This window comes from Rhododendron vialii, chromosome 9a (assembly GCF_030253575.1).
Source record: "Rhododendron vialii isolate Sample 1 chromosome 9a, ASM3025357v1".
NCBI lineage: Eukaryota > Viridiplantae > Streptophyta > Magnoliopsida > Ericales > Ericaceae > Rhododendron > Rhododendron vialii.
Window position 1 is genome coordinate 25,621,015 of NC_080565.1, and position 60,948 is coordinate 25,681,962.

The window sequence follows — 60,948 nt, forward strand, 5'->3', positions numbered from 1 at the left end:
ATTATTGCAGTATAACTCTCATAAGAGTACATTTATTACACAAAGGGAGGAAATTAGGGTTCCTATCTACTGCTCTGCTTGCTCTTCCATCCTAGCCAGCTCCTCGGCTCTAAAAGCCTCCAAGGTGTACAGCTCACCCTGATCATCTACAAAGTCTGACACATTATACTAGCATCGCCACCAATATAATATGTCAGGGTCACCAAAAGTAACACCATGAGCTACAGGAGCTCATGAATAGAATAATTCATACCCACTAACCCTTAACTTACAATCAATAGATCATAAAATTAACGATTTTCACATAGTACATGCATTTCTAACAAAATAGTTAACAATGACACATCCATATTCACTATTCAAACTAACGTTGGTGTCCATGATTTTTTGAGTTTTTTCTACGCGACTCGTCGTAGACTGTGTCTCGTTTTCATTTACCAAATCAACATTTTCAAAATCGTTTTTAACACACCCAACCTCGTTCCGCCACACCAGGTTCCCATTAGCAAACAAAACTTTGCATTGGCTCATCTCCGCAGATAACCAAGCTACACACCCAACCTCGGTTCCGCAGTTTCGGTCTCCCGAGTATCCTCACAATGGTTCCGTCATCCCAGGTTTCCATTGGCGCGCGCGCACACACACACACACACATACACCACACAATGAGCAAGTCTGGCCACATTGCGGTTTCAAAACCACACATTGTCTTTAACACACCCTAGGTGTCATGTTTCTATTTTCTCAATTTATGTGTCTCGTTTTCATGCAAAGACTCCGTGGTAAGACTTTTCACGTAAGTAATCATAATTCATTTATTGAAATCTTGAAACTAAACTAGCAAGATTATCCAAGTCTATATTACTTATCATGCTCATATTATCACGTAGTCATGCTCAAATATTTAACACATAATATAAAGCATAATGGATGGATACATTTGGAGTGATACCACTTATGCTTTACATCAAACAAATAATCCAAGTAATCACATATACATGCTCATAACCATCCTTAAGATCAAAATACGAATACTTTTATTCAAGTTTATACTTTCAAAATCAGTTCTTTCTTCCTCTCAGGGAAGTTCAAAATAACATATGTTTTTTCAGAAAATAAAGTCGATATATTCAACATAGTCATATTTCCTTTTAAACCTTTAGTAAAACACTTTTCAAGTTATCATGCATTTAAACATACCAACAATATACACAATTCTATTATACTTAGAATTAGGGAGTAAGGACAATCTACATATACTGAACTTTATACTTAGAGGAAGTGGTTCGAAGTATTCTACCGTTCTTCTTGGCGGTAGGGCAGCTACGGAAAAGTAAGTCGACTATCGGACGGAGTGACTTCTTACGGTAAGCTTCTGGTAGCTTCAAAAAAGAAAGGTTTCTCTCGAAACTAGTTCTTAACTAAACTACTAAACTTTTTGGATCGAAAGAGTGGTCGAGTGGTGATTTGGTGGTGGCCTAGGATGAGTTTCTTGAAAAACTCAAGAACAATGAAGAACAAGACAATAACAAAGTAAAAACACAAGATTTCTAGAGAGAGAAGTTGAAAGGTTTCAAGGTGTGAGTTGAATGGCAAGAATGTGGTGCTATTTATAGCAAAAGGATGGACTCTCCTCCCCCCACCCGCCCCCCCTCTCTTCTTCTCTCATTTTTTTGCTCCATGTCTTGTCCAATCAAGCTTTATAAGCATGCCATGACTTGTCAATCCAATTTAGGTTCAAAATCTAGGTTATCGTGAAGGGTTTTTGGCTTGTCTTATCCTATGAAAGCTTACTTGTAAGAAAGAATAAAATGATTGGCTAGGTTTATGCTTAAAGAAGCCTAAAAATGGGTTGTCAAATAGTGTTAGGCTTAAAGAAGTAGCTTGATGGAGTGTACAAAATCACATGCGCGCACACACACACACACACACACCACTCTCTTTCTCCTCTCTCTCTCTCGGCCTCCCTCCCCTCTCTCTCTCTCTCTCTCTCTCTCTCTCTCTCTCTCTCTCTCGGCCTCTCTCCCTCCCTCTCTCTCTCAATCAAGTACCATGTGTGTGTGTGTGTGTGTGTGTGTGTGTCTAGAGAAAAATCTGGGAAAGTAAGTCTTGGAGGGTAATTATTAGGTTTAGAGCTATTAGTCTTAGGGTTGCATGCATGGCAAAGCTAAGTTTGCTTTTTTTGGAAGCAAAATAATAGCTTCCTTTGGTCCAAGGGTTCTTAAATGACTTGTCTTGTCAAATTTATGTACTCATTGGCAAGTCTAATTTCTATTATCCAAGGGATAAAAATTACCCTACAAACTATTGCTCAATGGTTAAAGAGAAAATAATGAGAAGGAATATTCTTCGAAGAAATATCTTTTTGAAAGTGACCTTTCAATAGAGAGAAAAAGCAAAGCACTTTCTAGGAAAGTGATTTGATTAAGAAAGCACAATGATGAGTGGGAAAAATGACAAGTCAATGGAAAGTAAAATGATTAAAGAGTTGGCTTTTGAAAGTGACTTGTTAATGCAAAAAAATGAATAAGGCTTCCAAGTAACCTTTCTAGGAAATTTTTAGGGTGATATACAGACATATATGTATATATATGTCAAAGTTACTTGTAGGAGGGAGGAAGGAAGTAATGATGGATTATGTGACAATACATAATCATGGTTGCTTGGAAGAACAAACTTGGTTTTAGACAAGTCTATCATAGTACTATTTCTAGACAATAGGAAGTCTTATTACTCACAAGATAAAAATTTCCCTACAAATTATTATTCAATAGATAAAGAGGTAATGATGAGAAAAGATATACTTGGAAGAAGTAATGATGAGAAATAAGATCTTGAAATGACTAGTTATGAAAGTGCAATGATTTCCTAGTTTAGGGTTGAAGAAGTTCAATTAGGGTTTAGAAAGGTTCACAAGGTTCAAGGGTGGGTGAAAATATTCACCTAGAAATTAGGAGGATTCATAAGGGTCATAAGGTTCAACTAAATGAAACTAGCCTTGAAAGGTAACTGGATTGGCCAAACTAGTTAGTTTGGAATTAACTAGACTTGCCGAATAGGATTTCTAGCCAAGAAATAAAACTTTAAGATTTTATTATACTCACTAGAAAAATATATAAGTACTTCTATAAGCATACTTGTCTTTAGAAAAGGACTAGATTGTCCAGTGCGAAAAGATACTATCTCCGTCCCAATTTAATTATCACTTTTGGGAGTTCATACCACTTTTCAATTGATTATATCTTGTAATTTATAATGTTTTTGGTGATTTTGAAAACATTGTATTATAGAATAAATCGAGATCTATCAAACAAGATCCATATTAGATATAAAATTCATTATCAATTTAAAGATATAACTAATTTTTTTATTCAATTAGAATAGAACTGGGACAAGTAAATTAGGACGGATGGAGTATAATTTTATAAGTCTCAAATCTAATTATGAAGGATTATTAGAAATTAAAAATGAATTTTAAAAGCAAATCAAAGTAATTAAAATAAAATTCAAATATTTAACGAAATTTTTATTTACTGAAAATCAAGGTCGTTACACCAATTGTCAGAAAAATTAAGTGTTCCAATTTTCAATTCGTTTAAACAGGTGTGAAGATCTTATTTTTTGATTATTTTATTCTAAAGGGTTATAATTAATTTTTAACTCCAGGGCTCTCACAGGAGATCCTAAGAGATCCAGAGAACTAAATACAAAGCATACACTTACTTATAAGAGTCCTAATATACTAATTATGACCCTTTAGAATAAAATGATCAAAAAATAAAATTTTCTCATAGGTTCAAACGGTTGAAAATTGGTGCACTTAAAATCATATTGTCGCACTAGTTCAAATGGATTGAAAATTGGAGCGCTTAATTTTTTGAAATTGTTTATATACTAAAAAAATATGATTAATGTCAAAGAAAGAGGAAAACTAACGTTATAATAATATAGAGTAAGTAAAATAGAGAGTGTTGGTATAATATTAAAAGAGATATGGATAGAAAAATCTAATTTATGTACTGTTCATTAACAATTGTTGCTTTGTGCCTTTGTGGAAATGGATTAGGCAAAATAAACTGCCCAAAAACAGAAACGGTCCCGCTAATAGGTGCCACCGGGGCAATAAATTAGGTGCAATTAATATACCTAAATTCATGAGTTGTGTTTATGGGTACTCACGAAGCATCACTTTTCACCATTATTTTCTAAACCAGTCATAAATGTTTCTTATACTCTTTGTAATGACAATATTACCCACATTTCTTTTAAAAATTAGGTAGGTGAATGGTTTCAATACGAATAAAACTTGTAGATTATAATTTTTATTCCGTTGTTCTTGTAACTTGTTTTTCAAACTAAACCAAAAAAGGTTTTCTGTATGTACCGGAATATACAACATAAAAAGATTATCCAATAAGTATAGTTTGAAAGAGGATCATTTGAAATGGGTTACATATTCAATATAAAGGCGTAAAAAATTACTCCATCCGTCCATTTTTAAGTGTCCCGCTTCATAACTCCAACTTATTAAGAAAGCATCATCATTACACATTTTATATCAACTTTTACCTTCACTTTCCCTACTTACCCTCTTTGGAGACATCATCATTATACTTTTATTCACTAACTTTTCAAAATGGAATCTACTTTTAGGGGCAAAATGAAAAATGTACCTACTTATACTCACTAACTTTACAAAATGGACACTTATTAAGAGACAGCTCAAAATGGATACTGAACGTTAAAACGAGGACGGAGAGAGTAACAAGCATAACAATATCTTTATACTATGGAAAATTAACAAATTGGATAATACTACCACAAACTATTAAATAAAATTCACGAGTTTCAATTTTTAACGTCTAAAAGAAAGAAAGAAACAATTACAATTGGAGTATATAGTACAACTGTGCAAAACTCGATCGGGTGAGATAACAAAAATGAAAATTTAGTAAAACTTCAATTTCTAATACTTCACACAAAATATAGGATTCAATTGTATGTCACTCGAAGTGGTTTTCTTCTTCTTTTTGAACCAGTGATGATTTTTTTCTTGTCTGGACATGTTGTAAACCCAACAGGTCCAACACGTAGTAAAAATTCATACCTTAGTTAAGTTAATTTGCTTCGTGGCAAAGGTGGATTCTTTCGATAGCAGGCATGTGAAGTGCAGTGCTTAGTTGAACTTGAACCTCCATGAAGAAGTCATGTAAAAGTATCAGAGAACATAAAAGTGGCGGGTTTGTTCTCCCATTTTCCCTTCTTTTTGCTTATTTTATTTTATTTTAAAGAGATATAAGAAGATAAAGAGTTATGGTCATTTTTATCATTCAAAATACTTTTGGACTTCTTTTGATTGAATGATTTGTATTCTCAATGTGGTTTTTAATAAATCTTGGGATATGCATAACAAAAATGCAATTAATGTACTTAAACTTGTGCCCCAGGAGCACCCTTTAGAATTTGCCAAAAAGAAAACCAAACAGTCCAAAGAAAGAGAGAAAGGGTAAAAATGTCAAATAAATAGTTACAGAGCAACATTGAGCAATTTTAGTTCTAACACGGGAAAAAGCTGCTCTTCAATGCTACCATGCACCCAAAGGAAAATGGACAAGTTAAACACCCCTTTATTTGTCCGGAGCCAAACGGTGACAAACACCCCTTTATGTAATTGTACTATCACCATCTTTCTCGGAGAGGGAGAGGGAGCGGAGGGAGGAGTGTTAGTACATTGCGCTATGTTGCAAAACAATGGTCCTAATCAATAAAATATGGCGACGTGGCGCAATATTATTGATTTGGAAGAAACAAACGTTTACACCGGCAGTGTAAAGAATTTAATCTTCTTCCAAAAAGGAAAGTGAGCTCTATTTCTCTCATATTAGTACTAAATAATATGTAGTTTTACTCATTAAAAAAAATACTTATTTTATTTTGTTCATCATTTTTAATATTAATTGTCTTCTGCTTTGTGGAGAGTGAAAATCCCTTTCCCAAAACAATAGTAAAATATTTTCTTTGTAAAACATTTTCACAAAAGTTGTTTTCTCCAAATTTTAGTTTTTGGTGTTTGATTGGCATTTGAGAACTCATAAAAGGCCACAATATGGAAAATTAATACAAATCAATCTATGAGAAAGAGAGAGGTGGGTTACGTGGGTACCAAAAATTTCAGTTTGAAATGGTGGAAGTTACAAGTGAATTACCTCAGTTGGGGGCTGTGATAGTTGTGGTTCGGAGAAAACGTTCATCCGCTCGGTTGGAGTAAAATAACATACAGAAGTTTTGAGAGGAAATCATTTTCACCCGGATCATGAAAAATATTTTATGTGGAAAATATTTTCTAACTTTTTATCCAACCAAACAAAGGAAAACAAGTAAAATATTTTACCCAAAATAAAATATTTTACGTTCAAACAAACGAAGCCTTCATTGCAAAAGATTACGGCCTTACCGGTCTTCACTGCTCTCACACAAACTTCTTGCAAAACAATTTTGTACTATGCACCAAAAAAAAAAAAACAATTTTGTACTGGAAACAAGAAGCTTAATGGTCAAGCTTTTTAACGGTATATATACAAATTTCAGAAGCTCGGGATTGAAAGGTGGTAAATAAACCACGAAATCAGATCAGCCCATTACCCATTATACATAAACACAACCAGAATAAACAAAAGATTTCAGAGCCCATTACCCATTAGGTGTGTTTTTGTTTGTTTGGGGTGAGTGAAACTCAACTTCATTTGAGATCAAAGCCCGTCGTTTCGGAGCACAACAAGGTTGCCGGAGGAGATCGATGATAGCTACTTGTGGTGTTGTGTTTTTTTCGTTTCAGATGGAGGCCGAGATCTGGAACCACACGAACTTCATCGTATGAGACATTTGTTTTTTTTTTTTTGAGTAATGCAGAGTGTCTCGGGCCAGCATGCGTGTGGCGTAACTCCTCTCACAGCCGTTTCACGAACCAGAGGAGCGTGCTGCACAGCTACGTGCTGCGCGGCCGCCGACGCCGCCTTGCCGGCATCGGTCCGACGATCGAAGACGTCCACTGCGTGGAGCTTGTCGAGTACTACAAGTGTACCAAAAATCAACCCGATCAAATATCGTTATTGAAAAAAAATGAATTCTAATGGATACGAAACACTGGATCAAAACCACTGATATTGAAAAAAAAATGAATCCTAATGGATACGAAATACTGAATCAAAACCACTGAATCCATTCTTTTCAAATTATATGTGTTTCGATGAGGCACTTAACGATATTTGATCGGGTTGATTTTTGGTACATGCACTTGTAGTATTTAACGAGCTCCACGCAGTGGACGTCTTCGATCGGCAGACCGATGCCGGCGGCCGCGCAGCACGCTGCGCAGCACACTCCCCCAGTTCCTAAAATAATTGTCCATCCCCTTCTAAAATACATCCCATTGGAATGCACTAAGTGCTTATAATACTCTTTCCTAATGACAATATTACCTGCATTATAGGGTAGGTGAGATCATAATAACAAGTACCGGACACTTTCAGATTCTCGTCGTTGTTTTTTTTTTTTTTTTTGTCACTTTCCAAATGAACACATGAAAAGAAGAATGGGCAACAGATTGAAATGGCAACACTATCTCTACGACAGTATCATTTATGGCCAAATGAACAATTTTATTGAATCGGAACAAAAAACTAGAAACATAAACAATATTTTTTCGTAATATTTAAAATTAAAATCCAACAATTGGGAAGTACTACTGTAACGCTCCTGAATTTTGATCAATAAAAATTTTCTTAAATATTTGAATTTTTCTTTTAATTACTTAGATTTCTTTTAATATTTCTTTTTAAATTTTCATAACTTGTCGTAATTACACTTTAGCCTTCAAGGATCATTTCTTGACTTTAAGCCCTACTTAGCAAGTCTAGTTAGCTTCTAATCAACTTATTGGAGAAACCAAACTAGAAAGTCACCTAGTTACATTTCCCTAACCATAGGTGGACTATCTTACCCATCTTGAACCTTTTGAACCTTTTCAAACCCTAAACTAGAAATTTTTTAATTATTTTTTTATTGTTTTGGTTTTATTCTTTATCCTTTGGACGATAAAGGTTAGGAAAACTATTATCCATTGGATAATAGAAACCCAATTCTTTATATTAAAAGGATTCAATGAAAGATTTGAGCAAAGTACTTAAAAAAATAGACTTTTATAATTGCTTTAAAGTACTTTTTGATTATTTTACTACAAAAGTTTCCTAGTAACTATTGTCCATTGGACAATAAAAGTTAGAAAATTTATTACCCAATGGGTAAAAGGGTTAGTCTTTCATCTAGTACAAATGATTGAATAATCTAGTCTTTTTCTTAATTCTCATGTGTTGTAGTACATATATTTTATTATAAAAGTACTTATTAGACTTAATAGCCCTAGGATTCTCTAAATACTCTTATATTATATTATATTGGGATTTTTGATACCAATTGGATTAGTTAATGGGAAGATGATCTTCCTAGATCACATGGTACCTAGATATATATAATATGTGTACTTGGTTGAATATTTAATTGTCTTAAGTACACATGTGCCCATTTATTAGTTTATTGAGAAAATCTTGACCTTTAAAGACTACTTTGATCTTTTGTACAAAAGTACTTATTATTTATTTGTATTCTTGCACATTGTAATATATATACATATATATATATATATATATATATGCTAGTACTTGAGAAAGAGAGAGAGGAGAGAGAGAGAGAGAGAGAGAGAGGGGAGAGAGAAGCCGAGAGGGAGAGAGAGAGAGGAAGGAGGAAAGAGAGAGGAAGATTGGTTGTACCTTCCATGATCTTTCTTCATCTTTTCAAATCCTTGGGTAAATATTCTTCCTAGCCTAAATCTATCTCCCCATTGTACTTCTATTATTGTTTAAAACCAAATCTTGTACCATTGTCTCATTTCCTTCCAACAAATCTTCCATAATCCATCCAAGGTACACCATTTAGCCATGCAAGCTTATTATTTATTTGTATTCTTGCACATTGTAATATATATACATATATATATATATATATATATATATATATATATATATATATATATGCTAGTACTTGAGAAAGAGAGAGAGGAGAGAGAGAGAGAGAGAGAGAGAGAGAGAGAGAGAAGCCGAGAGGGAGAGAGAGAGAGGAAGGAGGAAAGAGAGAGGAAGATTGGTTGTACCTTCCATGATCTTTCTTCATCTTTTCAAATCCTTGGGTAAATATTCTTCCTAGCCTAAATCTATCTCCCCATTGTACTTCTATTATTGTTTAAAACCAAATCTTGTACCATTGTCTCATTTCCTTCCAACAAATCTTCCATAATCCATCCAAGGTACACCATTTAGCCATGCAAGCCTAGGGTAGGCTTTGATCTTCCATGAGTGCATGACAAGTGTCAAATTGTGAGCTATGGAGGGGGGGGGGGGGGGGGGGGGGGGGGGGGGGCTTGAAGAGAAGAGAGAGAGCCAAGGTTTTTCCTATAAATAGGACCCCATTCCAAGCATTTCAACTCACACCCTCACCTAGCAACTTCTCTCTCAAGAAAAATTTGTGTTCTTTCTTTGTTCTTGCTTAGTTCTTCTTTGTTCTTGAGTGTTCTTGTGTTCTTCAAGAAACTCATCCAAAGCCGCCACTAAACCGCCACTCGACCACCCTTCGATCCAAAAAGCTTAAGTAGTTTAGTCAAGATTAGGTTTCGTGAGAGACCCTTCTCTTTCGAAGCTACCAGGAGCATTCTGTAGGAGGTTACTCCGTCCGATAGCTGACTTGCCTTTCGTAGTTGTCACTACCGCCAAGAAGAACGGTAGATTCTCCCTATCTACTACTCCTAATTATATGTAGTGCATCCTTACTTACTTATCTCGAAGTATTTGTCTTTTTGATATTTAAAATGGTTATGAGTATGCATATATGAGTTGCTTGTATTACTTGTGGTGTGATAAAGCATAAGTGATTTCACTCTAAGGGCGTCCGTACATGTGGCGTTATGCTATAAGTGGTATTGAGATGGATGATCTTGTTAGAATGTTTCATGCTTACTTTTGTTCTACCGCGGAGTCTTTGCATGTAAACAAGACACGAGAACTGAGAAAGTAGAACCATGACACCTAGGGTGTGATCAATGAAAGGAAATATTTTCCGAGGAATGAAATATTTTGAAACTACATTATGACCGGTTTTGGTTGCATAATGTGAGTTGTGTGTGTGCGTGTGTAAAAGAAAGATTTGTGAAAAACCCAATGAGAACCCGGAGCAGCGGAATCATTGTGGAGATACTCGGGAACCTGGAGCGGCGGAACCGAGGGTTTTGAATTGTGGCTTGGTTATCCGCGGTACGGAGCCAACGCAATTGTGTGCCAATGGGAACCCGGCGCGGCGGAACCATTGTGAGGATACTCGGGAGACCGGCGCGGCGGAACCGAGGTTGGGTGTGTGGCTTGGTTATCTGCGGTACGGAGCCAATGCAATTGTGTGCCAATGGGAACCTGGAGCGGCGGAACCATTGTGAGGATACTCGGGAGACCGGCGCGGCGGAACCGAGGTTGGGTGTGTGGCTTGGTTATCCGCGATACGGAGCCAATGCAATTTTGTGCCAATGGGAACCCGGCGCGGCGGAACCATTGTGAGGATACTCGAGAACCCGGCGCGGCGGAACCGAGGTTGAGTGTGTTAAACGAATGATTTTGGAAAATGTTGAACGGTATATGAAAAGGATGACACGGTCTACGACAAGTTACGTAGGAGAAACACGTAAAGACATGGACACCAACGCTAATCCATGAATGTGGATGTGTCATTGTTATTTGTTGACGTTCATTTTATGTACTATGTTGAATCGTCTATAAGTTTAAGGTTGGTGTGTAAGGTTTATCCTATTGAGCGTTGTAGCTCACGGTATTACCTTTTTGTGACCCTGACATATTATATGGGTGGCGACGCCGGTATAATGTGTCAGACTTTGTAGATGATCACGGTAAGCAATACACCTTGGAGGCCTTTGGAGCTGAAGAGCTGGCTCAGATGGAGGAGCAGGCGGAGCAGTAGTTAGGAACCTTAGTTCCCTTCCCTTGTGTAATAAAAGTACTCTCATGAGAGTTTTGATGTAATAATGAGCCAGACTCACTTTGGTTTTGTAATAAAATGTCTTCTTTAACGTACCCAAAATTCGGGGCGTTACAACTTGGTATCAGAGCTTTAGGTTCAAAACCTCGGCCATGGGTAGAATGGGTAGAACCACGAGATAAGTTTGACCGTTGCACAAACGTGAATTGAGTTTAAGTTTACCGTCCCAAATTGGGTGGAATTCTGTCAAAACAATCTTCGGATTGAAGCAAGGCACGGAAATTGGCAGTACGGCTGAGCTGGGAATTCCCGAACAATTAGATGATGACTTAAATCAAGAATCGAAAGTGGAACATAGATTCAAATCTTCTTAAGTGATTATCCTGTCGTAGGATATTCCTAAATTGAGGTTGAAACTTTTTCTTGTAGATGAAACATCTAGTTAATATTCTAGCCGAAGCCTATCAACCCAGAAATACCATAGAAACCCTGACAGCCCAGAAACTGGAAGATCCCGACTTTGTGCCCGCTGTACTTGCAGAAAAGTGAGATTTCCAAAGAGTGCAGCAGAATACCTCTATTCCCGTCGAAAAGGACCCTTGGTTTCCTGAAATGTTCCCAATCCTGTCTGCTTTCCATGAGTATTTCGGTATTTTACCCTCGATGGAGAACTTTGAGGTTGGAGTTAAGGAGGAAGAAATCGATGGCGATAAGGACGCCAATGAGGTGACTGAGGAAGAAAACCTTGCGGATGGAGGGAGTCTCAAGCAGGACGAGACCACAAAGGATCTGTAAAGGCCAAAGATACTACTTAGGCGCACCTGGAATAAATCTAGTAACCATTGTAATTCTTCAGGATGTAGGATGTCGAAAACTAGGATCACTTCTGTCTGTTTAAGAATCTCCTAAGCTGTACTATTCCTATGTTATTGATAATAGCATTATTTCGTTACTATTTGTCCTTGTATGATACATTTAATGCTTAGTCACTATTCATGTACGTGCTTATCCTTGTGTCCCTACTTGCCATTATAGTAGAACTCTATGCCTATGATTGTATCTTTTTGCTTATCTATGAAAATTTTGCTTATATTAAGAGTACTGGTGCATACTATTCGATAAACTACTTTTGACTTTTGAAAGAAATACCATTTGCAAAAAGAAAATATGTTTTAGTAGACTAAAACCTTTCCCCTTTCGATTTCTACTCATAGATGGCGAACCGACGCAATGGACTAGGACACGATAACGGAGAACCCTCTAACGCGAACCCCGACCTAGCCCAAATTGTGCAAGCGTTTGTGACCGCCCTGGACGCTAACCGCCAAAACCAAAACCACGACGACGGACCTATGACCTGAACTCAAGCAATGAACGAGTTCTGCAAACGCCGACCTTCGACCTTTCACGGAGACACCAACCCTATCATGGCCAAGACCTGGCTGAATGAGATCGAGATGATCCTCAGAACCCTAGGAATCACCCAAGATGGAAACCGTGTAGCCTTAGCCACTTACCAGCTGAAGGGAGGAGCCCGCTATTGGTGGACCTGATGGAGGCCACCCATACCATAGCCAATTTGACCTTTGCCCAGTTTGAGGCCTTGTTTCTTGACAAGTACTTCCCCACGCCCCTTCGCCTGGCCAAGGAACAAAAGTTCCTAAATCTCAAGCAAGGAACATTAACCGTCACCCAGTACGCAGCCAAATTTGAAGAACTGTCCCGTTACGCCCTAACCTCCATACCGACCGAGGACAGGAAGGCTATAAGATTCGAGTGGGGACTGACGACTGCTCGGAAGGCAGTAGTAGCTCAAGCATTTACCACTTATGCTGGTATGGTAAAGTGTGCGCTCCGTCTAGAGAGCAAGGAGGCAGACTTTAAAACCCGCTGGAAGAAGGCAACCAGCAGCACCAGCGGACCAATCCGCACCCAAACCCTCAGCGATAATCATGGACCCTACTCCACCAAACCCTTTACCCCGTCTCAGAACAACCAACCCTGGAAGACTGCAATCTCCGAAAGTGGCAAACCAAACAGAGGCGGTCGAGACATAGCGACAGTTCAGTGTTTCAACTGCCAGGCTATGGGTCACTATAAGTGCGACTGCCCCCAACTTCAAAGAGGAAGGAATGGAAGCTTTGGAAATCAGAAACCTCAACAACCTGGACAGGTCGGTTTTGTGAAGCAAAACCCTGGAAGACCATCGCAGCAGCAGAATGGGCAGAACAAGGGAAGGCAGCCCATGGGAACTCAGCGGAGTGCTGGAGGGCGTATCTTTGCGCTGCAGACTGAGGAACAGGAGCAGGATTCTTCTGTGATCCAACGTACGCTATTATAGTACCTGCGTAAAAGCCTGAGCATCGCATTCCTTTATATTTACTGCCTACGTAACCGCACTAGCACTAGAAACAGAACCCCTAAGAGCGAGTATGGAAATCACATCATCGTTTGGGGGAGAGTAGCTGTTAGTCTAGTGTGTGGAGAGTGCGAACTCAAGGTAGCTAACTCGCGCCTAACTCGCGATCTTAGAGTGATCGACATGGCGGATATCGATGTAATCCTGGGGATGGACTGGCGATCTGCACGTCGAGCGGTCATAGACTGCCATCAGAAGTTAGTAATAGCCTATACCCTAGGAAGGACTCGTTTCCTTTTAAGAGGGATAGACAGACGGCAAGTGCGGTGACGAAAAAAATTGAAGGGTAGAACCAACTATTTGGATGGCTCGCTAGTCTCCAATTGGAAGAAGCCGATAGAATGGAAGTGGGATTACCACACATCGTTGTGAATATGCCGATGTTCTTCTTAAGGAACTTCCTGGCTTACCACCTCAAAGGAAGATAGATTTCTCCATAGAACTCCAACCAGGAACCGCCCCAATTTCTATGGCTCCATACCGCACGGCCCCTGCAGAACTAAAGGAGCTCAAGACCCAATTGTAAGAGCTGCTGGACAAAGGATTCATCGGGCCGAGCACATCACCTTGGGGAGTGCCGGCATTGTTTGCGAAGAAGAAAGAAGGCACGCTTCGACTGTGAGAGGTTAGGAAGGTTTATCTTTCCATGACTGCATAGGTTCTTTCACTGCCTTCGTTCATAATATCCGAGTTCATAGAGTACCACAAGGATTGCCTGCTAAAATCCGTTTATTCTCGGAATGAGGATGGAATACTCATGCCTTACGATTATGGACCCATTGTTTCTTATTTTTGGAAATAGGTTTAATATCGAGAAGCATGAGGGTTCAACAAGGATGTACTAGGAACGCTTGTGGGATACTAACCCGCATAATGATTTGGTAGAAGTTTTACATTTGGCGTTGGATGGAAACTTCATCAAGAGCGTACTACATGGCGAGTCGTTTGACGGCTGAACCAACTCAACCTCCGTCTTGTAAAAGAAGGTGATTCGATCAAACAAACATGCAGAGGATTATGAGGGATGCCTGAAACGCTGTACTTCTAGTATCTGCCGAAGCCTCTATGCAGTAGCTATGTAGTGCCAAACGATCCTAGGTGTTTCATTCGTTCCTTAACCTTACCCCTCACCTATTCGAAACCTAGCGCGCGCCAATTTCGGGGATGAAATTGTTTTAAGGGGGATAGATTGTAACGCCCCTGAATTTTAGTCAATAAAAATTGTGTTAAATATTTGAAATTTTCTTTTAATTACTTAGATTTCTTTTAATATTTCCTTTTAAATTTCCATAACTTATCGTAATTACACTTTAGCCCTTCAAGGATTATTTCTTGACATTAAGCCCTACTTGGCAAGTCTAGTTAGCTTCTAATCAACTTGTTGGAGAAACCAAACTAGGAAGTCACCTAGTTACATTTCCCTAACCATAGGTGGACTATCTTACCCATCTTGAACCTTTTGAACCTTTTCAAACCCTAGACTAGAATTTTTTTAATTATTTTCTTTTATTGTTTTGGTTTTATTCTTTATCCTTTGGACGATAAAGGTTAGGAGAACTATTATCCATTGGATAATAGAAACCCAATTCTTTATATTAAAAGGATTCAATGAAAGATTTGAGCAAAGTATTTAAAAAAATAGACTTTTATAATTGCTTTAAAGTACTTTTTGATTATTTTACTATAAAAGTTTCCTAGTAACTATTGTCCATTGGACAATAAAAGTTAGGAAATTTATTACCCAATGGGTAAAAGGGTTAGTCTTTCATCTAGTACAAAGGATTGAATAATCTAGTCTTTTTCTTAATTTCCATGTGTTGTAGTACATATATTTTATTATAAAAGTACTTATTAGACTTAATAGCCCTAGGATTCTCTAAGTACTCTTATATTATATTATATTGGGGTTTTTGGTACCAATTGGATTAGATAATGGGAAGATGATCTTCCTAGATCACATGGTACCTAGATATATATAATATGTGTACTTGGTTGAATATTTAATTGTCTTAAGAACACATGTGCCCATTTATTAATTTATTGAGAAAATCTTGACCTTTAAAGACTACTTTGATCTTTTGTACAAAAGTACTTATTATTTATTTGTATTCTTGCACATTGTAATATATATATACATATATATATGCTAGTACTTGAGAGAGAGAGAGAGAGAGAGAGAGAGAGAGAGAGAGAGAGAGAAAGAGAAAGGCCGTGAGAGAGAGAGGGGAGAGAGAGAGAGAGGAAAGAGGAAAGAGAGAGGAAGATTGGTTGTACCTTCCATGATCTTTCTTCATCTTTTCAAATCTTTGGGTAAATATTCTTCCTAGCCTAAATCTATCTCCCCATTGTACTTCTATTATTGTTTAAAACCAAATCTTGTACCATTGTCTCATTTCCTTCCAACAAATCTTCCATAATCCATCCAAGGTACACCATTTAGCCATGCAAGCCTAGGGTAGGCTTTGATCTTCCATGAGTGCATGACAAGTGTCAAATTGTGAGCTATGGAGAGAGGGAGGGGGGGGAGGGGGGGGGCGGGGGGGCGGGGGCTTGAAGAGAAGAGAGAGAGCCAAGGTTTTTCCTATAAATAGGACCCCATTCCAAGCATTTCAACTCACACCCTCACCTAGCAACTTCTCTCTCAAGAAAATTTGTGTTCTTTCTTTGTTCTTGCTTAGTTCTTCTTTGTTCTTGAGTGTTCTTGTGTTCTTCAAGAAACTCATCCAAAGCCGCTACTAAACCGCCACTCGACCACCCTTCGATCCAAAAAGCTTAAGTAGTTTAGTCAAGATTAGGTTTCGAAAGAGACCCTTCTCTTTCGAAGCTACCAGGAGCATTCTGTAGGAGGTTACTCCGTCCGATAGCTGACTTGCCTTTCGTAGTCGTTACTACCGCCAAGAAGAACGGTAGATTCTCTCTATCTACTACTCCTAATTATATGTAGTGCATCCTTACTTACTTATCTCGAAGTATTTGTATTTTTGATATTTAAGATGGTTATGAGTATGCATGTATGAGATGCTTGTATTAGTTGTGGTGTGATAAATCATAAGTGATTTCACTCTAAGGGCGTCTGTACATGTGGCGTTGTGCTTTTCGTAAGCATAAGTGATTTCACTCCAAGGGCGTCCGTACATGTGGCGTTATGCTATAAGTGGTATTGAGATGGATGATCTTGTTAGAATGTTTCATGCTTACTTTTGTTCTATTGCGGAGTCTTTGCATGCAAACGAGACACGAGAACTGAGAAAGTAGAACCATGACACCTAGGGTGTAATCAATGAAAGGAAATATTTTCCGAGGAAGGAAATATTTTGAAACTACATTATGACCGGTTTTGGTTGCATAATGTGAGTTGTGTGTGTGCGTGTGTAAAAGAAAGATTTGTGAAAACCCAATGAGAACCTGGAACGGCGGAATCATTGTGGAGATACTCGGGAACCTGGAGCGGCGGAACCGAGGGTTTTGAATTGTGGCTTGGTTATCCGCGGTACGGAGCCAACGCAATTGTGTGCCAATGGGAACTCGGCATGGCGGAACCATTTTGAGGATACTCGGGAGATCGGCGCGGCGGAACCGAGGTTGGGTGTGCGGCTTGGTTATCCGCGGTACGGAGTCAATGCAATTGTGTGCCAATGGGAACCTGGAGCGGCGGAACCATTTTGAGGATACTCGGGAGATCGGCGCGACGGAACCGAGGTTGGGTGTGTGGCTTGGTTATCCGCGGTACGGAGTCAATGCAATTTTGTGCCAATGGGAACCCAACGCGGCGGAACCATTGTGAGGATACTCGAGAACCCGGTGCGGCGGAACCGAGGTTGGGTGTGTTAAACGAATGATTTTGGAAAATGTTGAACGGTATATGAAAAAGGTGACACGGTCTACGACGAGTCGCGTAGGAGAAACACGTAAAGACATGGACACCAACGCTAATCAATGAATGTGGATGTGTCATTGTTATTTGTTGACGTTCATTTTATGTACTATGTTGAATCGTCTATAAGTTTAAGGTTGGTGGGTAAGGTTTATCCTATTGAGCGTTGTAGCTCACGGTGTTACCTTTTGGTGACCATGACATATTATATGGGTGGCGACGCCGGTATAATGTGTCAGACTTTGTAGATGATCACGGTAAGCAGTACACCTTGGAGGTCTTTGGAGCTGAAGAGCTGGCTCAGATGGAGGAGCAGGCGGAGCTGTAGTTAGGAACCTTAGTTCCCTTCCCTTGTGTAATAAAAATATTCTCATGAGAGTTATGATGTAATAATGAGCAAGTCTCACTTTGTTTTTGTAATAAAATGTCTTCTTTAACGTATCCAAAATTCGGGACGTTACAACTACCACAAACAATTTAATAGCAACCCATGAGTCTCAATTAGACAATTCGATCAAGTTTTATTTTTGTTCAATTGAATTGATTTTTTAAAAGACAAATTAAAAAATACTTTTCAAATTAATGAATGACTTGAATTACTATTTGTGTAGAATTTCGGAGTGGGCCCCACACACCATCTGTGCACATATTGTCTCTAGCCAGAGAGTGTTTTTTTTGTTTGGTTGATTTTTTTTTTGAAGCTTGTAATTTGCTTGATTGTCCGGGTACAATTTGAATTTGTTTAGTTTGAAAGTGGGGCATATAAATAGATTGGTTGGTAAGCTCTAATGAAGGAAATGTTTAAAAGGGGAAAGTAAATGGCGGGCAGTATATAGTAGCATTATTATCTCCCTTTTTCTTTTTCTTTTTTTATCAATTTTGTTTTTCTCATTTTAAATATATATCAAGATGAACAATCAATGGTCATTTTTGCCATTCAAAAAATTGCTGACTTCTTTTGATGAAATTGTTTGTCTTCTCAATGTCATTAATTTAGTAAATCTTGAAATTATTGTTCATTAATTTAGTAAATTTAGAAATTATTTTAATATTACCGTATAAAACAAACATAAAACATAGTTAATAGTAATGAATTTTTATAACCAAAATACATAAGCAATACAGAGCTAGTAAAAATCTGTTATAGGGGTAGATTTGACCCTATTTGATACTATGATTATTAATTAGAGTAATTGGAGAACTCTTAATTCACCAATGTACATAATTAGTTATCCTTTCAAGTTAGAATGGTGCATAACCACTTTTATCTCATTTAATACGCTTAAAGTTGTGCCACAGGAACATCAGTTAGAATCGGCTATAATCGAATTAATTTGCGGTGGAATTCATACAATTTTCATCAATTACAAAAAGAGTATTGTTCACCCTTTTTGAAGGAGGATGAACAAAATTATTGTCCATGATCAAAACCCATTCATATTTTTTTTGGCTCCAAGACCGACTTCAGGGGTATTAATAAATCGGAAGGGGATAAGTTCCGAGTGTTTAGTGTGTGTGGAGCCTACACACTTGTGTGTATGGGTGTGTATTTGGATGTGTAAAATGGGCGTGGTTGCAGAATTATTGCTCATCCACCCCCTCATCAGTCATCTCCCTCGTGCCTTTATCCCCTGCCTTTGCCCTCATCCAATCGTGGGGCAACAGACAAGATTCGATGTGCTCACCTCGTCTTTTGCGAGAGAGAAATGCTCTCTTTCTCTTCCCAAATACTCCGTATCTTCTTTTTTTTAGAAAAATCTTCCCAAAAATTTCTTAGTTAATAACTTTACCCAAAAAATATCTTCTTAGTTTCTCATCACCGACAGAAAAAACCAGAGAGTGTCACCCAATAATCATCAGTACTCTCGTTAATCTTGCGATGGAGGATGTGATTGGTCTTCTCAGGATTCGAGTCCGCAGAGGCATCAATCTCGTCGCTCGTGATACCCGTACCAGTGATTCTTACGTCGTCATCACCAGGGCTCAACAGGCCTGTCCAATACTCTCTCTCTCTCGGTCGACATTTCACAAGCTTGAATTTGGCGCTGTTTGATTTACGTTCGTTGCAATTAAGCTTGAACCTAATTACTTCTACTTTCAGCCTTCACATGTCAAGAAAACTTTTTAGCTAGGTTGTCTCATTTCTGTTGAAGAATTTAGGGTGAGTTTCCACTAATATAGTACTATTCATTTGTCTTCAGAACTTATGTTATTACAGCTAAACGGTACTCCCTCTGTCTGATGTCACTTTACGAAATGATGGGTAATTGTTGGTTAAAAAATAAAGTATGAACGGATATGGTTTTTTAAATTTTTTCATACCGAATTAAAGAATTTATCGAAATCTTTCAATTATGGCTCGACTGGAGGGTTGTTTCTCGGTTATAAAAAAAAAAAAAAAGACTTATCGAGATCTTTGTGCGAATAAGTTTGATAAATCATGTAGGGAAGTACTTTATTTTTTATCCAAAAATTGCATTTCTTTTCACACAGAGACTATTAAAATGGGACAGACGTGAGTTAGAATCTGCCAATTTTTGTGAGATTCCGTGAGAGAAGAGAGGCACAGGAGTTATTTTTTTTAAGTTTCCGATTTTACCCCTCTTAATTTAGGGTAAGCTCAGGGGAATCTCACTTAGACATTTAATTACTGGAGTCTATTGTCTAGAGGCATTTGATTTTGATTTCGTCCACGGAATCAATTATCAATTATCTATCGTTGTCTCTTTCTTTAATTGTGGTATTTTTCTTCACTTCCTTGTTTAGGTCAGACAACGATTTGTTTTGGTAACATACACTCTTGTGTAGATAAAAATTTGTTACAGAAAGCGATAGCGCCATCGTGAGATGTAATCTTAGCTGTGTAGTGTGTAGTGTGTACTGTACCGATAACGATGCAAAAGCAAGACCCCACTGCCACAAATCTGATTAATTGACGTTTGTGTGCCAAACGCCTGTCGAATTAGAAATTGTAATGCATAATATTAAAAAATTGACCTGATGAGCTCCATACCATTGCCACAAACCCAAATGCGTAGTCCGAATTATGATGTGCCTGAAGAAACAAGATTTATCGCGCAGGTTGCGTATGATGATTCATGATCATTTTGCCCCCTATATGATTATTGACAACATAAAGCACATAGGCGTAGGCAATCTGATTTTGGTTTGAGTACACGGTTACGCCTCTACTTAAAATGAATTGTTCAATACTTGACTCCACACCTGACTTAACTTAAGTTACTTATCCAACTGGGACTTGTTCTTTCAAAGCATTTGCAGAGGGTAGAAACTTTGTTTGATTGCATAATACCTTTCCCATTTTTTCTATGGTTCTTGTTCTGTTCAATGTCTCATATGTTGTTAGTTGAGTGAAGTTTCTCTATGGTTAGTTTCTTATGTTGCATGGTTACGAAATTGGCACATTTTATGTGAAGTAGGCATTATCTCCGTTGGTTTATCTGCGTTCAGTTATTGTTTCCTTTAGAGGAAATATTTATTTCCTGATGGAATTATGCTTCCTATTTCTTGTGGGTTGACGTGCTTGATCGATTGGATATTCCAAATTGCTCCAATTGAATATGGCCAGTCGTTGTAGATGTCGATCTGTTTCTCTGATCTGACCTTATTTTGTTGATGCAGAAAGTAAAGACTGACGTCGTAAAGAATACTTGCAATCCCAAGTGGAATGATGAGTTAACTCTTTCTATTACGGATGCTAATATTCCAATCCTCCTTGTACGTAACCCTTTTCCTTTAATTGACCGTATTAATTCGACTGGTTGCTAATGTGTTATGCCAAGAACTTAAAATAAAATCATCTCATATTGCATCAGAATTGTGAATGTGATTTTGGAATTCATTTGTCTTAAGCAAATACAAATACTTACCATCAGGTCAATTTAGATTATCAAATTCTATCTTTTAAGACCTATTAGTTTAGTGATTGTTGGTAGACTGTTGATAGCCATGACAGAGCATGTTATAACGTTTTGATTGGATTTACATTTGACTTGAAAATTTTCTTTTACTGAAGAGGAACTGCAAAAACTAGAGGTCTTTACAGTTGGAATCGGTGCAGGGGGGGTCCAACCTCATTGGAGGCCTAAGGCCAATTCTGTGTGCAAAGTCTTTAATAGATGATGTATTGATGTTAAACATTGCAATCTAATCTAATACGGAGTATAACTTTCTGTTTTTTATTTGAAAATTAAATTTCTTTCTTTTCGAGATGTAAAGTTACTACTCTGGAAATACTTAGTATCGAGCGTATACAATTTTGTTTTGGGAAATTTATAGAAATGGTCCTCCTAATTTCACCCGAGTCTCATTTTCGTCCTTCAAGTATCAATTGCAACGCTTTTGACCTTCAAGTTTGTTTTTCGTACTAAGTTGGTCCAATTGGTAACATCATTCCGCCAAACTGGATGGAAAAAATCAGATTGAAGGCAGACGTTATCAATTGGACCAACTTGGTACAAATTGCAACGTCCAAACTGCCATCAATCTGATTTTTTCCATCTAATTTGGCAAACAGAAGATGTCAATTGGACCAATTTGGTACGAAAACCAAACTTGAAGGTCAAAAGAGTTGTAATTGATACTTGAAGGACGAAAATGAGACTCGGGTGAAACTAGAAGGACTATTTTTATAAATTTCCCTTCTGTTTTTTCATAAAGTATAAGTCATATAACATATACGAGAGTACCTAAAGGAAGCTTTTTCATCTATCGAAATAACTTATGAAAAGTCTAAAATACATGCACATTTATAAAAGTGAGGCCTCTCAAAATTGGAGGCCTTAGACACAAGTCTTAACAGCCTAGGGCTTGGGCCGCCCCTGAGGCAAAGACCTCTCCTACCGATGAATCTCATATAAACTGTAGGTCTATAAATGGGAAATAAGAAGTGAGATTTGAAGTTAATTGCATGAATGGAGGAATAAGAGTCTTGTTTATATGTATATACAACGAAATGAAACTATACTAGCATCTTTTGCTTTCAAACTAAATCGGTGACTTCAATATTGACCAAAGGTTTTTATTTTTAAACCAAGGTAAACTTTGCTCAACTAAAAGTTTATATTTTACCATGAAGATCGATCTGGTGCAGATGATATCACAGTTCAAGCATTTATGTTTATACCACCCAAGCATGACATATTTTCGCTTTTCGGAATCTTTTTTGGCTCACCCAAGCACAATGTTTCCATTGTTAGGCAGATGGTTTATTGTACAATGGGTTTTGTGTGTTACTTTTTCCTTTTGATTTTTGCAGAGAGTGTATGATAAAGATACATTCACTAGTGATGACAAAATGGGGGATGTGGAGATAGACATCAAACCATATCTGGAGTGCATGAAGATGGAGTTGCAAAATCTCCCAACTGGTACTGTTGTTGATAGAGTTCAACCAAACAGTGAAAACTGCCTAGGTGATGAAAGCTGCATAACCTGGAACAATGGCAAACTGGTCCAAGACATGTCTCTCAGACTAAGGAATGTGGAACATGGGGAAGTGGAAATCCAAATTGAGTGGATTGCTCTTCCTGGTAGCAAAGGTTCTAGAAATGGTAGCAAAGGTTCTAGAAATGAGGTACGGTTTATACCTCTGCTCATAGGACAATGCCTTCCGTAATTTTTATACTAGAGTGGCAACATTTTTGTACCTTGGGTGAAATGGTTTGGTTGCAATTTTCAGCATCAGTTTTGCTGGGAAATTGTTTTCCAGAGCAGAAACGTTCATCATTTTCATATCTCATTCTTTCATTTTTTTAGCAGAAATGGTTGTTGAGAATATGAAAGCATCTTTCTGATACGCTTTTTTTTTTTTTTTTTTTTTTGGGGGGGGGGGGGGGGGGGGGGGGGGGGGTGTGTGTGTGTGTGTGTGTGTGTGTGTGTGTTAAGAATGAGCTCTTTTCCAAACTAATCTCGAAAGACAAGTTTTGAAAACTGTCACCCAAGCGAATAATCTGAACTTTGACGGCAAATCAAATTCTGTATATGGGTGTTCTTTGTTTTAGATGATGAACCCACACTCATTGCATCTTTTGCGATAACTTTCTCTTTGAGTTTCTTTTTCTTGTCCTGCTATATCAATCATGTTGTAATAAGAAAAACCTGCCTCTCTATGGTTGTCCTGGTTGTCCAGATTGATTTTCTAAGGTCAATATTTAGTCAATATCTGACTCATATTTTGTTAGTTTCACTATCAGAAACCCATACTTTCAACATGTATATGTTTCATCTTTGTAAATCTAATCCCTTCCTATTTGCCGTAAAGAAGTCTGGTTTATGGGAGTTAAACCCAAACTAAAATTTCCAAAAATACTATGGGTACTGACCAAAGGGTACCGATGGATGTGGGGTATCGATAAATCTGGGCGCTTGGCAGTCGTTTCGAGATTGATTTTCTAAGGTCAATATTTAGTCAATATCTGACTCATATTTTGTTAGTTTCACTATCAGAAACCCATACTTTCAACATGTATATGTTTCATCTTTGTAAATCTTTTGCAGTAAAGAAGTCTGGTTTATGAGAGTTAAACCCAAACTAAAATTTCCAAAAATACTATGGGTACTGACCAAAGGGTACCGATGGATGTGGGGTCCAAGGTCATCCCTCCATTCATTTATTGACTGGAGTTCCGGGCTTTTCAAGGTGATTGGGCATAATTGAGCATAGCATTTGCTGGAAATGACGGGAGGAGCCCCAGATCCAAGCCATTCATCAACTTCAAAATAAGTACTCGAGTTGCCCTTGTAAAAAAAATCAGCTGAATCGAATTGAGAAACTCTAGTTGTATGATTGAGCTATTTTTTTCAAGGGTGACTCCAAAAATTATTTTAAAATCAATGAACGGCTTGAATCATTTGTGTGAGACTTCAGAGTAGGACCCACCCATCCATCGGTACCCTTTGGTCGGTACACATAATCAAGTTCTAAATTTTCATGGTGAAGTGTTTGTGATGTAAAAGTTGATTTTGTTTTAAGAGTTTGAGAATATGCTATGTAAAGGGGCGGACTGAGGGGTGCTAGCGGGGCCCGAGTCCCCGCAAACCTCCCAATTATCGCAATATTTTTACTACATTTTAGGTTTTGTTTATAAAAATTATGAAGAAAGGTTCCCTCAAAATTGTGTTGTTAGTATATGACGATGATATTTTTTTTGTTAATTTATGAACACATGTAATTCGGTCCCCTCGTGTCAAGAATCCTGCGTCTGATATTTATTGCTGATTCTTCTGTTTATTTATCCTTTCCATGTGTATATATATTGAAACACATGCTTCTTGTCTTTGCATTATGTTATAGATTGTGCATTTAATTCAAATCACACCCCAAAACCACCCAACACCCATGGTGCATTTATTTCAAATCACACCCCAAAACCACCCAACACCCATGGTGCTGGACCCTTTCTCCCATCAACATCCTCCACACACTCGTTACTTTATTTCAGTAACCACACCCTCTAATCATCCCCACGATACACCCACAAGCCATCTTTGTGTACTTGTGCACGTTTTGACCTATTCGACTCAACAACGACCTATTTGACTCTTTATGTGACCCATGGATCGTTTCCAAACTTAGCAAGACTTTGATACAATTGATTCATCCTTCTTAGAGACCTGTTTGACTCTTTATGTGTTATCTAACGTGTTTAGTATCAAATTGTGAGGGGTTTAATACTTTAGTAACACTCGGTTGAACTTTTAAATCTTTGATCAGATCGTTGAACTTGATTAATGTAGTGGCTAGGCGTTGGACTTGATGAAAAGTTAGGTGATGTTGTGAGCCACGTGTAGGCCATAGTTGTAACGCCCCCAATTTTGGGTACGTTAAATGAGGCATTTATTATATAATAAAGAGAGTCTGGCTCATTATTACATCATAAATACATCATAAGGAAATGGTACATTTATTCAACAAGAAAGGAAACTAGGGTTCCTAACACTACTCTGCTTGCTCTTCCATCCTAGCAAGCTCCTCTGCTCCAAAAGCTTCCACGGTGTACATCTTATCCTGTTCATCTAAGGAGTCTGACACATTATACCCGCGTCGCCACCGATATAATATGTCAGGGTCACCAAAAGGTAACACCGTGAGCTACAACGCTCAATAGAACAAACTCATACCCGCTAACCCATAACTTACAAACAACAGGTTATACAATCATCGATTTCCACATGATACATGTATATACAGCTAACAATGACACATCCACATTCGTTAATCATCTATCGTTGGTGTCCAAGATTTCTGTGTTTCTCCTACGCGACTCATCGTAGACCGTGTCAACATTTCAACCTTTCAAAATCATTTGTATTGGCTCCGTACCGCGGATAACCAAGCTACACACCCAACCTTTCAAAATCATTTGCATTGGCTCCGTACCGCGGATAACCAAGCTACACACCCAACCTCGGTTCCGCCGTTCCGGTCTCCCGAGTATCCTCACAATGGTTCCGCCGCACCGGGTTCCCATTGGCACACAATCGCATTGGCTCCGTAACGCGGATAACCAAGCCACACACCCAACCTCGGTTCCGCCGTTCCGGTCTCCCGAGTATCCTCACAATGGTTCCGCCGCACCGGGTTCCCATTGGCACACAAAACACACACCACACAATGGGCTACCATGTCCGGCCACATTGCGGTTTCCAAAACATTTCACCTTTTCAAAACACGTCTTTTTGTTAACCACACCCTAGGTGTCACGTTTCTAACTTTCTCGATTTCCGTGTCACGTTTTCATGCATAGACTCCGCGGTAGGACTTTTCACAAAAATAAGCATAACTCATTCATTGAAACTATACTAGCAAGATTATTTAACTCAATATTACTAAGCATGCTCGAAAAGATCAAAATATGAATACTTCAAATCAAGCGTTAAACTTTTATCTTTCGAAAATCGTTCTATTTTACTTTTTGAGAAATTCAATACAACATATGTTTATTTAAGACAAAGTCATTTATCCAACATGCTCGTACTTCCATTAGCGAGATAATCATGATAGATAACCTTATCTACTTGAAACCAAACAATAGATAACCTTATCTACTTAAGGAAAACGATAAAGATATTGATACTTTGAATCAAGAACATTCTACTTTCTAACGTACGATTCTATACGTAGAGTTTAGGGAACAAGGGGTTATACTTATACTTAGGGAAGTGAGTAGAGAAAATCTACATGATCGTAATGTCATTTCAAGATTTTGTAAAACGAGCTTGCTAATTATTCCTAATACTTTAAGTTGCCTTATCATAAACAAAAATAACTAAAGTTATACTAGGGAAAATGAGTAGAGATTTATCTACCTTGATCCGAAACTAGTCGGGGCCGAATAAGCTAGTTGGAAGATTTTCTACGGGCGGTGAACTTGCAAATCTGGACCGAACTTTGGATGGCCGTAACTCGGTCAATATTTGGCCGAATACGATCGTTCTTGGGTCAAAGTTGAAGCTCTCGAAGTGCTCTACGACTTTCGTGAAGGAAGTTGATCCTAGAAACTACTTTAGGTAGGAGAAAAATGGTGATAAAGGCAGAGACAGTATGCTGTCAGGAAATGGAAATCCGAGATTTTTACTGAACTTCGGATGCCAATATCTTTGTCATTTCTTCACCGATTGGGATGGTTCTTGGGTCTAACTTGAAGGTTTCGAAGTGCTCTACAACTTTCTCGAAGGGAGTTGGTTCTAAAAACTACTTTAAGAAGGAGAAAAATGGAGATTCGTGGAGGGCAGTAAGCTGCCTGGAAAAACAGAAATGGTTTCTAGAGAGAAGTGAGAGCAAGAAGTGATGGTGTGAATTGAATGGAAGGCATGTGGTGCTATTTATAGCCAACACTTGAGCTTCTCCTTCCTCCTCTATGGCCGGCCCCCCTCTCTCTCCTTCCTCCCATGGATTTGCTCCATTGTCATGTCCAATCAAGCTTGAAAGCATGCCAAGTCTTCCATGACTTGTCACTTCCATTTGTAGGCCAAATCTTAGGTCATCATGAAGGGTTTTGGACTTGTCAAGTCTATGGGGAGGTTGCTTGCAAGAAAGAATGAAATCATTGGCTAACTTTGTACTTTGAAAGACTAGAAATGGGTTGGCATGTAGTCAAAAAAAATAGGCTTAAGGCTATAAATGTTGCTTGTGTAAGTAATCAATACTCATGCACACACTCCACCCCACTCTCTCCATCCGGCCTTTCTCTCTCTCTCTCTCTCTCTCTCTCTCTCTCACTTGTATCTATATACATCCAAGAAAATCTAGGAAAGTGAGTCTAGGATTTTAAGACTAGAACATAGGTGTGCATGCATGGCAAAGCTAGCCTTGCTTCCTTTTGAAGCAAAATGATGAGATTCCTTAGCCCATGATTTTGTATTGTCAAATCAAGGCTTCATTGGCAACTTAATTGCTATTAACCAATGGTCAAAAATTCTCCTAGCATTTATTAACCATTGGTTAAAGAAGGTAAGTATGGGCTTGAATGACTAGTCAAATCTAGGTTCTCATTATGGCAAGTCTAAGGTTGAAGCAAAATGATGGGATTCTTGTATGACTTGTCTTGTCATGCATTTAGGCAAGTCAAAGGTCTAATAACCAAGGGACAAAAATTCCCCTAACAATTATGGACCAATGGGTAAAGGAATATTGGTAATAATTTGATATGACTAGTCATGGGAATCTATTGTCCAAGGGATAATATTTTCCCTAACATTTATGGACCAAAGGTTAAAGTTTTCCCTTGCCTTTATTATCCAATAGGTAGGGTAAGTAATGATGCTAGGTAAAGTGAAATGACTAAACATAGGAATAAAATGATTACTCCTATAGTCTAATGGTTCAATAGGGTTCGGAGGGTTTCATAAGGCTCAAAGACGATCAAAAAGGTCCATCTAGGATTAGGAAATTGTAACTAGATTGAAACGGTAATTAAGGTTTTCTAACGAATTGGTTGGAAACTAATTCTACTTGCCAAGTAGGATTTCTAGCCAAGAAATATAATTTAAAGATTTTATTTAACTCACTAGAAAAGAATACAAGTGCTTCTACAAGCATACTTGTCTTTAGAAAATAACTAGATTGCTCGGTGAAAATATATAATTTTATAAATCTCAAATCTAATTATGACGGATTATTAAAATTAAAAAGAAATTTTTAGTAGCAAATCCAAGTAATTAAAATAAAATTTAAATATTTAACAAATTTTTTATTTACCAAAAATCAGGGTCGTTACAAACTATCCCCCTTAAAATAATTTCGTCCTCGAAATTGGTGCGTGGCTATGGATCAGATCTCGTCGTTTACCGGTCTTGGAATCATCGTCTATCTCCCTTAAAATAGGAGCAGGTCACCACCAATAGCGTGATATTGAGGTGATCACCTTCGTCATTTGAGGATATCTCCATCACGTAACCTTCATAGACTAGGTTGACAGCTATTCTTCCTCCTGAAGTGATAACAGGTTCAACAGCGATCCTATGGGTTCAGTTTCTAGGTATGCAGTGATAAACAGTTTAGGAAAAACCTTCTCATTCCAAGGGTAGATTCTCGATTGAAAGAGGATAGAATACGCTACATGGGTATAGGTACCCTTGCAGTGTTGTTCAGGCTCAAAAATTAGGATTTTAACTTATGACTGAACGGAGAGAGGTGAAGTTAAGAAATGAAAGAAACGCCCCCGGCAAGTCAAAAATGATTCTATAGGCAGGTTTATGCCAATCAAGATTCGAATAATCTGGCAACCCACAAAATGCTTTGGCATCACACGGCTACTGTCTAAGGCTCCAGCAGGTCCTAGAAGTATCTCGAAGTAAGACGACAGCGTTTTAAGCATCTCTCACAATCTTCTGCATGTTTTGTTAATCAAATTAAGCCTCATCACTTGCTTAACAAGACGGGGTTGAAGTTGCTTCAGTCGTTGAACAATTTGCCTCGTAGTACGCCTTTGGTGAAGTTTCCATCGTAGATACCAATGCCAAATGCAAAACTTCTACCAAATCATCATGCGGACTCGTATCCCACAAGCATTTTCTTATCACGTCCCTATCAAATCAACATGCTTCCCACCTAACGATATTAAACCCATTTCTAAACTAGGAAACAACGGATCGCTTGGGCAGAATCACTCCATTCTCGTAAAGCGTAAGTACTCCATCCTCATTCAGGGGGAAATCGAACATCTGCAAGCAAGTCCTACTATATTCTACAAACTTGGATATTATTAGCAAAGGCATTGAAAGAACCTATGCAGTCACGGGAAAATAAACCTGGGCGGCATCGACTTCTGGCAATAATTTCAGAGGTACGGCTATCTTGAAAACGAAATTTCAAAAATCCAAGATAATCCTAGATGTCGGGACGGGAATGACTGATTTAAGCTGCCCTCAAGTAGCGCAAGCTTTTGATAAGGAATTGATGACACCTGGTTAGTTCAAGGAAGGGTACCCATCTCCTAAGGAGATTAGTTTCAAACAAATTTGAATGATCGTACCATAAGAATGAAACAAGGAGTTTTTCCGAAATGATTTGAATATCATCAAGAGATGATCTGAATTTATTGATTACGAACGAAATGGAATAGTTATTAATGATGGAATGGACCAATCATCAAATCTTAGTTATTGCGAAATGACATTGCCGATCATTATCGAAAGTGTCAATAAAAGTTGTATCAGAAGAAAATGGTTGCTATGATTCTCGAGGTTCAAAACTCAAGAGTTACGAAAAATTCGAGGGATAGTGAAAGGTTCTAAATGATAATAGTTAGGATTAGTAACACCATAGGGTGCATCGCTTGGCCAATTAGGTCGGGTCATAAAAGATACCCAAGATTACGCCACTCTTATCAATAAGTGTCGTAAGGAGTACAAATGAATGATTTCATTACTTGAAACAATGAGGGTTTCCTTCACAAGGATGTTGATTTCAAATAGAGATTTGAGAGAAGCAATGTAGTTAGGAAATAGTACGGATATAACTAGTCGATTGGTATATACTTCCTACTAGGATTTAGCTGGCGGACGTAATTGTCGTTCCCTTCGAGCATTCCCAATTTAAACGAACTTTTCGACCTCAGTGTTCCCGGTTTGCGTCCGGTACAGGTGGTTAGCGTCCGCAGCCCTTGAACAGTTTCACGCCTTCCTTTGTCGGTTTACGATTCTAAGGAATCTTGCAGTGTGAGAGGTTAGAATGGAAACTTTGGGAATAATGGTTGATCCTGCTGGCTTCAGACGTTGCGTTGGGGTGAACTTTCAACTTTTGCATCGATGTTGCCCTCATCGCTTGTGTGGCGGCCTCGCCGTTGGTGTTGGCATCTTGACTTGCTCTCGTAGTCCTTCCTTTTTAGAGTTAGTAGGGAGTTATTCACAATCTAGTTTCCTAACAGCGCGTAACTCGAAATCGCAAGGTTCTTACTCCTAGTGAAAGGGCTATGAGGTGAGAAAGGACCATTGAGATTTTGAAACGCGAACGAATTTTCAAAGCAGCAATGGAATAGGATGCAATTTGAATTTGGCTATTGTTTCGGCTGCTTAGGCCTAGGATTGGTTAGTGCTAAGAATGATTACAATAGCTTAGTTAGACCTATTTTGCGTTTAGAGGGTCCTCCGTTATCGTATCCAAATCCGTGGCGCGTATTCATTATCTACGAGGGAAAATTGAAAGGGGTTTTTATTAAAACAAATTTTCTTTTGCAAATGGTCTATCTTTCAAAAGTCAAAAGTAGCTTAATAACATAGTATGCAACGGTACTCTTTTAAAAGTAAAGCAGGTTTTTCATAGATAAGAACATCATACAACATAAGCATAGAATTACAAACATAAACATAGAGTTCTACTATAAAACAAATAGATTAGAACAAGATTCCTAATACAAGTTGAACACGATCTTAATCCTTAACATCCTACATCCCGAAGGATTACAATCGGCCTAATATATGTCTAAATGGCGTCGTTGGGTTCGGGTCTCGCCCATCCTCGAGATTCTCTACCATCTTTCGTTGTAAGCTTGGCGCAACTGACGTTCGTACTCCTTTATAACTGCGGCGAGTGCGACGGCCACGACGAGAGTCCCGTACCAGAAGGTGTTGAGGCGGTTATTCACGGCGAACCACCGTGGCATGCCTATTGTGACTACCGCACAAAATATAATGAGGGCGAAGAGTTGCAACCATAGGGTTTGGATTGTTATGGTTATTTCGGCTCGCTCGATTTCTCGGAATATGGCGTCTTCCGGAAATCCTCGTCGTCGGGTTGCCATGGCTCGGCTTGGTTCGGTTCGGTTTGATAGGATAGGATGGAGATTTGGAGGAGTTATGATGGTGAGGGAGATGATGAGATGGAAGTGGTGGTGGGGTATATATAGGGGACGGAAAAGGGGTGTTGTGGAGGGAAAGATTGGAAATTTAAATTTGAAGTTTGAAATTTGAATTTTGGAGGTTGAAAATTTTTTTTTTTTTTTTGAAATTGGACGGTTAGGGGGGTGCGGTTTGCCGCGCCTAATGGGGTTGTGCTCGGCACTCGGTGTTAGGTTCCGCTCTCGTCCCTTAAGACGCGTGGGAAAATATTTATTTCAAGAACGAGCCGTAAGGTTTACTAATACCAAAAAAAAATATTTTCGAGTTTCTAAGTCCCACATTCGATTCTTGATTTAAGTCATCATCCAATTGTTCGGGAATTCCCAGCTCGGCTGTACTGCCAATTCCGCGCCTTGCTTCAATCCGAAGATTGTTTTGACAGAATTCCACCCAATTTGGGACGGTAAACTTAAACTCAATTCTCATTTGTGCAACGGACAACTATCTTATGGTTCTACCCATTCTACCCATGGCCGGGGTTTTGAACCTAAAGCTCTGATACCAAGTTGTAACGCCCCCAATTTTGGGTACGTTAAATGAGGCATTTATTATATAATAAAGAGAGTCTGGCTCATTATTACATCATAAATACATCATAAGGAAATGGTACATTTATTCAACAAGAAAGGAAACTAGGGTTCCTAACACTACTCTGCTTGCTCTTCCATCCTAGCAAGCTCCTCTGCTCCAAAAGCTTCCACGGTGTACATCTTATCCTGTTCATCTAAGGAGTCTGACACATTATACCCGCGTCGCCACCGATATAATATGTCAGGGTCACCAAAAGGTAACACCGTGAGCTACAACGCTCAATAGAACAAACTCATACCCGCTAACCCATAACTTACAAACAACAGGTTATACAATCATCGATTTCCACATGATACATGTATATACAGCTAACAATGACACATCCACATTCGTTAATCATCTATCGTTGGTGTCCAAGATTTCTGTGTTTCTCCTACGCGACTCATCGTAGACCGTGTCAACATTTCAACCTTTCAAAATCATTTGTATTGGCTCCGTACCGCGGATAACCAAGCTACACACCCAACCTTTCAAAATCATTTGCATTGGCTCCGTACCGCGGATAACCAAGCTACACACCCAACCTCGGTTCCGCCGTTCCGGTCTCCCGAGTATCCTCACAATGGTTCCGCCGCACCGGGTTCCCATTGGCACACAATCGCATTGGCTCCGTAACGCGGATAACCAAGCCACACACCCAACCTCGGTTCCGCCGTTCCGGTCTCCCGAGTATCCTCACAATGGTTCCGCCGCACCGGGTTCCCATTGGCACACAAAACACACACCACACAATGGGCTACCATGTCCGGCCACATTGCGGTTTCCAAAACATTTCACCTTTTCAAAACACGTCTTTTTGTTAACCACACCCTAGGTGTCACGTTTCTAACTTTCTCGATTTCCGTGTCACGTTTTCATGCATAGACTCCGCGGTAGGACTTTTCACAAAAATAAGCATAACTCATTCATTGAAACTATACTAGCAAGATTATTTAACTCAATATTACTAAGCATGCTCGAAAAGATCAAAATATGAATACTTCAAATCAAGCGTTAAACTTTTATCTTTCGAAAATCGTTCTATTTTACTTTTTGAGAAATTCAATACAACATATGTTTATTTAAGACAAAGTCATTTATCCAACATGCTCGTACTTCCATTAGCGAGATAATCATGATAGATAACCTTATCTACTTGAAACCAAACAATAGATAACCTTATCTACTTAAGGAAAACGATAAAGATATTGATACTTTGAATCAAGAACATTCTACTTTCTAACGTACGATTCTATACGTAGAGTTTAGGGAACAAGGGGTTATACTTATACTTAGGGAAGTGAGTAGAGAAAATCTACATGATCGTAATGTCATTTCAAGATTTTGTAAAACGAGCTTGCTAATTATTCCTAATACTTTAAGTTGCCTTATCATAAACAAAAATAACTAAAGTTATACTAGGGAAAATGAGTAGAGATTTATCTACCTTGATCCGAAACTAGTCGGGGCCGAATAAGCTAGTTGGAAGATTTTCTACGGGCGGTGAACTTGCAAATCTGGACCGAACTTTGGATGGCCGTAACTCGGTCAATATTTGGCCGAATACGATCGTTCTTGGGTCAAAGTTGAAGCTCTCGAAGTGCTCTACGACTTTCGTGAAGGAAGTTGATCCTAGAAACTACTTTAGGTAGGAGAAAAATGGTGATAAAGGCAGAGACAGTATGCTGTCAGGAAATGGAAATCCGAGATTTTTACTGAACTTCGGATGCCAATATCTTTGTCATTTCTTCACCGATTGGGATGGTTCTTGGGTCTAACTTGAAGGTTTCGAAGTGCTCTACAACTTTCTCGAAGGGAGTTGGTTCTAAAAACTACTTTAAGAAGGAGAAAAATGGAGATTCGTGGAGGGCAGTAAGCTGCCTGGAAAAACAGAAATGGTTTCTAGAGAGAAGTGAGAGCAAGAAGTGATGGTGTGAATTGAATGGAAGGCATGTGGTGCTATTTATAGCCAACACTTGAGCTTCTCCTTCCTCCTCTATGGCCGGCCCCCCTCTCTCTCCTTCCTCCCATGGATTTGCTCCATTGTCATGTCCAATCAAGCTTGAAAGCATGCCAAGTCTTCCATGACTTGTCACTTCCATTTGTAGGCCAAATCTTAGGTCATCATGAAGGGTTTTGGACTTGTCAAGTCTATGGGGAGGTTGCTTGCAAGAAAGAATGAAATCATTGGCTAACTTTGTACTTTGAAAGACTAGAAATGGGTTGGCATGTAGTCAAAAAAATAGGCTTAAGGCTATAAATGTTGCTTGTGTAAGTAATCAATACTCATGCACACACTCCACCCCACTCTCTCCATCCGGCCTTTCTCTCTCTCTCTCTCTCTCTCTCTCTCTCTCACTTGTATCTATATACATCCAAGAAAATCTAGGAAAGTGAGTCTAGGATTTTAAGACTAGAACATAGGTGTGCATGCATGGCAAAGCTAGCCTTGCTTCCTTTTGAAGCAAAATGATGAGATTCCTTAGCCCATGATTTTGTATTGTCAAATCAAGGCTTCATTGGCAACTTAATTGCTATTAACCAATGGTCAAAAATTCTCCTAGCATTTATTAACCATTGGTTAAAGAAGGTAAGTATGGGCTTGAATGACTAGTCAAATCTAGGTTCTCATTATGGCAAGTCTAAGGTTGAAGCAAAATGATGGGATTCTTGTATGACTTGTCTTGTCATGCATTTAGGCAAGTCAAAGGTCTAATAACCAAGGGACAAAAATTCCCCTAACAATTATGGACCAATGGGTAAAGGAATATTGGTAATAATTTGATATGACTAGTCATGGGAATCTATTGTCCAAGGGATAATATTTTCCCTAACATTTATGGACCAAAGGTTAAAGTTTTCCCTTGCCTTTATTATCCAATAGGTAGGGTAAGTAATGATGCTAGGTAAAGTGAAATGACTAAACATAGGAATAAAATGATTACTCCTATAGTCTAATGGTTCAATAGGGTTCGGAGGGTTTCATAAGGCTCAAAGACGATCAAAAAGGTCCATCTAGGATTAGGAAATTGTAACTAGATTGAAACGGTAATTAAGGTTTTCTAACGAATTGGTTGGAAACTAATTCTACTTGCCAAGTAGGATTTCTAGCCAAGAAATATAATTTAAAGATTTTATTTAACTCACTAGAAAAGAATACAAGTGCTTCTACAAGCATACTTGTCTTTAGAAAATAACTAGATTGCTCGGTGAAAATATATAATTTTATAAATCTCAAATCTAATTATGACGGATTATTAAAATTAAAAAGAAATTTTTAGTAGCAAATCCAAGTAATTAAAATAAAATTTAAATATTTAACAAATTTTTTATTTACCAAAAATCAGGGTCGTTACAATAGTTGTGTCATGAGCCGTGTGCTGCCCAAGCTTGCAAGTTGGACAGCGTGTATGAACATGTAGCATGAACCCTCGTTTGTGAGAACATCACCCAAATCATGACTTAGTGGTGCTAGTGGGTTTTGAAACAACGTTAAGCGCACCATAAAATATGAATGTGTTAAATTTTCGCACTTATGTTTACTTCCTTGTTTTCGTTAACATCATAATGCCAAATCATGCATCGGGAAATGGGTAGTTTAGTGTAATTTACTTGACTTCTGTCGCTCATGGTACTTCGTAACCTTGGCCTATTATGCAGGCGACGGAGTCCCTCACAAGACCACCGCCGTGAATGTGGAGAAACTCGAAAATGAAGAACCAATGGGGCTATAATTTACGAATAGATTAGACGGCCCTTCCCTTTTGAGCGTATTTTGTAAAAGCCCGCTGTATTAAATGTTTTAATTTTAAGAATAATATTCTGAAAATGTATGAGGGGGTAACATAATTTCCTAATCGTAATGTAATTCGTTATGGTACTTGAACTCCTTAAATTAAATGAAAGGCTGCTGATAATGCCAAAACCAAAAGTGTCGCTGCCAAAATTCATCCATGTGAGTTAATTTCCTTGCCCTCCCCAATCTCACCTAGTTTACTCTCTCTCTCAAACCCACTTCTGGGTATATACTCCAAATCGACCAGCGCCGTTTCCACACGGCGCCCACCTCGCCGCAGCCCCTCCACCGCCTCTTTCTCCGGAGTCGACGGGGAGATGGATTTTCGAGCAGGTTCCTGGAGTTGGATCCCGAGCTTGTTCGTACTGGAAGCTCTCGGGCTACCTCGAAAACGACGGCGGTGATGGATCGAAAACGACGGCGGCGATGGAAACTCCGGCGACCAAGACCTTGAGCTCGGCGAAACCGACGAAAAGCCCAAATTACCACCAATGATGGAGGAAAAACGACCCTATATTTTGATACCAAAATCGAATGGACTTTCTTTGAAAAAGACCGACAGTTTCTGTCCCTCTCTCTCTCTCTCTCTCTCTCTCTCTCACTTATAGAACAATCAATCCCCTGTTAATTTCTCTATTCTGCTCCAACTACTCTGTTTTTCTTCTTGTGATTTCACAATCAAACTAAATCCCTGCATGTACAAAGAGACAGAATGGCTGCCAACAAATGTGCAACCATGTTGCACAGAAACACCAACAGATTGACCCTAATCCTCATCTACACCGTCCTCGAATGGATCCTAATTAATAATCCTCCTCCTCCTCAACACCCTGCCCCTGGTGTTTTTGCATCGACCACTTCTTCGATTCCACGAAAAACAAGAATTTCCTTAGAGATCTCCTCTGTGAATCCCAGGCCAGAGATATTTCCGAGTTGGGTTACTGCTCCAATCATCAGAAACTATCCCAATCACAGACGGCGCGGTCTGTTGGTGTCGAAGAGAAGGGTGATTTGCTGGTCGATTTGGAGTATACCCAGAACTGGGTTTTGGAAGAGAGAGTAAAGTAGGTGAGATTGGAAAGAGGGCAAAGAAGTAAGTTCACATGGAGGAGTTTTGGCAGCAACACTTTTGGTTTTGGCATTATACATTCCCTGAATGAAAAGAGTGTTGATACAGGGACCGAATTGGGGGACCGAATTCGGACCGACGGCCGCCGGCGGGCCGTCTCCGGCCACCGGACGGCCGATCCGAGCCGTCCAAAAATTCTAAAAAAAAAAACCGAGGGGCCCCACGCGGGAATCAACGTCATCCGAGGTGTGTAGGGTGCTTGATCGGAGCACCCCTTTTCGTGTGTATATGTTTATACATATACACACGAAAAGGGGTGCTCCGATCAAGCACCCTACACACCTCGGATGACGTTGATTCCCGCGTGGGGCCCCTCGGTTTTTTTTTTTAGAATTTTTGGACGGCTCGGATCGGCCGTCCGGTGGCCGGAGACGGCCCGCCGGCGGCCGTCGGTCCGAATTCGGTCCCCCAATTCGGTCCCTGTAGCATTTTTGGAATGAAAATGTTTATAGTGTTCCATTTTCGTTGAATTCAATTCACTTAACGAATTGGCTTTTTGGGCCGTTACATCCTTTGTTGGTAGGGTTGCTGAATGAATCAAGCTATTCAAGTTCGAGTTCATGTTTGCTTATCAAAAACTTGTTCAAGATCGGTTTGTTATGTAGACATATATAACGATGTTCGGATTTACCGAAAAAAAAAAGATTTCATTCATAATCTTTTTGTGTACAAAAATGGGCAAAGTCCATTTTGAACCCTTGTGATTTGGGCAATGTGCGGATATATTTTTATGGTTCAAAAATGTGCATATAACACCTTGTGGTTTGTGAAATGTGCATACACACGACCTGTCATCATATTTTCCATTCATATTAACATACATAGCATTAAAAGACATTTTTGTCCTCCGTTCTCTCTCTCTCTCTCCACTCCACTCCAGTACTCCCTCCCTTTCTCTCTTCCTCTCTCCCACCAACAAAAGCCGTTATAGACTCCATTTTTTTAAAAATTTGAAAATTGGGCAATTTAATGAAGGGCGGTGCATCAGAGGCCGGAGGGAGTTTGGTGGATTCCGAGTCCCTGCAGTGAGCTTAAAGCACTGCAGGTTGCAGCCCCCCAAAACGACGTCGTTTTGGGGGATTTTGGCCAATCCAGTAATAATACAAAACTACGTCGTTTTGAGACCCTAAATCCCCCAACGCCCCAGAACTTCCCCAAATTTCAGGATGCTTTAGGTTTCCACGGCAACCATGGACGACGATAACCAGAACAGCAGTGCAACTCGAACACCACCACCACCGGCGACCACGATCCACTTCCCACCACCACCGGCGAGCACCACTACCCAACCCCAGCACTCCCCCACCGCCGGAGACCACCCCTTGGCTTCTGCGCACTCCGACCGCTGTTACCCCCACCACGAAGGTCTCTCTCTCCTCTTTCTCTCAATTAGTACCAGTTGCTAAAAAAATCATAAATTGAGTTGGTAGAAAAAAAAAACCCCCAAGTTCAAAAAAGGGTTTCATAAAAAATTGTAGGAGACAAGGTGCGGTATACGGGTTACTTTCGAATGCAGAAAAGCATCCAGAAAAAGTGTAGATTCAACCTAGTGTGGATATAGCCATAACATATTTTGTCCATACACTGACATTTCTCATCCATTTTCTTGTGGTTTAACAGCTCTTTGTATGCCTTTGTAGCTAATTACCTCTTTGAATTGAATTGAATTTGCATATACAAGCAAAGAAAATTAGTTGATTACTTGATTGATGTGCCGCTGCGCATAGGATCGTATTAATCGTTTTTCCTTGTTTGTGCAAATTGAATTTGCAGATTTTCTGGGTGGCTGTTTTTGGGTTGGAATGAGCGATTTTCTGGGTTGTTTACCAAGCTAAAACAGGCTGTTTTTAGTGGAGTTTCTGGGCTGGTTTTATGACTGAGTTTTGGGGTGATTTCGGGGCTCAAATGGACCGATTTTTAGGAGCTGAAATGAAGTAGGTTTCGGGACTATTTTGGGGCTGAATTTGGAGTTAAATAGAGCTGTGATGGGCTATTCGGAACTGGAAATTTTATAGGCTGTTTTACCGGGTTGTTTCGGAGTGAAATCGGGTTGCTTTCGGAGAGAAAATGGAGCTGTTCAGAATTGGTTTATGGAGCAGATTTTGGGGTTGCTTTGAGAGTTGATTGCATGTATTTATACAGCAAGGAGAAAATGATTATGGTAGGCTTGGTAGCAAGATGTGTGAAAAATGTGCAAACAGCGAGGGGGTTAGAATCAAACAAAGGAGTTTATAGTTTTATTTCTAGAAGTTGATCGATCTGTTTAGGCTCAATGTTAGAGAGAATTGGACACTCTCTAGTAAGCTGATGCCTTCTCATAGAACTGGGTTTTGGGCATTCAGTATTAACTTTCTTAGAATCTGTGATAATTGCTCCTAAACCATAATAATGCCAACAATTATATATTGCCAACAGATTAAAAATGTCAAACTACATCATGTTTTACCACCAACAAATTGATAAAATGTCAAAATACACCATTTTTCACCACCAACAAATGGATAAAATGTCAAAATACACCATTTTTCACCACCAACAAATTGATAGTCAAAAATACATGTTTCGTCACTTTTCAGTAGAATATTTTTCAACAAAGACGGCATGTTCCCTCTTCAAAAACCAACTCGAATGCATCTCCCTCTTCATTCACATTCTAGTTTTGTCGGGATTGTTGCGGAGCACTAATCAACTCAAAAAATACATCATCTTGCAAGAATGTCTCATCTCCCGTCACCTGAAAGAAATAAGAAGAAGATAAGTTGAAGCAAATAAAATAGAATGAAATTATACTACGAACCAAGAATATATTATAGATGTCTTACACACCTCAAAAGTTTGTGAATGGAATGATGTTTGGGAAGACAAATTAGATTCGCAATTGATCATTTCGGGCATATAGGGCATTGGACCATCCTAATTCACAAGAAAGTCAACAACATATTCTTACATAATGTAAAGAACAAGAACTTGAAATAAAGTAGTTAAGCATTATTTGTTAATACCTGATAAAGACTGGTAGGTGTGACAGTAACTTTTTTCCTCTTTCCATTCTTCTCATACCAAGGTTTCAAACGCTTACCCTTCTGGTTGTTAACTCTGGCTTTCTTTTTTCCCCCCATTGCACGCAAGAAGGACTTAAACAACCATTCAAAAGATTCCGAAGTTTCATCATACAAAAGAGCTGCACCAAAAATTGCCGTCATTCTAAAATGGTTAAAGCCGATGAATATAGCAAGTGGCCGACACTCTTTATTTGTTTGGAATGTTGTGTCAAAAGACACAGCATCTCCAAAAAGTCCATAATCTGTGATTATCTCATGGTCAGCCCAAAAAATATTAGTAATCTTTTCCTCAATATCCAATTGAACGTCATAGAAAAAGTAAGGATTTTCAGCCACTTGAGTTTGAAAGTATCCTAACGAAGCCCCAGCTTCACCATATTGTAAGCTCCTCTGTCTTCTTGCACGCAAGTAACTTCTATGGTTGTCTAGTGTGAAGCCTACGTTTTCCCTCCCCCCAGATTGGGCACTAATAAGATCATGTGATGCCTTAACCGATAAACCGCTGTCAACGGCTAACTCGATATTTAGAGCTTGTGCCTCACGTATCCTTCTTTGAGAGCGCAACAAAAAAGAAGTTTTAGGATCATGGAAAACGTGATTGTGATTTTCTTCAAACTTCGTCACAGACCATTTTGATTTCTGTCGGTTAAACGCTATGTACATGAACGCAATGCATTTAGTTCTTGTCTCCCTTCAAGGTTGTTCTACCACTAGGGACCGATTATCCGTCTCTCTCTCGCCTTCCTTACTACTAACAAACTTCCGATTAATCATTATACCATCTTTTTTGCTGTTTGTGCAATAACAACTTCTAATGCCAAAACCCATAATTCTTGCATGATCATTGTAAAACTCATATGCATCCTCCTCCGATTCAAATTCCATTCCAAGAGAAAGAGAGTAATCTTTGGACAACTCTTTCATAGTCTCCTCAGGTCCAGTACCACCTTCCATTCTAACATAAAGTCGTAAACATTAAGGTTAAAAATCATATTCTATAAGTAATTGTGCAGTACTAATAATCTGCAAGTATGGTTAGACCTTACAAACTAAAAATCTTTATTTTTTTGCTTCAAAAAGGATATGGGACCACAAGCATCATTAATCAGGGGAGTCAATTCAAACAAAAGGCCAAAAAACCCACTCCCAATGCTCTTACCAATGGAGTAGTATAAGAATAAGGCTCCGTTCCGGAAACCTTCTTAAAAAATAAGTACTTATTTTGCCACTTCTCATTCAAAAATAAGAAGGGTCATTCCACAAAACCCAAATAAAAAGTTCCTTTCACATTTTCAAACTCAAAAATAATGAAAATGAAAAAAAAAATTCAAATTTTTTTTTGCACCGTATAAAAGATCTCAATGAGATCTATCAAACAAGATCCATAGTGATAGGAAAATTATTTGCGTAAACACATGATTTTTGAGCTTGAAATTGCCTTATACAAAAAATAAGACTGTTAATATGATAATGGGCGCCGGCGGAGGGAAATCGTACGGCGGCCGCGCCGGGCCGGCTCCGGCCACCGAACAGCCGATCCAAGCTATCCAAAAATTTTTAAAAAAAAAACGGAGGGGGCTTTCGCGGGAATCAATGGCATCCGAGGTGTGTAGGGTGCTTGATCCGAGCACCCCTTTTCCGTATATATATGATCAAGCACCCTACACGGAAAAGGAGTGCTCGGATCAAGCACCCTACACATCTCGGATGCCATTGATTCCCGTGTTAGACCCCTCGTTTTTTTTATAGAATTTTTAGACGGCTCGGATCGGCCGTCCGGTGGCCGGAGACGGCCCGGCGCGGCCGCCGGTACAATTTCCCTCCCCGGCCGGTCGGTACCTATATAAATTCTTCCAAAATAAGTACCAGCTTTCTTATTTTTAGGAACAAGCCTTCTTATTATACAAAAAATAAGTTCTTATTTTGTTTCTGGAACGGGCTCTAAATCATAACTAAGTATAAAATAATACCCTCTTGTTTGGTCACTCTTACAGGAAATCACCAAATTCTTTATCATTCGTCTCTATATTTTATTTTGACTTTCAATAGAAAATGATTTTCTAGATCCAATATCTTTTCTGGAATTTCAACCCAAAAGACAAAGTTCATTCCGAGAACCGAAAGGATACACTATATCAATATACAAAATGGTAAGATCGGGGCTAGCTTGTCCGTGTTTTCTTTTCCATTGACGAACTGGGAAGACCTTCCGAGACCCGAAGATTTTGAACAACTCAACAGGTTCATATTTTGTGCGAGGAAAAATTATACTAATGACCACCGAAATTGAAAGAAAGCAGATAGAATCTTACCGGTTCGGAGAGGTAGGAGGTGCACGATCAATGGTTGTGGGCGGCGTCGATGGTGCACCATCAGCGTTTGTGGGCGGCAACAGAGGTGACGAAGTGGTGTCTTTTGGCGACGGCAATGGAGGAACGGCGAGGGTCGAGTTGCATGGCTGTTCTGGGCTATAGTCGTCCATAGTTGTCGTTTCCATGGTTGTCGTTTCAAACTTAGCCCTAAAAGAATCGTAAATATTTGGGGGAGTTCTGGGCGGCATATTTGAGGGAATTAGGGATCTCAAAACGGCGTAGTTTTGTATTATTACTGGATTGGCCAAAATCCCCCAAAACGACGTTGTTTTGGGGGGCTGCAACCTGCAGTGCTTTCAGCTCACTGCAGGGACTCGAATCCGAGTTTGGTGCGGTTGTGGTTGTGGTTGATGGACGATATGGTGGCGTGGCAGGGAGAAGCGATTGAAGGAGGCGGCGGCGGCGGCAACGGTGTTAATGCCAATTTGAAGGATTGATGGAAGGGATAAAGAGAAGAGCAAAATGTTATTTTCCCCTTATTTGTTTTCCAAAACTCAAAATTCTATTAATATGGATGGAAAACATGATAGCAGGCAGTGTGTCTGCAAATTTCACAAATTATAGTATGTTATGTGCACACTTTTGAACTATAAAGGATGTATCTACACATAACCCAAAACACAGGGGGTCAAAGTGAACTTTGCCCTAAAAAATAGGATAGGTAATTGCGAGAAAAGATGTTTCTTGTGTAGTATCTATAATTTCGTATTCCGTGACATATGATCACAGTGGAGAAAAACTAAAATATGAATGTAGCAATTAAACAATTAATCCCATAGCGTGTATGATATATATTTTTTGAAAAATAGCCATCATATAATCTTTGTTCTCCAAACTTTGGTTCATATATAATCTTTTCGTGTATGAAAATATCATACTTTATTGCTAGAAAGATCTTATTAGGTGGGGCGATCTTTATGTAACTATCTATATAACGCACGATAAGATATACGTAACCCCCTTTTTATTTTGAACAATTCAAACCGCTAATTAAATAATATATGTTAATGTGTAATTCATGCAAAAAAAAAAAAAAAAAATTCACATCGAAACTTGATTCAAATTTTTTTAATATGACCACGGGATAGATTTTGATTCAGTTCGTTGCACTAACCTAATCCCATCAAAATTAAAGTGGCCAGCAAGGAAGGCCCATTTTCCAAAAAAAATTAATCCCAGCTGTGATCAATAATTCAGTTTCTTAATCTATCCAAAATAGTAATCTTAATTCTTTAATCGAAATTTGTCCATTTTCCAAAAGTCGTGATTTGATCGTAGCACCTAACAAAATAAAAAATTAAATGGTGTGCATCATGTTTTAGCTCGTTTCACTGCTCAGATTGAGCTCTCATAATTTCATTTCATTGTTACTGTTAAAAATTTCTTAGAGCGTTCCAACGTAAAATCAATTGACAATAGGTAGAGTAGCCTCTAGAATATATTAACTAAGCGTAGGTGGCTTAAATGAGCGATGAGAGACAAGTCTAATACGGAGGCGGGGAGCTGCTGTCCCGGCCGAGCAGGGCTCGCTCCGGTTTCGCTCCGATGATCGGAAAAATTCACTTCGTAAAGCTTGTCGAGTAGAACAAGTGAGCCAAAAATCAGGTCGATAGGATATCGTTAAGTGCCTTATCAAAAATCCACTGGAATGCATTATTGGCAAGTTATATGTGTTCCGAATAGATCGAGCCGGAGCGAGCCCCGCTCGTCTTGGACAGCAGGCTACTACCCCTTAAAGGGACAACAGCTCCTCCGCCTCCGTCTAACACTCCCCCTCACGTGCAGCCCAGATGCACGTGGAGGTGACAGACCAGCCTAAAACCATGTTAGATTTTTTAAGGGTTCCAGCCTAAAACTAATTGGCAATAGATGGAGTAGTCTTTAGAATATATTAACTAAACGTGGGTGGCTTAAATGAGCGATGTGGAACAAGTCTAATGGTTAGTTTTGTTGAAATAAAAGATCTCTAATTTCTGCCGTCTCTTGTAATTCTTCGCTCAAGAATTTATCGCTATTCTCAACTAAATAACGAAGAAAATGTTCTGAATTATCAAAACGAATGCTCTTTTTCAAAGTTACTTGAGAGTTCAGCAGCTTCTCTTATGAAGGTATTGAGTTTTTTTTTTTTTGATCCGCAAAGGTATTGAGTTCGAACTTTGCTAGCTACATGCAATTATGCAAAGTATGCACAACCTTTTTTTACTGTGGAGATACAATATAACACTCTATTGGACCTGATTAGGTGGCGGCTCGTGATTCTCGTTCCCTCTCCTATTAGATGGAGGCTAATTTAGGCCATAACAAAGTGTGAAAAAAAATCAAAGAAAGAAACGAATATGAGGGGATAATTGTGTATTAGGTGAACACTATTCTATCATTGTGGCTAAATAATTTTTTTTATTTGGTTTGGCAAGTGCATGCAGTCTGCTGGGTAATAATTTTTTTAACCAACTCAGAACTCTCCACTATATAAAGGCATCAAGGCCAAAGGTTTTTCTTCACCACTTGGAGCCTTTCCAACATTATCCCTTGGGTGTATGCAAAATATACTTTCGGGGTTTCTGGGGTGTTGCTCGAAGTATTTTAATAAAGAGATGGGTCTGAGTGGGAAGATGGTAAGGGATGTAGAGATCAAGTCGGATGGAGATGTGTTTCATGAGATCTTTCGATACAGACCACATCATATATCGACGATGTCGCCTGGTAACATTCAAAATGTTGATTTGCATGAAGGCGATTGGGGGACGGTTGGCTCTGTCATCTTCTGGAATTACACTCATGGTATGGAGATAACATCTTTATATGTGAATTTACCTTATTCTAATTTTCAGTTCCTTTAAGACCATATTATTTAGACATATGAAATGTTAAGAGCAATGACAAGTGGGAGGGTGAGAGGGTAAGTGTGTGAAAAATCTATGAAAATATGTGAACTCTGTGTATCGAAATGTGTCAAATGTGATGATAATCTAATTGTTTCGAAAGTACAAAATAAGAAATTACTAAGATGTATTTGTGACGTTCAAAGTGTAGATAATATGTATCTTCTTATAAGGAGAAATCTTTTGCTCTCAGCATTTTCTAAGGGTTAAAACCGGAGTATATCAAAATGAACTCACATAATCTAGAAAAAAAGAAGAAAAAAGAAGAAGGGTTCACATGCTTGACTTAAGAAGTATTGATTTTGTCATTTTTGTGTGGATCTGTGGCGCAGATGGGAAGGAGAAGACTGCTAAGGAGGTTATTGAGGCAATAGATGAGGAAAAGAAGTTGGTGAGATTCAAGGTTGCTGAAGGAGATCTCCTGCAGCTGTACAAGACATTCATAATCACCGTTCATGTGGACACAAAAGGGGAAAACAATTTGGTGACATGGACCTTTGAATATGAGAAGCTGAATGGAAATGTTGAAGATCCCACCACACTCATGGACTTCTGTATTGTGGTCACCAAAGACATCGAGACCCACCATCTCAAGTAATGCTACCTATAATAGATGCATATATATGAAGGTCATGATCTAGTCTGGGGATCGGTCGGGATGTGCAGAAGTCTCGAACACTCCTGTAAAATAAGAAATGTAAGAAAAATACATAAATAGATCATGATCTTAGTTTTCTTTGTGTTTAGTTTTCTTTGTGTGGCGTTGTGTGCTTTCGTGGTGGTCGAAGTAACCACTTAATAATGTATTGTGTATGGTTTAGTAAGAGTGTGGTGAGGGATGTCAAATTTGCAGTGATGGCAAAATATCTACAAGTTAATGTTGAGTTCCATTATTATAAAGGCATATGTTTGTGTAGTATTGTCTTGGAGAATGTTATGGGTAGTTTGGTGTATTTTACTTAACGTCTGTCGCTCATGGTACTTCGTAACCTTGATCTACTATGCAGGCGACGGTGTCCCTCACGAAACCACCGCCGTGAATGGGTAGTTACTCGAAAATGAAGAACCAATGGGGCTACGATTTTACAAATAGATTAGATGGCTCTTCCCATTTGAATTTGTTTTGTAAAAGCCGCTGTATTAAATGTTTTAATTTCAAGAACAATATTCTGAAAATGTATGAGTGGGTAACATAATTTCCTAATCGTAATGTAATTCGTTATGGTACTTGAACTCCTTAAATTAAATGAAAATGTTTATAGTGTTCCATTTTTGTTGAATTCAATTTACTCAACGAACTGACTTTTTGGAGCGTTACATGCTTCGTTGGTGTAAGCAAAATACACTGAATGAATCAAGTTACTCAAGTTTGAGTTCATGTTTGCTTATCAAAAGCTTGTTTAAGATTAGTTTGTTATGTAGACATACCTAACGATGTTCCGATTTACCGGAGAAAAGATTTCATTCATAATCTTTTTGTGTACAAAAATGGGCAAAGTCCATTTTGAACTCTTGTAATTTGGGCCATGTGTGGATACATTTTTATGGTTCAAAAGTGTGCATATAACACCTTGAGGTTTGTGAAATGTGCAGACACACGCCCTGTCATCATATTTTCCATTCATATTAAGATACATAGCATTAAAAGACATTTTTGTCCTCTCTCTCTCTCTCTCTCTCTCTCTCTCTCTCTCTCTCTCCACTCCACTTCACTCCCTCCCTTTCTCTCTTCCTCTCTCCCACCGACAAAAGCCGTTATAGACTCCATATTTTGAAAATTTTGAAAATTGGGCAATTTAATGAAGGGCGGTGCATCAGAGGCAGGAGGGAGTTTGGTGCGGTTGTGGTTGATGGACAATGTGGTGGCGCAACAGGGAGACGGGATTGAAGGAGGAGGTGGCGGCGGCGGCGACGGTGGTAATGCCAATTTGAAGGGTTGGTGGAAAGGATAAAGAAAAGAGAAAAGTGTTATTTTCCTCTTATTTTTGTTTCAAAATTCAAAATTCTGTTAATATGAATGAAAAACATGATAGTAGAGAGTGTGTCTACACATTTCACAAACCATAGTATGTTATGTGCACACTCTTGAACTGTAACGCCCCGATTTTCAACTTAGGTGGGTTTGATGTTTCCATCCATTCCAAGCCATCAAAAACATTAATTAGGAACTAAATATACTTAGGAGAAAGTAGGAGAGCGATTATCTTACCTTGAATCCGGCCGAAAAAGCGATTAACGGGTTCGGTTGATTTTTAGCGATCGGAGAAGACGACGGAATCGAAGAACTCTGGGGCTGCCTCGGAACGAATTGAAGGTGGGCTGTGGATGCTTGGTGATGTAGTGGTTGATTGGAAACCCGAATTTGATGTATGGAGTAGTGTTATGTAGGAACCCGTTTCTCTCTCTCTCTCTCTCTCTCTCTCTCTCTCTCTCTCTCTCTCTCAAAACTCCATGGATGAGAACTCAAGTTCTCTCTCTTTCTCTTTTTTCTTTCCCTGGATTGAGTAGCAAAATGGAAAGGAGTAACTTTCGTTTTGATGTTCGGAATTATATGGGTGTGTATAATGGGAGAGAATGAGATAGTGGGGGAGGTGGGGTGTTGTAGACTTGTAGTGGGTTCAGGGCATAGAGGAAGAAGTGGGGAGGTTACAATCTGCAGATAGGTGATGGGTAGCCTTATTTTCGGCTGGAATGGGGGGAGAGAGTAGTTGAGTGTGGGTTTTGTTGGGATAGAATTTTGGTTAGGAGTTTTTTTTTTTTTTTTAAAAAAAGAAAAGATAAAGAGAATTATGAATGTATGCACAGTAAAGTGTATATTATCCCGCACTAACATAATCATGTGTTTTAACTAATTAATTTAATTGATCATTGAATTTGAATTTAACATTTCAAAACTTTTTATATATATATTTTTTTCAAAAAAAAAGAGGAATGTTACAACATTTCCAGGGACAAGGGTACAGCGGAGCTAATTCCACAAACACATAAGTGTTATCACATTTGTCAAATTCCGTTTTATTTCGTTGGGTTGTAAGACAATTAAGCAGTTTTGAATTTGGTATTCGAGATTTCCGCTGCTAAACTCTGTTTAATAAAATTTTATTTCGTAAATCAGTTTTAAGGATTATTAAATCAATTAGAAATGATTTAATTAACGTGTTCGAAAATTGGGGTGTTACATGAACCATAAAAGGTATATCCGCACATGACCCAAAACACAGGGGTCAAAGTGAACTTTGCCCTACAAAAATAGGATAGTTAATTGCGAGAAAAGATGTTTTTTGTGAAGTATCTATAATTTCGTATTCTGTGACATATGATAACAACAGAGAAAAACTAAAATATGAATGAAGCAATTAAACAATTAATCCCATAGCGTATGATATATATTTTTTGAAAAATAGCCATCATATAATCTTTGTTCTCCAAAATTTGGTTCATATATAATCTTTTCGTGTACGAAAATATCATAGTTTATTGCTAGAAAGATCCTCTTAAGCTGGGCGATTTTTATGCAACGTTCTATATAACACAGGATTAGATATATGTACCCATTTTTTTTTAACAATTCAAACCGCTAATTAAATATATGTTAATGTGTAAGAAAAAAAAAATTCACATCGAAAACTTGATTCAAATTTTTTTAATATGACCACGGGATAGATTTTGATTCAGTTCGTTGCACCAACCTAATCCCATCAAAATTAAAGTGGCCAGCAAGGAAGGCATATGTTTGTGTAGTATTGTCCTGGCGAATGTTATGGGTAGTTTGTCGCTCATGGTACTTCGTAATCTGGACCTATTATGCATGCAACAGAGTCCTTCATGAAACCACGGTCGTGAATGGGTAGTTACTCGAAAATGAAGAACCAATAGGGCTACGATTTACGAATAGATTAGACGGCTCTTCCCATTTGAACCTGTTTTGTAAAAACCGCTGTATTAAATGTTTTAAGGGGAAAAAACTAAAATAGTCCATGTAGTTAAATGTTTGTGTCAATTTGGTTCCTGTAGTTATAATTGACTCGATTTACACTCTGTACTTTCCATTTTGTTCCAATTTGGTCCAATTACTAACTTCCGTTAGTCCGCCGTTAGTCCTTTAAATAGCAAAATCATATGGCCCCCTTTTTTGGGTTAAAACAGACTCGTTCCCGCTAAATAAGCCAACTGGCTTATTTTTTTTTATCTTTATTCAAATTTTTTTCGTATTTGTTAGTTTTTTGGGGGGTTATTGCATCGTCATGACGAGAGAAATCTAAAAATTAAAAAATTATGATCGAAATTTAATTTTTTTTGAATAAAGACCAAAAAATTGACTTATTGGCTTATTTTTATCTTTATTCAAAAAAATTAAGTTTCTATTGTAATTTTTTACTTTTTAGATTCCTCTTGTCATAACGATGCAATAATCCCCAAAAAAATGACGAAAAACTAGCAATTACGAAAAATATTTGAATAAGAACAAAAAAATTAGTCAGTTAGCTTATTTAGTTGAACAGGGTTACTCATTCCCCTCTTGCCCTAACATATCTTTAAATCAAAACACAGCTCATTCTTCCATTCTCCATTGATAAAGAGGCACTTGAGAAGAAATTTGGTTATAGTTTTCTGCAAAAAATTGCCCTCAAATTCATCATTTTCATGATCAGCCATGAGATATCATAACCACTGGTATTGTCTACCTGTTCAACTTGTGGACAAATACTAAGATGCCTTATTTTTCTGCATAGTACTAAAAATGCATATAGAACCATGTCTAAAAGTCACAACATGATATAGATCCAAAATTCAGAATATGATAAAGAACCATGTCCAAAAGTTAGAATATTACATAAACTCAGTTCCAAATTTAGCAAGTCATAACCTAATACATAGACATAACAAACCACTCAACTAGGTTACAATAAACTTAACTTAACCGCCCAATTGGTTACAAAAAATAAGGCCATGTCATTCCATTCATTTTCTTATACTTGGCCCATGCACTGATTCTTGACTAGGAATGTTGAAAAATAAACCTATACCAATTTTTTCGTCTTTATTTAAAAAAAACTAAATTTCGATCATAATTTTTTACTTTTTAGATTTCTCTCGTATGATGATGCAATAACCTCCAAAAAATTGACGAAAAACTAACAAATACGAAAAAAATTTGAAGAAGGATAAAAAAATAAGCCAGTTGGCTTATTAGCCGAACGGGTCTGTTTTAACCCCCAAAAAAGGGGGCCATATGATTTTGCTGTTTAAAGGATTAACTGCGGACTAACGGAAGTTAGTAATTGGACCAAATTGGAACAAAATGGAAAGTACAGAGTGTAAATCGAGCCAATTACAACTACAGGAACCAAATTGACACAAACACTTAACTACAGGGACTATTTCAATTTTTTCCCCATGTTTTAATTTCAAGAACATTATTCTGAAAATGTATGAAGGGGTAACATAATTTCCTAATTGTAATGTAATTTAATTCGTTATGGTACTTGAACTTAGAGATGACAATCCTAACCCACATTTCTATATACGTCTATATCCGCCCACTTAACCCAACTCAATCCATCCATATTGTATAATGAGTTGATATGAGTTCAACTCATATCATTCTATATATATATGGATTTAGATGGGTTAAAAATTGGTTTAATATGGATTAGACCTAAAATATCTATTCCTGCACAAAAGTTAATTGCCTCCTGTGCCGGAGCAAATTCGGTCTTCTTTATTCACGCCATCGATCGCCCAGCGGCAGATTCATCACCAACACATTCTCAGCAACTCCAGCTCCAGGGAAAAGGTATCCCTGCACCACGGAATCGCTCAGAGCGTAGATCAAGAACATGAACAACTACATAAAGGCGGGAACGAAGTGGACGCAACTGATTTTATACCTTGCCAGATCCTTCGCTTTCTCCCTCTCCTCGCCGTCGCAATTGAAAATGTACATTTAAGGAAAGGAAAACAGAGATCAAACTTTTCACTTTATTACAAAAAATATTAGGGTAAAAGTAAAAAAAAAAAAATACTTTTTCGATTCTTTCGTCGAGACAAACTGATAGGGATAAAAAGTTTGTTGCAAAACAAAAAAATACAAAAAAATTTGAATAGAGACAAAAAAAAAAGTCACTTGACTTTTTAATTCAAACCTAAGTGGTGGTTTCGACGAACGTAACGAAGACCGAAACTATACAATCGGTGCAATCATCGCCTTCCAGATAATTCTCTGATGTGGCCTCTGACTCCTCGTCGAAGTTATATTATTGTTTGGAAATGAAAAAAAGAAGAAGTAAAAACCTGGTTTTTTAATGTTTTTTTAGCCTCTAGTTGCTTCATTTTTATTCAAAAAAAAATGGAGTTTTAATTATAAAATTTTACTTTTCTGAATCTTCTTATTGAGACAAATCAGAGGGGGGAAGAGAGGGGAACGGGGAAGAAAAAAAAGAAAAAACGGGTCGGGTCAGGTAGGTCTGGGTTTGGTTTGACCCATATTCGATCCGAACCGTTTCAACCCATTTACTTTTTGACCCATAACCCGCTCATATTTGACCCACAACCCGTTTTAACCCGTCCAAACCCGCCCAGACCCGCCTGTTTGCCACATCTACTTGAACTCCTTAAATTAAATAAAAATGTTTATAGTGTTCCATTTTAGTTGAATTCAATTTACTTAACGAACTGGCTTTTTGGAGCGTTACATTTTTTGTTGGTGTAAGCTGTAGGGTTGCTGAATGAATCAAGCTACTCAAGTTTGAGTTCTTGTTTGCTTATCAAAAGCTTGTTTAAGATTGATTTGTTATGTAGACATAAATAACGATGTTCTGATTTATCGGAAAAAAAATTTTCATTCATAATCTTTTTGTGTACAAAAATGGGCAAAGTCCATTTTGAACCCTTGTGATTTGGGCAATGTGCGGATACATTTTTATGGTTCAAAAGTGTGCATATAACACCTTGTGGTTTGTGAAATATATGTGCAGACACATGCCATGTCATCATATTTTTCATTCATATTAATATACATAGCATTACAAGACATTTTTTTCTTCGTCTCTCTCTCTCTCTCCCCTCCACATAGCATTATATTATTGTTTGGAAATGAAAAAAAAAAGAAGTAAAAACTTGATTTTTTAAAGTTTTTTTAGCCTCTAGTTGCTTCATTTTTATTCAAAAAAAAATGGAGTTTTAATTATAAAATTTTACTTTTCTGAATCTCTTTATTGAGACAAATCAGAGGGGGGAAGAGAGGGGAACGGGGAAGAAAAAAAGAAAAAAACGGGTCGGGTCGGGTAGGTATGGGTTTTGTTTGACCCATATTCGATCCGAACCGTTTCAACCCATTTACTTTTTGACCCATATTCGACCCGCTCATATTTGACCCATGACCCATTTTAACCCTTCCAAACCCGTCCAGACCCGCCTATTTGCCACATCTACTTGAACTCCTTATATTAAATGAAAATGTTTATACTTTATAGTCTTCCATTTTTGTTGAATTCAATTTACTTAACGAACTAGCTTTTTGGAGCGTTACATTTTTCGTTGGTGTAAGCTGTAGGGTTGCTGAATGAATCAAGCTACTCAAGTTTGAGTTCTTGTTTGCTTATCAAAAGCTTGTTTAAGATTGATTTGTTATGTAGACATAAATAACGATGTTCTAATTTACCGGAAAAAAAGATTTCATTCACAATCTTTTTTTGTACAAAAATGGGCAAAGTCCATTTTGAACCCTTGTGATTTGGGCAATGTGCGGATACATTTTTATGGTTCAAAAGTGTGCATATAACACCTTATGTTTGTAAAATATATGTGCAGACACATGCCATGTCATCATATTTTTCATTCATATTAACATACATAGTATGAAAAGACATTTTTTCCCTCGTCTCTCTCTCTCCTCCACTCCACTCCTTCCCTTTCTCTCTTCCTCTCTCCCACCGACAAAAACCGTCATAGACTCCATTTTTTGAAAAATTTGAAAATTAGGCAATTTAATGAAGGGAGTTTGGTGCATCAAAGGTAGGAGGGAGTTTGGTGCAGTTGTGGTTGATGGACGAAGTGGTGGCGCAGCAGGGAGAAGGGATTGAAGGAGGAGGCGGCGGCAGCGACGGTACGTAGTAATGTCAATTTAAAGGATTGATGGAAGGGATAAAGAAAAGAGCAAAATGTTTTTTTCCTCTTATTTGTTTTCCAAAATTCAAAATTTTGTTAATATGGATGGAAACTTGATGGCAGGGGGTGTGTCTGCACTTTTCGCAAACCATAGTATGTTATGTGTAGACTTTTGAATCATAAATAGTGTATCCGCACATGACCCAAAACACAGGGGGTCAAAGTGAACTTTGCCCTACAAAAATAGGATAGTTAATTGCGGGAAAAGATGTTTCTTGTGAATTCACTACTACAATAATAGATATGCATCACACTAAGAAAATTCACGGTTTTCAGTGAAAGCGTGATAAAAAATAGTGCTTAAATTTTTTGTATCTCAGTTTAAGTCCAAAGCTGAGATAAAAAGTGGGTTTTAGCGCGACATAAAAAATCTCGCTCTTGCGGCGAGATAAAAGAGATAAAAGAAAAACAACCCCACCTTTGTGGCGTGAGAAAAGATTTTAGGGCCGAAAAAAATGAGATAAAAGATCTCGCTCTTGTGGCAAGATAAAAGAGAAAAGACCTCACCCTTGTGGCGTGATAAAAGATTTTAGGGTGGAAAAGAATGAGATAAAAGATCTCGCTCTTGTGACGAGATAAAAAAGAAAAGACTTCACCTTTGTAGCGTGATAAAAAATTTTAGTGCGGAAAAAAGTTAGATAAATGTTCTCACTCTTACAGCGAGATAAAAAGCCTACCCATTTAGGCGTGCAGTCAGAATTTTCACATGAGCGGGCTGGAACTCATTTAGGAAGGTTTTGAAAAGTTATGTGAGAAAAACGATGTCATTTAAGAATTTTGAAAAGTTTTTTTTTTTTTTTTTTTTACAAAAGGTAAGAAGATAAGACCTAATTACACTCATCCCAAAAAATCTTTACGTTTCATCTTCATCTTCATATCCAAAAGATCGAGAGAGAGAGAGAGAGAGAGAGAGAGAGAGAGAGAGAGAGAGAGAGGGCAAATCCCACCACTGAATCTTTATGGTTTATTGTAGTAGTGAAATTTAGTTATTTCAGATGTCTTCCAAATATACATTTAACACATTAGGTAAAAAAACAATTACTTATGGCTTAACTTTGCTTGAAAATGATTAAAATCCAATTTGGAAGCCACCATTGAAATTGAAATTTAATATAAACACAAAATCCATGTGAAATGGTTAGTTTATAAATAAAAAAAAATCTAAAGTTTCTCTATAATGTTACAATCAGCATGTTGTGATAATTTTTATAAAAATACAAAGCGCACAGTAAAATAAAAAATACTATTGTCTACTAAATTTTCTAGTTAAAACTAAATTTTTCGTCCCAAAAAAATCCTTTGGTGACTAACAACTAATTTTGTTTGGTAAAAGATCTGTTGTCATATTTTTAAAGTTTTTTTAAACAATGTTTATATATGTATTTTTATATATTTTAATATCATGTTAATTGCATTTCAAAAAATTCAGCAAATTTTAAGGGAAAAAAAGTTTTCTCACTTTAAAAAGTAAGTATAAATATTTTTATTTTCCTAATATAACAGAAATTAATTCTTGGCTAACTTAGTGGCAAGAGCTTGGAAAATCAACTAAGGGTGCGTGGATTTGAAACTTGGTAATGGCAAGAAAAATTGGTCTCGTACATACAAAGAAAAGATCACGCGCAATGATTTTTCATCTCAGTTTATGGTGTGATCATTTTAAATTTTCAATCATGGTTATACACCTTGATCTAAAGTGATATATAATCACATTCAAAAAAGAGAAACGATCACGTCCAAGAAAACAATCACGGCTTATAACCGTGATAAAAGAGAAACGATCACGCCTTTTGGCCATGAGAGAAACAACCCAAATCCATCACGGTAGCAAGAGCGTGATGAAAAACTTACAATCACAGCTAATTACTGTGATCTTTATGGTTTATTGTAGTAGTGAGTATCTATAATTTTGTATTTCGTGACATATGATCACAACAGAGAAAAACTAAAATATGAATGAAGCAATTAAACAATTAATCCCATATCGTGTATGATATATATATATATATATATATATATATATATATATATTTGAAAAATAGCCATCATATAATCTTCCTTCTCCAAAATTTGGTTCATATATAATCTTTTCGTGTACGAAAATATCATAGTTTATTGTTAGAAAGATCCTCTTTGGTGGGGCGATCTTTATGTAACTCTCCATATAACGCAGGATTAGGTATACGTACCCTTTCTTTCTTTTTTAACAATTCAAACAGCTAATTAAAGATATGTTAATGTGTAATTCGTGCAAAAAAAAAAAAAAAATTCACGTCCAAAACTTGATTCAATTTTTTTTAATATGACCACGGGATAGATTTTGATTCAGTTCGTTGCACCAACCTAATCCCATCAAAATTAAAGTGGCCAGCAGGGAAGGCCCATTTTCCAAAAAAATTGATTCAGTTCGTTGCACCAACCTAATCCCATCAAAATTAAAGTGGCCAGCAGGGAAGGCCCATTTTCCAAAAAAATTAATACCAGATGTCATCAATAATTCAGTTTTTTAATCTATCCGAAATAGTAATCTTAATTCTTTAATCGAAATTTGTCCATTTTCCAAGAGCGCTGCTATTCGCAGCACTTTATTTTCTCCCATACCCTACTACATTTCGGTAAATAGTTATTGAAAATCATACATAACATTTTGGTAAATATCTGTTGAAAACAAGATTATATTTCGGTAACTATATGTCGAAAATATGTTCAACTTTCGGTAAACAACTGCTGAACATACATTTTAGGTAAAATAGCTGTTGAAAAAAATATTATATTTCGGTAATTGGATGCTGAAAATATATCTCAATTTCGGTAACTAACTGTCGAGTATAATTGAAAATTTTTAACGAATTATGAGAGAAAATAAAGGGCTGCGAATAGCAGCGCTCTTTTCCAAAAGTCGAGATTTAATCGTAGCACCTAACAAAATAAAAAATTAAATGGTGTGCATCATGTGATGGCTGGTTTCACTGCTCAGATTGACCTCTCATAATTTCATTTTATTGTTTACTATTAAAGATTTTTTAGAGCGTTCCAACTTCCAACGTATAATAAATTGACAATAGGTAGAATAGCCTGTAGAATATATTAACTCAGTGTAGGTGGCTTAAATGAGCGATGTGAGATAAGTCTAACATGGAGGCGGGGGAGCTGCTGTCCCGGCTGAGCGGGGCTCGCTCTGGTCTCGTTCTGATGATCGGAAAGGTTCACTTCGTAGAGCTTGTCGAGTAGAACAAGTGAGCCAAAAATAAGTTCAATCGGATATCATTAAGTGTCTAATCAGAACATTTTTATCTTGAAAAGAATGGTTTCGAAACACTATATCAAATCCACTGGAATGCATTATTGACAAGTTATATGTGTTCGGATCAGATCGAGCCGGAGTGAGCCCCGCTCGTTTGGGACAACAGGCTACTGCCCCTTAAAGGGGTAGCAGCTCCCCGGCCTCCGCCTAACACTCTCATTCACGTGCAACCTAGATGCACGTGGAGGTGACAGACCAGCTTAAAACCATATTAGATTTTTTGAAGGATTCCAGCCTAAAAATCAATTGACAATAAGTGGAGTAGTCTCTAAAATATATTAACTAAATGTGGGTGGCTTAAATGAGTGATGTGGGACAAGTCTAACGGTTAGTATTATTGAAATAAAAGAAGATGTCTAATCTCTACTGTATCTTGTAATTATTCACTCAAGAATTTATCGCTATTCTCATCTAAATAACGGAGAAAATGTTCTGAACTTATCCAAACGAAGCTTTGTTTGATCGATATCAAAACGAAGGCTCTTTACCAAAATTACTTGAGAGCTCAGCAGCTTCTCTTATGAAGGTATTGAGTTTTTTTTTTTGATCCGCAAAGGTATTGAGTTCGAACCTTGCTAGCTACATGCAATTATGCAAAGTACGCACAACTTTTTTTACTTTTTTTACTGTGGAAATATACAATACAACACTCTATTGGACTTGGTTCGGTGGGGGCTCGTGATTCTCGTTCCCTCTCCCATTAGATGGAGGCTAATTTAGGCCATAACAAAGTGTGAAAAAAAATCAAAGAAAGAAACGAATATGAGTGGCTAATTGTGTATTAGGTGAACGCTATTCTATCATTGTGGCTAAATAAATATTTTTTTTTGGGTTTTGCAAGTGCATGCAGTCTGCTGGGTAGTAAATTTTTTAACCAACTCAGAACTCTCCACTATATAAAGGCATCAAGGCCAAAGGTTTTTCTTCACCACTTAGAGCCTTTCCAACATTATCCCTTGGGTGTATGCAAAATATACTTTCGGGGTTTCTGGGTGTTGCTCGAAGTATTTATATAAAGAGATGGGTCTGAGTGGTAAGATGGTAAGGGAGGTAGAGATCAAGTCGGATGGAGATGTGTTCCATGAGATCTTTCGATACAGACCGCATCATCTGTCGACGATGTCGCCTGGTAACATTCAGAATGTTGATTTGCACGAAGGCGATTGGGGGACGGTTGGTTCTATCATCTTCTTGAATTACACTCATGGTATGGAAATAACATCTTTATATGTGAATTAACCTTATTCTAATTTTCTGTTCCTTTAAGACCATATTATTTAGACATATGAATTGTTAAGATCAATGAAAAGTGGGAGGGTAAAAGTGTGAAAAATCCATGAAAATATGTGAAACTCAGTGTATCAAAATGTGTCAAATGTGATGATAATCTCATTGTTTCGAAAGTACAAATTAAGAAATTACTAAGATGTATTTGTGATGTTCAAAGTGTAGATAATATGTAGCTAGTATTCTTTTATGTATCTTCTTATAAGGAGAAATGTTTTGCCCTCAGCATTTTCTAAGGGTTAAAACCGGAGTATATCAGAATGAACTCACATGATCTAGAAAAAAAGAAGAGTTCACATGCATGGCACAAAAGTATACAAGCTTGACTTAAGAAGTTTTGATTTTGTCATTTTTGTGTGGATCTGCGACAGATGGGAAGGAGAAGACTGCTAAGGAGGTTATTGAGGCAATAGATGAGGAAAAGAAGTTGGTGAGATTCAAGGTTGTTGAAGGAGATCTCCTGCAGCTGTACAAGACCTTCACACTCACTGTTCATGTGGACACAAAGGGGGAAAACAATTTGGTGACATGGACCCTTGAATATGAGAAGCTGAATGGAGATGTTGAAGATCCCACCACACTCATGGACGTGTGTATTGTGGTCACCAAAGACATCGAGACCCACCATCTCAAGTAATGCCACTTATATATATATATATATATATGAATTGAAGGTCATGATTTAGTCCGGGGATTGGTCGGGATGTGCAAAAAGAAATTTAAGAAAAATACATAAATAGATCATGATCTTAGCTTTCTTTGTGTGGTGTTATGTGCTTCTGTGGTGGTCGACGTAACCACTTAATAATGGATTGTGTATGTTATAGTAAGAGTGTGGTGAGGGATGTCAAATTTGCACTGATGGCAAAATACCTACAAGTTAATGTTTAGTTTCATTATTATAAAGCCACATATGTTTGTGTAGTATTGTCCTTGGCGAATGTTATACAATGGTACTGTAATGCCTTCTTTTTATAAATGTCATGTTCTTTTATGATATTACTTTGTTACGCCATGTTTTGATTGTATTACTGCACTCATGATATTTTATTACGGATTCTTATGGCTAACGTTATGTCTTCTTATGGTTAATGTCAGTGATGACTCGGTATCCCAAACAAGGGGTGCATGGTACCTTAGAAACTCCCTACAAAAAGGGGAGAATACCTCCATAAATGTGCAAAAAATAACATCATAGAATTGAAAGATTTATTTAAGGACTCCAGGGCGATGCTGCTCGGTATGTTGTGCACGCACTACTACAATAAACCATAAAGATCATAGCAATTGGTCGTAATTGTAAGTTTTTCATCACGCTCCTGCTACCGTGATGGATTTGGGTGTGATTGTAAGTTACTCTCTTTTATCACGGTTATAAACCGTGATTGAAAGAAAGAAACAATCACGGCCAAAAAGTGTGATCGTTTCTCTTTTATCACTGTTATAAGCCGTGATTGTTTTCTCTTGGGCGTGATTATTTCTCTTTTCTGGGTGTGATTATATGTCACTTTATATCACGCTTTATAAGCGTGATTGAAAGTTCAAAATGATCACACCACCATAAACTGAGATGAAAAATCATTGCGCATGATCTTTTCTTTATATCTAGTAGACCATCTTTTCTTGTCATTGCTAGGTTTTGAACCCACGCACCCTTAGTTGATTTATCAAACTCTTACCACTAAGCTAGCCAAGAACTTCTATTACATTAGGAAAACAAAAATATTTATACTTCCTAAAGTGTTGAAACTTTTTTTTCCCCCTTAAAATTTGCTGAATTTTTTAAAATGCAATTAACATGATATTAAAATATACTTCCTCCGTCCCAAATTTTTTGTCCAGTCTGCAAAACGGAGTGTTAAAAATAATACAATTTTTGCAAGAAAAAATCAAAAGTTTTTCAATAACTTACTAGATATTAATGAGTATTTTTAATTTGTGAAAAAAGTTTAAATTTTTACAAGAAAAAAAATTACATTATTTTTAACACTCCTTTTTGCGGACCGGATAAACAATTTGGGACGAAGGGAGTATAAAAAAATATATATAAACATTGTTTAAAAAAATTTAAAAATACGACAACAGATCTTTTGCCAATCAAAATTAGTTGTTGGTCAACAAAAGATTTTCTTGGGGCGAAAAAAAAAGTTTACCTAATGTGTCAAACGTATACTTGGAAGACATCCGAAATAACTAAATTTCACTACTACAATAAACCATAAAAATCACGGCTCGCTCAGGTGAAAATCGGGCACTAGTGGAACAGTTCACCCGTTGTCGAAGAAACAACAGGACACTGGTGAAACCCAGTTGTGAGATTTGTCTTCTCTCTTTTTGGGCATGAAGATAAAGATGAAACGTAAAGATTTTTTGGAATGAGTGTAATTATGGATTATCTTCTTACCTTTTATAAAAATAAAAAAAAACTTTTCAAAGTTCTTAAACGACATCGTTTTTCTCACATAACTTTTCAAAGTCTGCCTAAATGAATACCAGCCCGCCTACATGAAAATTTAGATTGCGTGCCTAAATAGGTAGGCTTTTTATCTCATTGCAAGAGTGAGATCATTTATCTTACTTTTTTCGCGCTAATGTTTTTTTATCACGCTAAAAGGGTGAGGTCATTTCTCTTTTA

General features: G+C 37.9%; 2 protein-coding genes across 6 annotated transcripts; both read left to right on the top strand.

Annotated features, from left to right (window-relative positions):
* The first annotated feature begins 18,999 nt into the window (after nucleotides 1-18,999).
* Nucleotides 19,000-46,833, top strand: LOC131301872 (protein C2-DOMAIN ABA-RELATED 7-like). Of its 3 annotated transcripts, none has more exons than XM_058328359.1 (4): nucleotides 19,000-19,371; nucleotides 21,024-21,119; nucleotides 22,660-22,977; nucleotides 35,973-36,258. In XM_058328359.1, exons 1-4 carry the CDS (start codon nucleotides 19,261-19,263, stop codon nucleotides 36,003-36,005), a joined length of 558 nt encoding a protein of 185 aa, XP_058184342.1. In that variant the 5' UTR covers nucleotides 19,000-19,260; the 3' UTR covers nucleotides 36,006-36,258. The 3 variants fall into 3 exon arrangements, with proteins under 3 accessions (XP_058184342.1, XP_058184343.1, XP_058184341.1); XM_058328360.1 differs by lacking the exon at nucleotides 35,973-36,258 and adding an exon at nucleotides 46,561-46,833 and having other exon boundaries at nucleotides 19,002-19,371; XM_058328358.1 differs by lacking the exon at nucleotides 35,973-36,258 and having other exon boundaries at nucleotides 19,002-19,371; nucleotides 22,660-23,165.
* On the top strand, nucleotides 44,984-59,312 carry LOC131301874 (kirola-like). 3 transcript variants are annotated; one of them, XM_058328366.1, is made up of 2 exons: nucleotides 44,984-45,452; nucleotides 45,886-46,469. In XM_058328366.1, the coding sequence occupies exons 1-2, from the start codon at nucleotides 45,209-45,211 to the stop codon at nucleotides 46,149-46,151; spliced, it is 510 nt and encodes a 169-aa protein (XP_058184349.1). In that variant the 5' UTR covers nucleotides 44,984-45,208; the 3' UTR covers nucleotides 46,152-46,469. The 3 variants fall into 3 exon arrangements, with proteins under 3 accessions (XP_058184349.1, XP_058184348.1, XP_058184350.1); XM_058328365.1 differs by lacking the exon at nucleotides 45,886-46,469 and adding an exon at nucleotides 58,685-59,312 and having other exon boundaries at nucleotides 45,141-45,452; XM_058328367.1 differs by lacking the exons at nucleotides 44,984-45,452; nucleotides 45,886-46,469 and adding exons at nucleotides 57,702-58,233; nucleotides 58,685-59,312.
* Nucleotides 59,313-60,948: the final 1,636 nt, after the last annotated feature.

Coding starts and splice junctions, on each gene's coding strand:
- LOC131301872 (XM_058328358.1), top strand. CDS start 19,261: ATGGAGGATGTGATTGGTCTTCTCAGGATTCGAGTCCGCAGAGGCATC. Junction 19,372..21,023: donor TCATCACCAGGGCTCAACAG/GCCTGTCCAATA, acceptor TTGTTGATGCAG/AAAGTAAAGACTGACGTCGT. Junction 21,120..22,659: donor CTAATATTCCAATCCTCCTT/GTACGTAACCCT, acceptor TGATTTTTGCAG/AGAGTGTATGATAAAGATAC.
- LOC131301874 (XM_058328366.1), top strand. CDS start 45,209: ATGCAAAATATACTTTCGGGGTTTCTGGGGTGTTGCTCGAAGTATTTT. Junction 45,453..45,885: donor CTTCTGGAATTACACTCATG/GTATGGAGATAA, acceptor TCTGTGGCGCAG/ATGGGAAGGAGAAGACTGCT.